Source organism: Triticum urartu, chromosome 7A (assembly GCF_056163025.1).
Source record: "Triticum urartu cultivar PI428250 chromosome 7A, HENAU_Tu73, whole genome shotgun sequence".
NCBI classification, from domain to species: Eukaryota; Viridiplantae; Streptophyta; class Magnoliopsida; order Poales; family Poaceae; genus Triticum; species Triticum urartu.
Genome location: NC_141879.1, coordinates 700,905,362 through 700,976,442, shown reverse-complemented (window position 1 = coordinate 700,976,442; position 71,081 = coordinate 700,905,362). Strand labels below are relative to the sequence as shown.

The 71,081-nt window shown below is 45.1% G+C and overlaps 4 protein-coding genes, 1 non-coding gene and 1 pseudogene across 8 annotated transcripts; 5 read left to right on the top strand and 1 right to left on the bottom strand.

The window, feature by feature from the left end:
• Positions 1–2,244: 2,244 nt before the first annotated feature.
• On the top strand, positions 2,245–2,547 carry LOC147961784 (signal recognition particle RNA). The gene has a single exon (XR_015612434.1).
• A 524-nt stretch (positions 2,548–3,071) lies between these two features.
• Positions 3,072–12,688, bottom strand: LOC125521288 (Transcription elongation factor (TFIIS) family protein). 4 transcript variants are annotated; one of them, XR_015612328.1, is made up of 6 exons: positions 12,346–12,688; positions 10,892–11,007; positions 7,443–10,490; positions 5,414–7,123; positions 5,114–5,236; positions 3,072–3,854 (listed from the first exon to the last, which is right to left on the bottom strand). XR_015612328.1 is itself a non-coding variant. In XM_048686349.2 (3 exons), exon 3 carries the CDS (start codon positions 10,403–10,405, stop codon positions 7,643–7,645), a length of 2,763 nt encoding a protein of 920 aa, XP_048542306.2. In that variant the 5' UTR covers positions 10,406–10,490; positions 10,892–11,007; positions 12,346–12,688; the 3' UTR covers positions 7,322–7,642. The 4 variants fall into 4 exon arrangements, 1 of the variants encoding a protein (XP_048542306.2); XR_015612329.1 differs by having other exon boundaries at positions 6,997–7,123; XR_015612330.1 differs by lacking the exon at positions 5,414–7,123.
• Positions 12,689–33,827: 21,139 nt separating this feature from the next.
• Positions 33,828–35,686, top strand: LOC125524122 (serine carboxypeptidase-like 34). Its single transcript, XM_048689194.2, has 4 exons — positions 33,828–34,164; positions 34,289–34,396; positions 34,501–34,596; positions 34,704–35,686. The coding sequence occupies exons 1-4, from the start codon at positions 33,828–33,830 to the stop codon at positions 35,684–35,686; spliced, it is 1,524 nt and encodes a 507-aa protein (XP_048545151.2).
• Positions 35,687–40,138: 4,452 nt separating this feature from the next.
• On the top strand, positions 40,139–41,810 carry LOC147961783 (uncharacterized). Its single transcript, XM_087533939.1, has 3 exons — positions 40,139–40,357; positions 40,449–40,811; positions 41,520–41,810. Exons 1-3 carry the CDS (start codon positions 40,226–40,228, stop codon positions 41,808–41,810), a joined length of 786 nt encoding a protein of 261 aa, XP_087390065.1. The 5' UTR covers positions 40,139–40,225.
• Positions 41,811–44,954: 3,144 nt separating this feature from the next.
• LOC147961782 (uncharacterized) lies at positions 44,955–47,743 on the top strand. The gene is made up of 3 exons (XM_087533938.1): positions 44,955–46,268; positions 46,360–47,284; positions 47,454–47,743. The coding sequence occupies exons 1-3, from the start codon at positions 44,955–44,957 to the stop codon at positions 47,741–47,743; spliced, it is 2,529 nt and encodes an 842-aa protein (XP_087390064.1).
• Positions 47,744–57,985: 10,242 nt separating this feature from the next.
• On the top strand, positions 57,986–58,986 carry LOC147961781 (uncharacterized; annotated as a pseudogene).
• The last annotated feature ends 12,095 nt before the right edge of the window (positions 58,987–71,081 follow it).

The window sequence follows — 71,081 nt, the reverse complement described above, 5'->3', positions numbered from 1 at the left end:
GCAATTCCGGTCCAAATCGAACCTTGACATCGTTTGAGGCTATACCTGCCCATCCCTCCGGCCGGGCCGGGCCGGGCCTAGCCAAGCCTGACGCAAAAACCCAGACCCAGGCCCGGCCCAGCCCAGGCATCGGACCTAGAAAATCAGGCCTCAGACCGGGCCCCTTCAATAAAGCACGAAAACGGCGGGCCCAGGCCTGGCCTGGGAACAGCGTCGGGCTGGGCCGGGTCGTTTGGTATTTCCTAGTAAGATGACCACGAATTTAAGAAAAAATTAAAAACGAAAAATAAAAAATGTAAAAAGAACAGAAAAAGAAAAGAAAAAAGAAACAGGGAGAAAGTGAACAATAATGTGCTGCCCTGGTGGTTACTTCCGTCGACCAACAGCAGCAGGTCTTGGGTTCAAGTCATCACCCAACGTGCTCTTTTTTGCAGTTTTAAAGAATAAAAAATATGCATGTTTTAAAAGAATGAAGAAAAACTAAAACGGGGCCATCCTATGACATGTCGACGATCCTGGTTTGCCAAACGACGCCAGGGTTCAGTTTAGACCGCGATTGCATAGTTCAGGATTAAATCGACCGGGATTTCCTGGTTTGCCAAACGACGTCAGGGTTCAGTTTAGACCGCGATTGCATAGTTCAGGATTAAATCGACCGGGATTTCGACTTGAGGGTTTGTTTCGCCAAACCTCTACGAGTTCAGGGTTTAAAATGAACGTTTTTCATTATAAATCGGTACTGCACCCCTAAAACGATTTTGCGGAAACTCGAAGGTCCGATAGAACAAATCCGCTATAGTTCGTACTGTAAATTTTAAAAACAAGTTCACGCTACACATTCATCAACCCAACTGGAGATCATACCCCCGTCACTGTGGGAGAGGCGGTCACGCTCACTGCTCATAGCCTGCTTCGACCTCCATGGCGCAATGGCAGGCCAGCTGGAGTTGTCGGCTTCTGCATCATGGTGGCGACTTGCCATGGCCACCACGCCTGCGAGCACCGCCGGCCATGGAACCGCGAGAAAGGAAAAGAAACACGCGCCTAATTGCTCGTCGGAGAAAGGAAAGGAGACGGCGGAGGGGGCGGATTGCGGCGGAACTTATCCAGTATGTGAACCCTGAAACGCCCCAACCTCGTACATATAGCGGCGGACGGGCAGATTTTGCATGTATAATTTAAATGGGCCGGCAGACTTGTTCAGGCCGCAAAATGTGGAAAACCTATAAAACTGCTGGAATTATACTGGCAGGGAAGGATATAGCACATTTGCTAGAGTTGCTCTTAGGGCATCTCCAACTCTCACCCCCAAACTATCTGCCCGCCGACCGATGGGGACCGGTCCACGGAGACTGTCGCGGCCTTGTGGGAGTCGGCCATTCAAAGCTACCCACAAATATCTGGTTACATTTTAAATGAAATTTAAATAAAGTAAACAAATTTGATTTAATTTTAAAAAATCCAACGGTTTTCATTGAAACTTGGATAATTTTCACATAAAACCAGACGTCCGGTGAACTAAAAACCCAAACCGAAGAAAAAAAACTAAGCTACCATATACTCTTGAAGGTGATCTTGTACGTCATGTCGGGCCGATCGGCGGCACCCCTGTCGTCTTCGTCGTTGTCGGAGTGGTCACCATGCGCAAGATGGGGTGAGGAGGACCCCGAAGAAGGGGCAGGACACCCACGAAGGGGCACCAGTCGCTCATTGGCTGTTTGGTGAAGCCTCGGGAAGAATCCTTGTCATTTTGAAGTTTTCGCAATTCACCCCTCAATTCTCTATCAGCGTCGGGGTTGAAATGTGCACTTCTTCTTTTTTAGAAATTCAAGTTTCTCAATATTTTAGGGATGCGCCATATGCCCATATGAACTCTGAAATAATTTTGTTTGTATGAACTCGTAGTTGATGGAGAGGTCAGGACTGAGGAGTATATAAAAATCTATTTGTTCGTATAGTTATTGGTCTTTGCAAGATGGTGAATGGTGCAGCTCCGAGGCTACAGTACACCTATTTGGTCAGGCACAGGGAATACGTTTTTTTTTTTTAGCGGTAGCACAGACATCTTATCTGGCACGACGTTGTTTGTAAAGCCCAAAGCGAGAGAAACAACGGCCCACGCAGGTCGCCACATATTTCATTCCACCGGCAGGGCGCAGCGCTCCCCCTCGTTTCGTTTAGTCCCACCTCGACTACCGAGAGAGCAAACGACCAGCTTAAATACCACGCTCCGCACGAAGCAACGCCGAGTTCAGTAGCGCGAGCTTGTAACCCGAGCGGGGGCTTTAAGGTGGTGTGGATGTTGCCGTAGCGCTGTGGGCCTGGTCCGGTCGTGCTACCGCTGGCCCGCCCGTTCCAAGTTGAGTAGTGGACCGCTGGGGCCTGTGCGAAAGCTGGGCCTCACGGGCCATAATGTGGCAGGCACAGCGTTAGGCTGGTTTCACAGAGCAGCGACAACTGCCCGCTTCCAACGGTGGAAGGATAACGGGCTGCTGCACAACTGGGCCGCTTGGGCCTCGCAGCCTACTCCAACAAACCACCACCTTTTTTTTCCTCACCTGTTTTGCTCTCACAAAATGTGGTCTTCTTTTTAGGATAAAACGAAATATTCTCACTTGGTCGGTCGAGAAGTGCTTACATTCTAGTTGAACTTTTTTCCCATAAATAGTAGAGGCCAAAAAATATAGAATGATTGGTGCAGGACCATATCAAGTTATTAACTCATCTATATGGATACAAAAGCAAAATAGTATGCAACCTAGTGCGTTAGTGAAAATGTGGTGATTTTTCATTTGCTAATTACACCAACTTTTTAAGATTTTTTTTTGTGCTTGTACATCTTGATCAGGATTAGTACTTCATTTGGATATCTCTTTGCTAATTGCTCAAAAGTGCTGCTGCTCACCCTGGAAGCTTTTGAATTTTTCTATTTTTGTTCACATGGAAGCTCTTAACAAGCAGCCGATCAGCGCCTGAGACATGTGCCGTCATCATCATTGTACATCAACTTATCATGGACTGCTGGTTGGCCCGCTTGACACAGACGCTGTCAGAGTTAGGGGTTCGTATGATTGTATGAACAACCCCAAGCTAGGCAGAATATATACCATCCTCTGTTTTGAGTTCCAACTTCCAAGTAGCGTTTCCAGTTATACATCTAATTTCGTCGAAACTTGGTACGTACCACAATGCTACTCTTTTTTGTGGAGCATGCCACGACATCCTATAGGCAAAACACATATGCTTTGCTCTGCGATCTCTACTACAACTAGTACCACTACCTGATGCTATGTATGCCTCTTCCTCTCTCAAAAAAAGAAGATATATACTTCAAAATGTTACGTTGATCGATGTTTCCTTCGGGGGCTACATACCTTGGGTGTACTACATCTCTATAATACTAATGCTACAATTGTTACCGATCTGAATGTCCAGACAATTTCTTGCCTCCGTGTGAAGCTGTCAACTCCTTTCAGGAGTGCATGCATCCTTCAAATTTCTTTCTTGCAGGTAAAGTTCCTGCAACAAGACTCTGCTCAGGACGGCTCCGCACCGGATTCTGCAACTAATCATCATGCTGCTGAATGCTGATCAAGTACAGTTCTCGTTAAGCTTCAGGTCGGTCTTCTACGTTCCAACTTCAAAGATGCTCTGGCGAGGCTGCATCCATCCAGTTCAGATGATGACACCTCAGCTCAGATTCAATCTTTACCAGACTTCTCTGTCTTTGATCTTTATTGCACGAAGTGTCACAGGACACCGGGGTTCAGATGACATATATAAACGGGTCCAGCATGTTCTCATTATCTGCAGTAACCTCGGATGTTTCTACTGCGCTGTCAAACTGACCATACCTGAAAGAAAGAACGTATGGAATGTTCATGCTCTTAATCGTGTACACATAAATGTCCTTTGACGAGAAAATAGAGCGGTAGAGAGATTTCCGCACCCAGCAAACCAGAAATAAGGAAAACAGAAAGAGGGATTCATAGAAAACAGTGGTTTGTCCAATATTATGTTAACTAGCAAAGGGCGTGCACATCATCTAATTGCTATGTAAAAAAAAAGCATCCCTACAGTATCAGTTTGCATTGACTACAGAAGTTATACAAGGCTGGCTTGTGTTGCACGGACCAGCATGCCCACCAGAGTCGAGCACAAAATTAACACGTATGGATTCTGTGTGGAATACCAATGTGGAATATGATAAAGCCGAGTCAGGGAACGCATTGAGGTTTCCAGTTTCAAGATAATCTCTAGAGTATCTATGTAGGTAAGCCCCACATATTAGAAGAAAAGAAAATGCTATTTCCTCCTAAGAACATATTCAAACACAAAACGAAAGAAGCCAAGTTGTTCGAAATCCTTTCATTTAATTAGCCAGCCCCGCCTTTTTCTATGCTCTGATTTCAGAGGCCTTATTTAGCTTGGGTACCCCTTTTAATTGAATTTCTATTTTAGAAAATGGGCTTTACCAAATTTTTAATGACTCTGAGGTTCAACCCAATCCATCTTTTCTTTCTTTTTCCTTCCGATACTAAAAAAAGATTGAAAAGGATCAAATTTTGTCATATCACAAAGAAATCTATCCCTCCCATAGCAATAACTAGAATTAAAAAAAAGGGAATGACAAAGCATCTGGGAATAAATGATTAATTTCTATCAATAAACCTGCTAAAGCACCAAACCATAGAGTACTTAGCACGGGTGCTACAGAGAGATATGTTCTTAAGTTGCCGTAAATTAGAAGTTGGTTAGGACACAGTATTTTGTTCCCTTGGATAATTACCCAAAAACATGGTCTACTTTTCTAAAGAGAAGGGAGATGATCTACAAAGAAGAATCAACTTAACACAAAAAATCAAACAAAGAGCAAACTTCCGAGTCCCATAGCCCTTGAAGGCAAATGATGAAGCTGGTTTACAAACATAAGGTTTTTCTGAAAGTGCCTGAATATATTCTTGCCATTTCCCATTTTCAAAATAGACAGAGCATCAGAGAATCAAAGAGCTTTTGATTACATAATTGCAGGAACTAACACAAATTATGAGGGGGTATTAGCTGAAGGAAAGACAACAGAATGACACCAAAAGAGGGCAGCGATTAAACTCACTTGTGTAAACTGAGGGCCTGCTTGAGATAGTGATACAAGATACAGCAAGCTTTCCACAAACAGGGAGTTCTTTAGATAATATGTCCAAGGACTTTGGAGTAACAGGCAAACTATCTACCAAACCTGCAGGGAATAAGATCATGAATGGTTAAGGCATGGACGTCCAGCCAATTGCTAACACTACGAGAAAATTACGGATCAAAAAAGCAACATGGCAGTGCATGAGTGCTAAGTGCTACAACAGAAGCCAGTCACTTGTATATTGAAACGCAACTACAGGAATCAAAGGAAAAAATATACCTCAATGCTATTTGGTATATTGCTTCAAGATCTTTTTTCTTTTGCGCAAAATAACGCTGCATAGTAGCAAACCCAAAAGAGGAGGTTCAAGAACTGACAGCTGCTAGAGAATAGTGTTATAGTGATCAAAGGTGCAAATGTGATACTCTTCTATAACAATTTCATCAGGTCAGAAAGTCGTTATGCATTTCATTCCATTATCCACTTTTGGTCAGCAGATCTTTAGATCCAATCTCAGTTTACCTCATGAAAGTCAAAGTTCCTACTACTATGTTTGATGAATAAGGATAGTTTTAAATAATCTATCTCGAAATGAAACATCATCCTCTGTTTGATGACATCTTCTGTGGCCCGTCCATGCAAGTTGCTTCCATTGTTATTTGTTAGTATCAGATATGTCCATACAAGTTGCTTCTATTGTTAGTATCACTGTATATAAGGCGTCCTGCCTTGGACGCTTAGGCGGCAAGGCGCCCTGGCAGCGCCTTGACATTATGCCCGCATTAAGCGCTTAGGAATCAAAGCGGTTGGTGCGGGCCTTAGGTCGCCTTACCGGCTTTATAAACAATGGTTAGTATAAAAAATTAACAATGACAGTATTATGATTTGCAAATGGCTCACAAGGGCCCTGTAGATTACCTTTAGACAGAAGGCAGCAGTATGAGAAAAAACAAACAAAGAAAAAAATATTTTAATGACATTTGGGAAGTGCAAAAGTGCAAGTATCAGAATCACTTGGTGAGCTGGTGGTGTAGATGGCCACTTGAAAATAAATTATTTTCACAGCCTTGATGAAATTTGGTAGCATTAGTGACATTTCAGTTATTTCCTATGAAGGAGTACTTAGTATTTTATATGTTCGTTGTGTGTATTTTTCAAGAGAGCCAACTTACTTAAGCAGTACACTCACTTTTTTCTTCTTAAGGATTTACATGAACAGAATTACCGAACTTTGTCAGTTTCTTGTAAAAATGGTCGGGAGTGCATGTCCTTTAAGTAGAATAGAATGGTAGAGATATTTTCACACAAAGGAATTAGAAATAAAGAAGACAAGAAGGGCAGTTCATACAGAACAATAGTCTTTCAATTAAATTTAAGGGCCAAGAAGGTAATCATCTAGTTATCATGCCCAACAAAGATTATGTTAATTAGCAGAGGGCAGATACAGTGTCCAATTGTTATGTAAAACATCCTCCATACACAGCGGATCACTTTGCTTTGACTAAAAAAGTTAATTAAACACAGTTGGCTGGTTGAACTACTGAACCAATTCAGAGGAGGTTTTCAGGGTAGTCGACAACTATTCTGAAAGGTTTAAAATCAGGTCCATCTTTCCAAAAATCAAGGATGTATAAATTTCATTATATGCATATTATTTGTGTTAAACTTATCTTCTCATTTGTTTAAGTGTGTGCATTTGATCAAAAATCTGGAATGCATAGGTGGATGCACCTAAGAGAAGGGGGCAATTTCGCTCATCATTTTGATATTTTGTACAGTACATATCAAACAGGGATTGTACATATGTGTAGTCTAGTTGATCAATACAGGAAAAATATTTTTTTAAGGTTATTATTGCTGACCTGATCTCAAGGGTTCAGTTGATTCTTTCCCTGATAAGTTGCAGCTGGCTCCTTCATAGGAAATTAGAAGTTTTGCCACCAGTTTGGTCTTTTCAAGTTAAATGCATGATCTATGCGCAATAGGCAGCTAAAATGTGGAGAGAGTAAACCATGTGAACAACTCATAAGAAAGATACTAAATTGTTCCATCATGCAAAGAAACAAATATATGAGTGAAGACAAGGGAGGAAAGTTATAGCAAAAAAAGAGCATATGCTATGCTACTAGCACGATAACACAAAAAATATGTCAAAAGAGAACCGCTATATACAACTGATGATAGAACTAAAGAAAGAACACAGCATAAAAGAGTTTATTTCATCCATTAATTATAACTTTCAAGATAACAATGATGTACACAATTCAGCTTTGGCTATATTAGGTTAACAAAAAGAAGTTGTGCTCACAGGAACTAAATCTACATGTTGTACCAAAGCAATGATATCCAGAAGCCTGCGTGTCTGAAAACCACTCATAGCTGAAACATAGTCAGTTTCACGCATCTTCCATTTTCCATGTGCGGAACTTCTTCCATATTGTGCAAGGCCCCAGGCAGATCGAAAATTGAATTAACCGAAGAAATACAACTGCAACTAACATTGGACGCTCAGTGCCGGGGGTAGATATCCCAACCTGAGTCAGGTTCTTTCCGCTTCGATACCAACCCAGTACCAGAGCTGCCACCTTGTGATGTACTTCTCATACGTTCATCAAGAAAGACGGTATGACCTTGGAATGGCACAGGCCAATAGCCGCCAGCTTCCCTTCGTGTGCCTTCAGATGAGAGAGCATAGTTGAAATCCATGCTTGCATTCATGTAGCCAAATTCACTAGGCACAGGTTGAATTGTTCTGCTGGTGAAAGATGGATGAGAAATGCCAACACCTAGGCCCGGCAATGGAGGCACCACTGCTGCACCCCTAGCATCAACCATGTAAGGAGCACCTCCAGGTGCATAGAGAGGAGGAGGCAAAGGCATGGCAGCAGGTTGAGAAGGATAGCCGAAAACACTGAAATCAGGAGGCGTGTGTGCATATGACTGCGTTGACCTCACAGGGAGACTAGATTCCATACTTGGCCCCAGAAAGTTATACTGGTTTGGGCTGCGGTGCTCCTTCTGTCCAAGTGCAACTCTCTTGCCCATAATCATGACTTCAGAATGGTCTGATGTATTGTTCGTGGAAGTCTTGACATAGGACTCCCCCTTGCCTCGGGAAGAGGCATCAAAGAAGGATACATTGTCATTCAAGTCAAAGTTCTTTGCAGTAGGTTGCCTTGAAGATGAAGAGGAAGAGGGCTGGCTCCATCTGCCATGACATTGTTCATGACTCCAGAATGATGGTACAGCAGGTGAGGTGGTAGCAGCTTCCTCCTCTTCACATGGGTTATTAAGGTCAAGTTCAAGCCCCGTACTAGCACCATCAGCTCCAGAGATATCCTTGGGAGCTATGTCGGAAGAACGAAGCCAGAAGGCTGTTGAAAGTGACTCACCAGCAATAGTATTTTCACTTTCATCTACATTCAAGTCAAACATCACATTTCTTGTTTTCTGTGAAGAGGCTGACATTGACTTCTCTCTGTCAGGAGTACGCGGAACAGAAGCTGGCCGAAAAGCACTGGTTGCAGCAGAGCCTTTCCACCCCAGTGCACCTTCGAATTGGAGGCGAGCTGGAAATACAAGTGAGCCTCTAGAAGCAGCCACAGCTATAGGAGTTGATAAATTTACAGAATTATTAGCACTGGACTTTGGATGATAATCGGTTTCCTCATGGTACTGATTTGCATTAAGATCAAAGTCTACCATATCCACACCCTGTGTGTTCTTTCTGCTATTAATAGGACCGCTGTCATCTGTGATGCCCACACCATCCTCCTTAAGAGACGAGGAATTTCCTGAATCCACCACCGTAGTGGAGGATTTATTCTCATTTGATTCATGAACAGGGGGTTCAGTGTGCTGCCTTGCTTCCACATGAGGACTATCTACATTTTCGGAACTAATGTCAGGAGAACTGCAATAGTCTCCCCTGTAGTCAATTACTTCCCGCTCCACCTCAATTGCAACGAGACGTGCTACTTCCAGTGCATCAGTATCATCATACTCTGTCGATGGTGGTGACTTCTCTCCCTCTACTGCATTCAACTTTGTCTCTGCTGCCTTTGAGGAATCCCCAAAGCTCTTCGCAGATCTCGTCAACCAAAATTCACTGCCAGTGTCTTTATCATCTGTACCTGATGATGATGTAGGCCCTTCTTCTTTGCCCATGCTGTCCTCCGACGAATATTGCAAACTACCGCTTGCATTTGCAAGATGGTTCAAAGCTTCAATTGCATTATTAGCAGAGCACGACTGACCTGCTGCAAAGGAATTGCCTTTTTTGATATCCAAGCTACTTGAAACATTTTGGTCCCCCAAATCAATTTTGATACTGTCAAATGAGTTCTCTGAGTTGACATTCTCAAGAGACTTGGCATCTATGGTCGAACCTATTACTTGAGTAACATGCCCAGTGTCACTCTTTAGGTTGAGAGTATCTGACAACTTGCAATTGGTGACTAAACCTACGTCATTGGAGGAAGAAGTCTCCTCGGTAACAGACGCATTCGGTAGGCCGCCCTGAGATGCAAGAGATGAAACTGAGGAGTTCACCTGCACTAAAACCTCATGTCCATCCGAGGAATTTGGGGATGCTGGCATTGGAGGCTGCTTTGTCATGTCTGTGTTATTATTGATAAGGGACAGATCCTGCAAAGGAACAACCGAGGAAGTTAATGTATCATGGTTTGATTTAGCTTCTGCAGTTGCAGCTTCATTTGCTCCGCCGTGTTTATTATTTTCCATTTCCTGGCTAGCTTCTGGGGGCTTAAGATCAGCAGCCTGGTACGCTTCTTTTGCATCTATTTGTCGGTCATTTTCCCCATAATTTGGTGCACTGCTCCATTTCTGGCAAAGTAATCTTGCCTTTTGACTGATCTCTGTATTTTCATGAGAAAGTAGCTGATGAACAGTGGGAATTAAACCACAAGGAGCTTTATGTATATCATCAACTGATAGCCGCTCCAATGCAGTTAATATTTCATTTATCAAACCTTCTGCTGAACTGCTGACTTCCTTGCTGCAGTTTTGAGCATCCTGAAGCCACTGATTGAGATAACCAATACCATTTAGCTGAACAAAATGCTGAAGACATTCTTCATTGTTGGTAGATCCAAGTGTTTTTGCAGCTGTTGAACACTGCCTTATGAAATCAGCTGTACTAAAATCAGCAGCATCTCTCAGCTTTTGGATCTCAGAAACCAGCTCTGCTATTCTTGCCGTAGTTGAAATGCCATCCTTCATCTCAGTCAGAGTAAAGAAATCCTCAAGCATTGTGTGTCCTGCTCTTATCTCCCTGCAGTAGTGTCAGACTAAATCCTATTTAGTCAGAGATTCACCTTCAGAGTTCCTAATTTCCCTGAAATATATAAAGCAGGGTGGTCAACAGAAGTAGCACAGGTATCAATCATAACATAGACAATACAAAGCATGCCATGACAATTAGCAACAGCCTTCATCAATCTCTACGAATATTTAAAAGCAGCCAAGACATCACTAGTATATTAGATAGTAACAAAATACTTAAATCGTCATGTGATCACCTAATCAATGGTTTACAACTATATTTAGTCTATTTTGAAAATAAACTAAACATAATCGATTCCATGCATGGTAAGAACTAAGAAGACACTACTATTGTTTCACTCCACGCTAACTAATCCTCCGTATTGATTTACAGATTATGCTGATGTTAATTCTGCTCGCCTGCCATGGATGTAATTAAAGAATTCACCAATATAACTTGTAAGAGCTATATACCTGCACCATTGGGGGAAGCATCAAGGCGCTTAAAATACTGCAAGCAAAAGGTTGATCCTGTCTCTCACAGACTTCCCGGCTATTTTCCAGCTCCAGAAGAGTGTGAGCTTATAGTTCTGTATGCACAATATCAGAGTGAGCAACGAGCTGTTCCTTGCGTGGTAATAATAATAAACAATTTAAGACGATAAAGCTCAATTCCCAAACAGCAGCAGTAGTATCTAATAATAATAATAATAATAATGACAGTTGAGAATCAGCTGCTGTTCAAAGGAACTTGGTTGATTTTTTGTATAGGTAAAGAACATATGCTTCTCTCAGGAAAGGAGAATGAGGAGGAAACCTTCCACACTTTGAAGCACCTACCTGCAATTTTTGGGGAAATTCAAACAGCACGCTGACTAGGAAGTAGGAACTACTCCCTCCGTTCACTATCAGAAGACGTTCTAACTTTTTTCTGAATAGACACATTTAAGTGTGTTTGTTTACTCATATCAGTCCATATGTACTACCTCCGTCTGGGTTTTTTGGTCCGGCTGACCGAAACACCAGTACCAAGGCAACTGCATGCACACGTTTAGGCAGTAATTAAGTGCACCGATTTATGTTGCTACATGCATGTGTTTAACCGTAATTGGCTGGATACCCTTTTGGCCATAACTGGCTGGCCTCCTGCGCGCATGCAGGCGTCCTTTCCCACGTGTGGATCACGGCAGCTTGGCTCGTACCCGGCCAATGGGATAGGTCAAGCCACCATTAATTGTGCATGGGAAATATCACACGAGCTACAATTAACGGACGTGCTTCCGTTGCTCAGCGGACCAAAAATCCCGGACGGAGGTAGTAATCCATATTGAAATATCCAAAACACCTTATATTTGTGAACGGAGGGAGTACTAAAGTTTTTTCATCCAATCCATCCATCCATGGAGTGCACTAACTAGTCTAGGCCACAGAAAATGACCACCTAGCACGTTACAACTAAACCATAGTGGCCAATCCCATTAAGTAGAAATTTAGCTACCGTTAGAAACCATAGAACAGAAGCACGATCCATAGCAAACTACAAAATACAGCAAAGAAAGCTCTACATGATCTATAGTTAACCACAGAACAGAAGTACACTCGGAAGCTCTAGGAACCTAGTAACAAATGGCATCAATAGCTAATAGAACCACGGCCAGCAGTAATACATGGAAGCTCATGGACACAACCATTACTTACAACCAGAAACTCTAGGAACACCTAGAAATGGAGGCCAGAGGACCATGTCGCTAATAGAAAACCACAGCCAGCGGTAATACAAACACGCTAGCCCAGGAACTGGCCAACCATTCGACGGCCATAGGAACTACTCGTAGTAACCAAGCAATGGCCCCATAATCAGCCACGGCTCACTGGCCGTGTCACCCATAGCACGAGAGCGAGAAGGGGAGGAAGAACCGAGGGATTACCGAGAGACTGAGACGAAGTGGGAACGACCACCGCCACCGCCGTGGGACCGGAAGGAGTCGTAGCCGAGGAAGCCCGCACCGAGTAGCCGAGGCGGGGGCGCCGGAGCTCGGGAGGAGGAGCGGAAGACAGCCACCGCACCACCGCGCCGGCGAGCTAGGGTTTGCCTCGGGGGCGCGCGCGGGGGTGGGAGGCCGGGGCGGAGGCGGCGAATCGGTGGAGGGGGCCGAGGGGGGGCCGGGCCGGTAAGCCGCAGCGCGGGGAGGCGCCGGAGCTGGCCGGAATCGGCCGGCGACGGCGGCGGCAGAGGGGGGATCGGGACGGGAGGAGCGTGCGCCGTGTGCGGGGGGGTGGGGGGGGGGGGGGGGGGGGGGAGAGCGAGCGGTGGGAAGGGGAGAGAAGAGGAGAGAGGCGTGGCCGTGTTGGGCTAAGCCAGCCCGATTAGTTGGTGTGCGCTGCCCAAAACCCACGCGTGTGTGTTTGTGTGACCAACTTGGCTCCTCCCACCACCTTGACGTGTGATCCTCCAAAAAGCCCGAATGGAAACCAAAAAAAAAAGCCCGAATGAGTGCCGTCTTGCATCATCAGATCCATATACACATTCATCTGCCGACCTGTGAGATCAACTCTGATATGTTTCACGAAACGGTCCAAATTTCATGATAACTGTCCACATATATAAATATGAATGAAAAAACATATTTTAGTAGATTCGGCAAATCTGCCTCAACCCTCAAGATCATGGAGTGTGCTTTAAAAATAGGGTTGTAGTCTAGCCTTCATATTTAGAGGTTGACGTGGTTGTTTTGGACGACAATCCAAAACCAACCGCGGTGGCGGGAGGGACACTTCAACCCCGTCTTCCTCCCTTAATTAATGTTGATGTCGCATGTACCACTCACTCAGGCGGTTTTCGTTGGTAAAGTTAGCTATCATTAATGGCAAAGCGACAGCGTAAACTATGGAGCGCACTCCAAAACTGGTTTGAAGGTTGTCGCTTTGCTGAATCTGCTAGATTTGCTCCCGTGTTGATATAAAGTTGTGTGTGGCCCCTCTAAGCCCTTAGCTGTAGTGCCATGTCCTGGCAGTTGTAGGTGGAGCGACTGATAGTCCCATCACCTGAAAAGTTGTCATGCATGCCCTTGATAAGCTAGTTGTGGGCCCTCGTGTCACCGATGGTGGTGGTGTGATCGTGCTTGCATGCGTTGGTAGTAGGCATGGCCAGTGTGTTGAAGGGTGGCTTCTGGGTGGTACTAGCACAAGCTCGAATTGTATCATCTGATGAGTCGCAGCATTTATTGTGGTATGTGATACATGGCAAAATGTGTTGGCACATGCACCAGCAACAGATGTTAAAAGCGAGTTAGTTTGCATGCATGCAAAGCTTGGTGACTGACATAGCAAACACAAAGTACTAGAAAAGCAAATAATGGACTGAGAAAAGCACATCGTGAACTTGACCAGGTGATGTCAGGCCCCATGATCGATTGCAACTGACCAAGTACACAGGAAGAGCTTTCCATATCTTGTCAAGTAACTTTGGGAGCAAGAGGAAGCACATTGGGTGCAGAGGGCTAGAGCCAAGTGGCTTCGCATGGAGACAGGCACATTGAATTTCTTTAGGCTTATAGTTTGTAATATAGGATTTTAGTGGACCCAAGATCCAAATTGAGTTTAAAGGCAACCTCCACTATCCAGAGGGGTGCATACAAATAGAGAGTGATGAATTATATCTCAAGATCCGCAATCAAATCCCCAGGTTTTCTTAGTTTTCCATCCTTTGATTCTTGTGAGAGGGAGATCCTACAGGTTCCTAGGAGAGTTGATCGAATATCTTTTGAGGTGTTCATCCAAGTGATTTTTGCTTTGCTTCTTACTATTGAAGGTTGTGCATCTCCTATGCGCTTAGGAGTCAATTGAGAGCCTTTAGAAAGGTAAACCTTGATTTCACCTTTGTGGTATGAAGGCATGGTGAGATAGGTGGCCAATAGGCTTAGTGGGCTACTTTTGGGTGACCTTGCCGAGACCTCTGTGACTTAGGACTTTATGCCTGAACCTTCACCATTGAGGAGTATCATTGCACCAATTATCTGAATACCGGAAAAACATCGTCACATTTGTCGTGTTTCGCTCCCACACTCTCTTTACCTTCTCTTTTACTTACTTGCAAGTTTCGCTTCTACACTCTATTTTTGTTGTTGATTTGCATGCGTAGGTTTCTTTTAGGGAACCATGGTAGAAGAGCTTAAAACTTTGTCACTAAAACTGGAGTAGACTTTAACTAAGTCTATCCACTCCCACTAGACCATAACATGGTCACATTCATCCTCACATTATCATTATCATTACAGTTACCGTTACTACGGTTTAAGTGTTACGACTTCATGTGCTCCGGTGGTGCCATCGCTCCTTGTTGATATCAACAAATGACACGTGGAGGTCGTGGACTTCTAAACAACATATGTTTATCCACGTAGGACTTAGATCATGTTGCCCAAGCCCTTTAGATAACACACATTGGATGCTCAACAGGTAACCAACCACGTGACTGATATTCAAACCAAACGAAATTGTCTTACTTAAAAACGTGAAAGGTACTATCGTCCACTCGTCCTTCATCCAACCTCTTGTACAAACGCCCCTCCTTTTCCAATTTTATTTTCCCCTACCATCTCTGTTGTTTCCATCGATTTTCGTAAAAGCACCCTCAACTACCCAACTCTCTGGCTCACCATAAAGTTATGTTTTCTTTGGTAATTCAATAAGTGTTTATAAAAAAATCCGTTTTTATGCAATCACATTAACAATATAAGGGCACGTTAATCATGGGCTAATCTACTAGAATCTTTATGTCACCACTGCAACACACATGCAAATATCTATTATATATCAAATATGCATTTATTAGTTATACACCATACCAATCCCCCACATCTCCCATGCTTGAGGCGGACTCCTTGCACATGGGACATGAAGGGAAAAATTAAGAGATGAAGTTAAATAAAGAGAAATCATTCTAATATATTATAAATCATCAAGACCAAGTGAATGATTAGCCAGTTTCGGACCTCTGAAATAGGGTTTGAAATGGAAACTACAAAAAAACCAACTCTAATGTAGGCGGCTCTCTCATGGTGTAGATATCCGGTGGTGTGGCAGATGTGCTTCTCATTCGTGTGGGTCTAGATGAAGCCTCCCCCTATGGATTTTCTTTCTTATTCTTCTCTGGTTCTAGGTTGCTATGTTCGTTTGTGTGTCACTACCTTCATGAATGTTGTTGGGTTTTAAGTGGTACTACTGAGACCTAATGGTACGACCATGGTGTGGTCTTCGTATTTGCCTTCAAAAGAAAGTTACCGACAATACTATTTCCTATACAATCCTAGTGGTAGAATCCTTCCAATAATAATAGTTAGTTAAGCCAAAAAAGGTAATCATTAGATAAAAAAATACCAAATATGAGCAATGTGAAAACTCCATATGAAAAAAGCGATGCACTCTAGAGACATCACTTCCACACGTAGCCTTAGTTGACCGGGTTTGACTCAGTGAGGTGACGTCACTAGACACGCAGCCGCCATCTATGATGCCATTTGCAAAAAATAACAACATAACTGAAAAAGTAACATGTTGAATGATGAACAAACATCATAGCATAAAAGGAATAAAGCAAATCAACAAAACACATGGGAACATAAACATAAAAGAGGAAAGAAAAATAGCGATATGCAACGAGGACGGCACACTGGCAACCACTCCATGCGACACGCATACAACACTGTCATTCTGCCGTTGTTTTTGACAATGGTTGTTTTGCACGCTCACGCCCATAAATAAAATGGCAAGACAAGGTCAACTGAGCACCGAGGGAAGAGAATGGGGGCCAAGTCGAATGATGAACGATTTAGGATGCACCCACCCTGTAAATAAGGCGCAAGGCAATGCCATCCCGTGAGCCGGCGCCCCTCGATGAAGCCTATAAGTTCACCTCAAACCATTTCATCAGTTGGGTGTTTTGATTAATCTGGCTAGCTTGATCGGTATTCAGCAACATTGGCTGATGATCCGAATGGCTATACGGGGAATTAGTGTGAACAGTATCAAGTCATCATGTGTCCACTGCGAATTAGCCACTGCTCTATCAAGTCACTCTTCCTTTTTCCCTCGTGGCCATGTAAACGCTTCTCCTTCATAACCGAGGTAATGTAAATCACAAAAACCCAAAAGTATCTCCAAAAGCATTCAAATATGATTGAGGTATAGGATTTCCTTCTTCTTCTCATGATTATACCAAATTTCATTAAAATCCCGAATCACCACCCAGGCAGATTGTGTTGAACATGGAGAGTTTGAAACTATTCCCGTGTTTTATAGTTCTTGTCACAATGAAACCCCCCATACATTTCAGTTAATAATATGTCTCAATTACACCACTGATGCTAAAACTTGGCACGAAAAATCACTTTAGTTTCAAAACTTACGGCATACACTGAACTGGTACTGCAACTTGGCTTTAACGTGCATATATGGTGCACAACACAATTGTGTGCAGACATGATGCTGACTAGGCGCGCCACGTAGTGCGAGACCCTGCTCTCAGCTACTGAATGAAAGAGATAGGACATTTGGTCTGTTATTTTGTGGAAAACCCCTTGAATTATTTTTTGTTTTGAAAAAGCACCTAATGTGAGGTGGTCCATCTGTCAATGACCCAAAATTTATGTATAAAAATGGAGCCCTGGGGGATTCGAGCATGCGACTGCTGCATGCAGGGTGATGTTGGCGAATCCTATTTGGCGCTGCAGGCGCCTGTTTGCGGGCGCCTGAAGCGCCCCAAGCTGGGCCGATCCATATTATTTTCGCAAACTCGCGCATAAGAGGTGTTGCAATCGGCTTTGAACCCGCGACCTCTGTGTTCGAAGGGAAGGGCACTAGCCATTCAGCCATCCCAGCCCGTTGTGAAAAACATTCATTTTGCTGTTTTTATTTCTTTCTTCAATCGTGGTTTTTCTTCTGGACGTTTCCATTCGGTTTTTCATTTTTTGCTTGCTTTTCCCTTTTTCTTCTTTAAATGCGTGGATTCTTAAACAAATCATGAACTCTTTCTTCAAAATTGATGAACCTTTTTTCCTAAATCCATGAACTTTCATTCAAATTCATGAACATTTTTTTTCAAAATCGATGAACTTTTTTCAAATTTGTGAACTTTAAAAGATTGAATGAACTATTTTGCAAATTTGATGAACTTTTTTTGCAAATTCAATGAACTTTTTTTTAAAAAATTATGAACCTTTTCAAATTCAATGAATTATTTTTCAAATTGATCAATTTTTTTCATTTTTTTCAAATTAGTTGAACTTTTTTAAAAAAATTGTGAACTTTTCTTAAAGTCGATGAACTTTTTTCAATTTTTGTGTGAACTTTTCTTAAAAATTGATGAACTTTTTTAGAAACTGATGAACTTTTCAAGTAATTTTTAAATTTAAGTTAACGTTTTATTAAAAGCAATAACTAGAACTATTTTCTGTTAATGGACACAAAGATGAGCTTGGTCCGGTGGTTTTTGCGTTAGTGTGTAGACGTGAGTGGTGAGTTTGAACCCCAGCTCTCTCACTGTTGTTTTTTCACATTTCCCTTTGTCACCAGGTAATGGGCTAGATTCAAAACCGGCCCAATCAAGAAACATGCAGACGCCAAGTTGTCTAACTGGCGCTTCAGCGCCGACTAGGGGCTCCCGGTGATGTGCCTCACCAACGCAATGAGAAACATTTTTAGTTCAAACTCGATAAGTACTTTATACTCCCTTCGTTTCAAAATAAGTGTCTCAAACTTACTAAAGTTAGTACAAAGTTGAGACACTTATTTTGAGACGGAGGGAGTATATCCTTTAAGCCTTAAACGGGCTGGAGACCCTACGGCCCCTTCTGCACCGTTATTTTTTAATTACATAAATTATATACAAATTAATTGTGTGTTATATATAATATAAGTTGAACATATTAACACTTTTATATACTACATAATTATTTTATTAAAAGCATGAACATGCTAAATACATATTAGTATTTACTTAAATATATAGAAAATTATATAATTACTTTGACATTTTTATTAAACTTGAAAATTATTACATGCACAATTTTGAAATTTATAATTTACGTATATGGATTAATTTTGAAATAATACGTGAATAATTGTACAATGTATTATTATTACATGTACATATATAACATTTGTAACATAAGATTATATTTTACCTGTATTTTATAAGTTTCTGAAAAGAAAATAATGTTGTTGGTTGGGGTGGTGGCCATGCGCTCATGATGATTACATGTCACTGGTTTAAATCCCATCCAACTATTTTTACAATACATGAATATATGTTTATTAAAGCATGACCACTTTTACAGAGTCCATGAGTATTTTTTTTTTAAACTGTGAACATCTTTAAACTTATATAAGCACTTATTAGAGTATATATAGAAAAAATCTTAAAGCATGGACACTTCTATATACTACACTAATATTTTTTTAAACTATGAACATTTTTAAACTTATATAAGCATTTATTAAAATATATAGAGACATAAAAAAAATTCTTAAAGCATGAGTACTTCTATATACTACACTATTATGCTTTATGAAAATAATTATATATTTTTTATCTATAACACAAGATTATAATCTATAAGTTTTTTTTAGAAAATAACAATGCAAAAGGGGCGTAGGTTCTCCAGCCCGCTTATAACTCCTAAATGATATATAACATACGTATCGACATGGATTATAAAATGCTTCAGCGGTGCTATACACACGGCGGTCTGGGGACGATTCATGAACGACAACCCAGATCAGCTCATCCATACAGAATACTAGAGTGAAGTAGACGGCTGGATTTGGTTGTCGTTCCCTTGTCGTGCATGGAGTTTCGTCTGCATAGTAGTTTAAAAAATGCTTCTTGGTGCGTTGGTTAGGCACACTCCCTGCCGCGCTCCAGGTCACGGGTTCGAATGCCCTCCCCACATTATTTGTGGGGTTGCTGACAGATGAAAAAAAATTCTGAGGTGTTTTCTATAAAATAACAGGCCACACGCCAAAGTCAAGTTGTGGCACCAGTTCAATGTATGCCACAAGTTTTGGCACGAAAGTAATTTTCTGTGCCAAGTTTTAGCACCAGTGATGTAATTGACTCTAATATCCATAGCTTATCTTCCCTTCTTCAACCCTCACATTAAAAATAAGTTGGACGAGTAAAATAATCGACATATCCTCATTTCCTTTCTTCGCATGGTTAATAACCCCCCCCCCCCCCCCAATTCATTCCGTCCCTAGGGTTCACAATTTTTTAAGTCCATCTCTAATCTCTTGCATAAACAAATAAGATATTTGCCAAGGTGTGTCTCCGGCAAAAATAGCACCTCGGGGCAATATCGCCGCGGAATATACATAAGTGCATGAACTGCCGGGTCATTTTCTAGGCCCGGGCAGTTCCAAGCCATGATCCTCATGAAGGAAATATGCCCTAGAGGCAATAATAAAGTTATTATTTATTTCCTTATATCATGATAAATGTTTATTATTAATGCTAGAATTGTATTAACCGGAAACATAATACTTGTGTGAATACATAGACAAATAGAGTGTCACTAGTATGCCTCTACTTGACTAGCTCGTTGATCAAAGATTGTTATGTTTCCTAGCCATAGACATGAGTTGTCATTTGATTAACGAGATCACATCATTAGGAGAATGATGTGATTGACTTGACCCATTCCGTTAGCTTAGCACTCGATCGTTTAGTATGTTGCTATTGCTTTCTTCATGACTTATACATGTTCCTATGACTATGAGATTATGCAACTTCCGTTTACCGGAGGAACACTTTGTGTGCTATCAAACGTCACAACGTAACTGGGTGATTATAAAGGTGCTCTACAGGTGTCTTCGAAGGTATTTGTTGGGTTGGCGTATTTCGAGATTAGGATTTGTCACTCCGATTGTCGGAGAGGTATCTCTGGGCCCACCCGGTAATGCACATCACTTAAGCCTTGCAAGCATTGCAACTAATGAGTTAGTTGTGGGATGATGTATTACGGAACAAGTAAAGAGACTTGCCGGTAACTAGATTGAACTAGGTATTGAGATACCGACGATCGAATCCCGAGCAAGTAACATACCGATGACAAAGGGAACAACGTATGTTGTTATGCGGTCTGACCGATAAAGATCTTCGTAGAATATGTGGGAGCCAATATGAGCATCCAGGTTCCACTATTGGTTATTGACCGGAGACATGTCCCGTTCATGTCTACATAGTTCTCGAACCCGTAGGGTCCGCACGCTTAAAGTTTCGATGACGGTTATATTATGAGTTTTGATGTATCGAAGGTTGTTCGGAGTCCCGGATGTGATCACGGACATGGCGAGGAGTCTCGAAATGATCGATACATGAAGATTGATATATTGGAAGCCTATATTTGAATATCGGAAATGTTCCAGGTGAAATCGGGATTTTACCGGAGTACCGAGGGGTTACCGGAACCCCGGGGGCTTAATGGGCCATAGTGGGCCTTAGTGGAGAAGAGGAGAGGCGGCTAGGGCAGGGCCGCACGCCCCTCCCCCTCTAGTCCGAATAGGACAAGGAGAAGGGGGCGGTGCCCCCCTTCCTTCCTCTCTCCCTCCTCTTTCCCCCCTTCTCCTAATCCAACAAGGAAGGGAGGGAGTCCTACTCCCGGTGGGAGTAGGACTCCTCCTGGCGCGCCTCCTCCTGGCCGGCCGCACCTCCCCCCTTGCTCCTTTATATATGGGCGCAGGGGGGCACCCCATAGACACAACAATTGATTTGATCTTTTAGCCGTGTGCGGTGCCCCCCCTCCACCATAGTCCACCTCGATAATACTGTAGCGGTGCTTAGGCGAAGCCCTGCGTCGGTAGAACATCATCATCGTCACCATGCCGTCGTGCTGAGGAAACTCTCCCTCAACACTCGGCTGGATCGGAATTCGAGGGACGTCATCGGGCTGAACGTGTGCTGAACTCGGAGGTGCCGTACATTCGGTACTTGATCGGTCGGATCGTGAAGACGTACGACTACATCAACCGCGTTGTGCTAACACTTCTGCTTTCGGTCTACGAGGCTACGTGGATAACACTCTCCCCTCTCGTTGCTATGCATCATCATGATCTTGCGTGTGCGTAGGATTTTTTTTTGAAATTACTACGTTCCCCAACAGTGGTATCAAAGCCTGGTTTTATGCGTAGATGTCATATGCACGAGTAGAACACAAGTGAGTTGTGGGCGATATAAGTCATATTGCTTACCAGCATGTCATACTTTGGTTCGGCGGTATTGTTGGATGAAGCGGCCCGGACCGACATTACGCGTACGCTTACATGAGACTGGTTCTACCGACGTGCTTTGCACACAGGTGGCTGGCGGGTGTCAGTTTCTCCAACTTTAGTTGAACCGAGTGTGGCTACGCCCGGTCCTTGTGAAGGTTAAAACAACACCAACTTGACAAACTATCGTTGTGGTTTTGATGCGTAGGTAAGAACGGTTCTTGCTCAGCCCGTAGCAGCCACGTAAAACATGCAACAACAAAGTAGAGGACGTCTAACTTGTTTTTGTAGGGCATGTTGTGATGTGATATGGTCAAAGCATGATGCTAAATTTTATTGTATGAGATGATCATGTTTTGTAACCGAGTTATCAGCAACTAGCAGGAGCCATATGATTGTCGCTTTATTGTATGCAATGCAATCGCCCTGTAATGCTTTACTTTTATCACTAAACGGTAGCGATAGTCGTAGAAGCATAAGATTGGCGAGACGACAACGATGCTACGATGGAGATCAAGGTGTCGCGCCGGTGACGATGGTGATCATGACGGTGCTTCGGAGATGGAGATCACAAGCACAAGATGATGATGGCCATATCATATCACTTATATTGATTGCATGTGATGTTTATCTTTTATGCATCTTATCTTGCTTTGATTGACGGTAGCATTATAAGATGATCTCTCACTAAATTTCAAGATAAAAGTGTTCTCCTGAGTATGCACCGTTGTCAAAGTTCGTCGTGCCTAGACACCACGTGATGATCGGGTGTGATAAGCTCTACGTCCATCTACAACGAGTGCAAGCCAGTTTTGCACACGCAGAATACTCAGGTTAAACTTGACGAGCCTAGCATATGCAGATATGGCCTCGGAACACTGAGACCGAAAGGTCGAGCGTGAATCATATAGTAGATATGATCAACATAAGTGATGTTCACCATTGAAAGCTACTCCATTTCACATGATGATCGGTTATGGTTTAGTTGATATGGATCACGTGATCACTTAGAGGATTAGAGAGATGTCTATCTAAGTGGGAGTTCTTAAGTAATATGATTAATTGAACTTAAATTTATCATGAACTTAGTACCTGATAGTATCTTGCTTGTGTATGTTATTTGTAGATAGATGGCCCGTGCTATTGTTCCATTAATTTTTAATGCGTTCCTTGAGAAAGCAAAGTTGAAAGATGATGGTAGCAATTACACGGACTGGGTCCGTAACTTGAGGATTATCCTCATTGCTGCACAGAAGAATTACGTCCTGGAAGCACCGCTAGGTGCCAAACCTGCTGCAGGAGCAACACCGGATGTTATGAATGTCTGGTAGAGCAAAGCTGATGACTACTCGATAGTTCAGTATGCCATGCTTTACGGCTTAGAACCGGGACTTCAATGACGTTTTGAACGTCAGGGAGCATATGAGATGTTCCAGGAGTTGAAGTTAATATTTCAAAAGAATGCTCAGATTGAGAGATATGAAGTCTCCTATAAGTTCTACAGCTGCAAGATGGAGGAGAATAGTTCTGCCAGTGAGCATATACTCAAGATGTCTGGGTACTGCAATCACTTGATTCAACTGGGAGTTAATCTTCCGGATGATAGCGTCATTGACAGAATTCTTCAATCACTGCCACCAAGCTACAAAAGCTTCGTGATGAACTATAACATGCAAGGGATGGATAAGACGATTCCCGAGCTCTTCGCAATGCTAAAGGCTGCGGAGGTAGAAATCAAGAAGGAGCATCAAGTGTTGATGGTCAATAAGACTACCAATTTTAAGAAAAAAGGCAAAGGGAAGAAGAAGGGGAACTTCAAGAAGAACAACAAACAAGTTGCTGCTCAATAGAAGAAACCCAAGTCTGGACCTAAGCCTGAGACCGAGTGCTTCTACTGCAAGCAGACTGGTCAGTGGAAGCGGAATTGCCCCAAGTATTTGGCGGATGAGAAGGATGGCAAGGTGAATAAAGGTATATATGATATACATGTTATTGATGTGTACCTTACTAGAGCTCGCAGTAGCACCTGAGTATTTGATACTGGTTCTGTTGCTAATATTCGCAACTCAAAATAGGGACTACGGATTAAGTGAACACTGGCCAAGGACGAGGTGACGATGCGCGTGGGAAACGGTTCTAAAGTCGATGTGATCGCTGTCGGCACGCTACCTCTACCTCTACCTTCGGGATTAGTATTAGACCTAAATAATTGTTATTTGGTGCCAGGTTGAGCATGAACATTATATCTGGATCTTGTTTGATGCGAGACAGTTATTCATTTAAATCAGAGAATAATGGTTGTTCTATTTATATGAGTAATATCTTTTATGGTCATGCACCCTTGAAGAGTGGTCTTTTTTTGATGAATCTCGATAGTAGTGACACACATATTCATAATGTTGAAGCCAAAAGATGCAGAGTTGATAATGATAGTGCAAATTATTTGTGGCACTGCCATTTAGGTCATATCGGTGTAAAGCGCATGAAGAAACTCCATACTGATGGACTTTTGGAACCACTTGATTATGAATCACTTGGTACTTGCGAACCGTGCCTCATGGGCAAGATGACTAAAATGCTATTCTCCGGAACTATGGAGCGAGCAACTGATTTATTGGAGATCATACATACTGATGTATGTGGACCAATGAATATTGAGGCCCGCGGCGGGTATCGTTATTTTCTCACCTTCACAGATGATTTAAGCAGATATGGGTATATCTACTTAATGAAACATAAGTCTGAAACATTTGAAAAGTTTAAAGAATTTCAGAGTGAAGTTGAAAATCATCGCAACAAGAAAATAAAATTTCTACGATCTGATCTAGAGGAGAATATTTGAGTTACGAGTTTGGTCTACATTTGAAACAATGCGGAATAGTTTCGCAACTCACGCCACCCGGAACACCACATCGTAATGGTGTGTTCGAACGTCGTAATCGTACTTTACCAGATATGGTGCGATCTATGATGTCTCTTACTGATTTACCGCTATCATTTTGGGGTTATGCTTTAGAGACGGCCGCATTCACGTTAAATAGGGCACCATCGAAATCCGTTGAGACGACGCCTTATGAACTGTGGTTTGGCAAGAAACCAAAGCTGTCATTTCTTAAAGTTTGGGGCTGCGATGCTTATGTGAAAAAGCTTCAACCTGATAAGCTCGAACCCAAATCGGAGAAATGTGTCTTCATAGGATACCAAAGGAGACTGTTGGGTACACCTTCTATCACAGATCCGAAGGCAAGACATTCGTTACTAAGAATGAATCCTTTCTAGAGAAGGAGTTTCTCTCGAAAGAAGTGAGTGGGAGGAAAGTAGAACTTGATGAGGTAACCATACCTGCTCCCTTATTGGAAAGTAGTTCATCACAGAAACCGGTTCCTGTGATGTCTATACCAATTAGTGAGGAAGTTAATGATGATGATCATGGAACTTCAGATCAAGTTGTTACTGAACCTCGTAGGTCAACCAGAGTAAGATCCGCACCAGAGTGGTACGGTAATCCTGTTCTGGAGGTTATGTTACTAGACCATGGCGAACCTACGAACTATGAAGAAGCGATGGTGAGCCCAGATTCTGCAAAATGGCTTGAGGCCATGAAATCTGAGATGGGATCCATGTATGAGCACAAAGTGTGGACTTTGGTTGACTTTCCCGTTGATCGGCAAGCCATTGAGAATAAATGGATCTTCAAGAAGAAGACTGACGCTGACGGTAATATTACTGTTTATAAAGCTCGACTTGTTGCGAAAGGTTTTCGACAAGTTCAAGGGATTGACTACGATGAGACCTTCTCACCCGTAGCGATTCTTAAGTCTGTCCGAATCATGTTAGCAATTGCCGCATTTTATGATTATGAAATTTGGCAAATGGATGTAAAAACTGCATTCCTGAATGGATTTCTGGAAGAAGAGTTGTATATGATGCAACCGGAAGGTTTTGTCGATCCAAAGGGAGCTAACAAAGTGTGCAAGCTCCAACGATCCATTTATGGACTGGTGCAAGCCTTTCGGAGTTGGAATAAATGCTTTGATAGTGTGATCAAAGCATTTGGTTTTGTATAGACTTTTGGAGAAGCATGTATTTACAAGAAAGTGAGTGGGAGCTCTGTAGCATTTCTGATATTATATGTGGATGACATATTGCTGATTGGAAATGATATAGAATTTCTGGATAGCATAAAGGGATACTTGAATAAGAGTTTTTCAATGAAAGACCTCGGTGAAGCTGCTTATATATTGGGCATCAAGATCTATAGAGATAGATCAAGACGCTTAATTGGACTTTCACAAAGTACATACCTTGACAAAGTTTTGAAGAAGTTCAAAATGGATCAAGCAAAGAAAGGGTTCTTGCCTGTGTTACAAGGTGTGAAGTTGAGTAAGACTCAATGCCCGACCACTGCAGAAGATAGAGAGAAGATGAAAGATGTTCCCTATGCTTCAGCCATAGGCTCTATCATATATGCAAAGCTGTGTACCAGACCTGATGTGTGCCTTGCTATAAGTCTAGCAGGGAGGTACCAAAGTAATCCAGGAGTGGATCACTGGACAGCGGTCAAGAACATCCTGAAATACCTGAAAAGGACTAAGGATATGTTTCTCGTTTATGGAGGTGAAAAAGAGCTCATTGTAAATGGTTACGTTGATGCAAGCTTTGACACTGATCCGGACGATTCTAAATCGCAAACCGGATACGTGTTTACATTGAACGGTGGAGCTGTCAGTTGATGCAGTTCTAAACAAAGTGTCGTGGCAGGATCTACGTGTGAAGCGGAGTACATAGCTGCTTCGGAAGCAGAAAATAAAGGAGTCTGGATGAAGGAGTTCATATCCGATCTAGGTGTCATACCTAGTGCATTGGGTCCAATGAAAATCTTTTGTGACAATACTGGAGCAATTGCCTTGGCGAAGGAATCCATATTTCACAAGATAACCAAGCACATCAAGAGACGCTTCAATTCCACCCGGGATCTAGTCCAGGTGGGAGACATAGAAATTTGCAAGATACATACGGATCTGAATGTTGTAGACCCGTTGACTAAGCCTCTTCCACGAGCAAAACATGATCAACAGCAAGACTCCATGTGTGTTAGAATCATTACTGTGTAATCTAGATTATTGACTCTAGTGCAAGTGGGAGACTGAAGAAAATATGCCCTAGAGGCAATAATAAAGCTATTATTTATTTCCTTATATCATGATAAATATTTATTATTCATGCTAGAATTGTATTATCCGGAAACATAATACTTGTGTGAATACATAGACAATCAGAGTGTCACTAGTATGCCTCTACTTGACTAGCTCGTTGATCAAAGATGGTTATGTTTCCTAGCCATAGACATGAGTTGTCATTTGATTAACGGGATCACATCATTAAGAGAATGATGTGATTGACTTGACCATTCCGTTAGCTTAGCACTCGATCGTTTAGTATGTTGCTATTGCTTTCTTCATGACTTATACATGTTCCTATGACTATGAGATTATGCAACTCCCGTTTACCGGAGGAACACTTTGTGTGCTACCAAACATCACAAACGTAACTGGGTGATTATAAAGGTGCTCTACAGGTGTCTCCGAAGATATTTGTTGGGTTGGCGCATTTCGAAATTAGGATTTGTCACTCCGATTGTCGGAGAGGTATCTCTGGGCCCACTCGGTAATGCACATCACTTAAGCCTTGCAAGCATTGCAACTAATGAGTTAGTTGCGGGATGATGTATTACGGAACGAGTAAAGAGACTTGTCGGTAATGAGATTTAACTAGGTATTGAGATACCGACGATCGAATCTCGGGCAAGTAATATACCGATGACAAAGGGAACAACGTATATTGTTATGCGGTCTGACCGATAAAGATCTTCGTAGAATATGTGGGAGCCAATATGAGCATCCAGGTTCCACTATTGGTTATTGACCGGAGACGTGTCTCGGTCATTTCTACATAGTTCTCGAACCCGTAGGGTCCGCACGCTTAAAGTTTCGATGACGGTTATATTATGAGTTTATGAGTTTTGATGTACCGAAGGTTGTTCGGAGTCCCGGATGTGATCACGGACATGACGAGGAGTCTCGAAATGATTGAGACATGAAGATTGATATATTGGAAGCCTATATTTGAATATCGAAAATGTTCCAGGTGAAATCGGGATTTTACCGGAGTACCGAGGGATTACCGGAACCCCCCGGAGGCTTAATGGGCCATAGTGGGCCTTAGTGGAGAAGAGGAGAGGCGGCTAGGGTAGGGCCGCGCGCCCCTCCCCCTCTAGTCTGAATAGGACAAGGAGAAGGGGGCGGCGCCCCCCTTCCTTCCTCTCTCCCTCCTCTTTCCCCCTTCTCCTAATCCATCAAGGAAGGGAGGGAGCCCTACTCCTCCTGGCCGGTGGGAGTAGGACTCCTCCTGGCCGGCCGCACCTCCCCCCTTGCTCCTTTATATACGGGGGTAGGGGGCACCCCATAGACACAACAATTGATTTGATCTTTTAGCCGTGTGCGGTGCCCCCCTCCACCATAGTCCACCTCGATAATACTGTAGCGGTGCTTAGGCGAAGCCCTGCGTTGGTATAGCATCATCATCGTCACCACGCCGTCGTGATGACGAAACTCTCCCTCAACACTCGGCTGGATCGGAGTTCGAGGGACGTCATCGGGCTGAACGTGTGCTGAACTCGGAGGTGCCGTACGTTCGGTACTTGATCGGTCGGATCGTGAAGACGTACGACTACATCAACCGCGTTGTGCTAACGCTTCCGCTTTCGGTCTACGAGGGTACGTGGACAACACTCTTTCCTCTCGTTGCTATGCATCAACATGATCTTGCGTGTGCGTAGGAATATTTTTTTGAAATTATTACATTTCCCAACACCTAATTACTCCTGGTGGTCACCTTTGAGAGGTACTACTGATCCATTAAATTGGTCATAAGTCTGTGTGTTGTCCATCGCTTCTCCATTTGCTCATTTGTGCTTCCCATCAAATAGGTCCACTATATTTGCCACCTTAGATGAACCATCAACCGGGACGATAGCCTCCTCCATATTCTTAATTCCTCCAGCTCCGGAATTTTAGCTCAATGCTAGTCGTTTCCTAGCAGATGGGTTGACGTCTGGCATATTAGTATCATCAAGTTTTTCTTCTTCTTCCCTCTTTGAAAAGGAGGTTAAACCCACCGATCTTTGCATTGTTGTGATTCACACATCCATTTCTTTTCAATCTGGTCATCCGACCATCTCTGATTTTAGTTCGGGGCATCCCTATAAGCATTCACAACATTCTATCTCCAACTTACCTGCCCATTCTATTCCAACCATTGTTGCCACCCCCTTCATCATCCCAACAGCCCCCCCTTCCTATCATATTGTTCGGACATTTTAAACCTTCACTACTAGAAAAGCTATTATTAACGACGATGAACAAGAACTCTTGGTCGTTAAAATGCAGTCCCATCCGAGTGAGCCCCGTGCGACGGAAATTAGCTACCCAAGCAGAATCATGGGTGCGCTCGTTATTTTTCTCATCTCCTATTTGTACGTAATAGCTTTATAATAGCTTTATAACAAACATAATCTCTCACCTTTATCTCACCCCGTAAGCAGCAAATTAAAAGAGTAAAAAAATGTTGGCGGTTCCCGAAAACATTGGCACTAAAGTCTCTTAAAGCAAACCAAGTCATTCAGATCCTCAATCCTCGTACAACTAGGCCACCTGCTCACGACATCGACCTCCAAGAATACATGGCCATTCTCCCTATCTCTGGTCGTTGCCGCTGACGAACCCATTAAAATCGTCCGGTTGCGCCTCCTTTTCGTCTCCTCGCCATCTCTATTAATCCTCGGCGATCCAGAAGATCTAGGAGGAGCAGAAAGAAAACGAATCTGGTAGGATCCATCTCCTTGCGCATCCTTTTCCTCTCCTCCCCTACTTTTTTTTAATCTGGGCGCCTCCATTGATCCCATCTCCCTGCTCTTCTCATACGACTAACGACCCTGCCGCTCCTGCGCTGCAGCCTGCACCTCGCCGCCTACCGACCCCGGCGCATACATGCCGCAGCCTACTCCTCGCAGCCATCCTCGAACCCAGCGTGCACACGCTGTGGCGTGCACATCGCCGGCCGGTCACCTCGTCCTCAGCGCGCTCGAGCTGCATCCTTCACACTACCAGTTTCCACCACTGACGCTATTCCACTACAGGTTCATTGTTAGTCCTCCTTCCTCTGTTTTTTGGTTGCTGGGCCTTTATCAACTATTGTTGATTCATACCCAGTTCATGATTATTAAAGATGTAGGTGCAATTTTATTTGCTTTATTTTGAAATACAAATTTACTATGCCATGTTGAATACCATCCATTCATGTGTAGCTCTTATATGATCTGGTTTGTTTATAATTTGCTATGCCTTACATTGAACAAAAATGCAGGGCCACGACCATGATATCTCAGTCTCACACGGCTCCAACGCCCGGTGTTTGTACATCACAGGAACCCTCCGATTCTATCTATCCTTTATTTGTTTGTTGATTCAAACAAATGCACATGCCCAGTAGATGTGTAGGTTCAGGTAGCTTGGGTTTTCTACATAGCTTGGGTTCAGGTTCAGGATGCGAACTTGTGATGTCGTGATCTACTTGCTAATTTGCTTGTGATGCCCTGATCTACTTGCTTAAATTTATTGATATTTATCCGCTGAACTGAAAATCCTCTGTTTTCTGTTGGAAATCCCCTATTTTTTGAGAAAAATATGCACATGTACTAGTTTTGATCTGGAATATACATGTACATGTACTATGGCAGCGAAATGGGTTAGCGGCGCAAAATGAGTTAGACCGCCATTTTAAACTTTGCACACACCTCATATGGGAGAACATGACTATGGGGAGGTTACGACTTAGCTAGAAAAGGTATTAGTCAAACTGAAAAAATTATTCAAGCTATCTCGTATTGAATGATATAAAGAGGTTGCTTGTTTTCATATCTGCAAATGATGTGCCAAGAAAGGTACAATGCTAATTTAGTGCAAATTGGGATGCAGATGATTCAAAAAGTGAGATTCTAACTAGCTTGTAGCACATCAAGAATTTGTTTCTACACTTCATTGTCTTGAAGTTACTCAAACATATTGCACACATGATGGGTTAAGTTGATGTCAGCAATGACGGTGACATAGAAAATGATAAGGATGAAAGTGATGGCATGAAAATAATGTCAATTTTTTATCTATTTTTCCATCATCCACCCTACTTACAATTGGTTGTATATTTTTCAGACACTGCCAATGGCGTAGATGAATTAGCAAGCAGGAGTGATGGTCCACTATAATATTATAGAAGCATCAGGAGGGATTGTAATCAACGATGAAGACTGATTCTCATTCAAAGAAAGATGGTGTCCAGATTAATAAATATTATCTTTTCTAGTTGTCTCGTTTTCCAGAAAGATATGAGCAAGTACAATGGTCATATAAGGAGTGCTTTTGACTCAATTTTCTAAATGATATTTTAATTCCAGAATTGTATGTCGAAATTTTTGTACTTTGATTAATAAAAGAGGCGATGTGCTTTCAATTCAGATTCTTTTGTTTCTATATTAATGTGGATGTTAATATTCAAATATTGGATGTTGAACTAACTGACTGTTGAATTGAAAGTCATACTAAATATAAGTGGTTCTGAAGGATATCAAAGTGGTGAGGCGTAATCATGTTTTTGTGACCATGAGAACATTATTAACGATGACAAAAGTGGTCGTTATTGCCTTGGGATTGACGACGACACACCATCTCGTCGTTACAAGAATAACGACCACATAATGTGGTCGTTAGGATTTTAACGACGGAGCCTACCACGACCAGCAGATTGTGGTCGTTAAAGACATTTAACGACCACAATCCGACTTTTAGCGACCACATATACCATCGTTAAAAACAATTTTCCTAGTAGTGCTTATTAGAATTGAGAAGAAGGCCTTGTTTGTTGTTTCAAAGAGGCGATGACTTATTTGTAAGGGTTTTTATCATTTATGCCACTAGTTGTGTCACACTACTTAGTTTGCCAGTAGAAGGCACAAGTGATAAAAATGCCTTCATTTCATAAAGATGTTTGCTCAAAAATGTCATTAGACACCGTTACTATCAGGTCAAACCCGCTGACCATGTTATATGACCAAAATACCTCTAGACCCACATGTCACTCTTTGTATCTCACAATGATAAAGTGTGGGCCCCACTTATCGGGAGTAAGCAAGCGAATAAATTTAGAGGAAAGTAAGAACGTTGTTGGGGATTGAATGGGACCCAATTACCCAAACTTTATCATAGTGAGATAGAGGGAGAGCTGACATGTTGATCCATGTGTACTTTAGTCATACTAGCAAAAGAGCCCGTGCGTTGCAACGGAAGAGAAAACATAACACACGCTTTTAACTCAACAACCATCACTCAAAATCACAATAGGTCCATCTCCTTTATTTTTGCGAGGCATCATATTTGTGTTGCCGCTTATCCTCCTTCTTACCCTCGCCGGCAATGGCCTCGATATTCACACAAAACAACAAATAATGTGTGTTGAATATGGTTAATCCTAATGCGTCTCTCGCTCCGTCTCTCCTCCCTCTCTCTCTTTCTTGCTCGCTTTCTCTCACTCTCACGATGAGAAATCTGTTGTTTTCCCCTGCAACATTTTTCAGAGGTATGCATGTGTAGTTATCGATGTTTTCTTTTCCGTATATGGTTATAGTGGGGTGTTTGTTTGCAATCCGGATCGCCGCGGGTATGAAAAAAAAACGAATCTTGTGCTATAATTTATAAGTTTGCTTCCATAACAATATTTTAGAAATATTTAACAGGTAAAATTAACATCATATTTAGATTCCACACATTTTTCTAATAAAATTTTATATATAATATGTTAAAATCGAAGTTACGGTTTAAAAGATACAGATAATTTAGAAAATCATTTGGTTTGACTCAAATATATTCCAAACCATATTTAAAAATACTTAATAGGTAAAAATAATCTCATATTCATATTCTACATATTTTTCTAATCAAATTTCATATATAACATGTTTGAATCGGAGTTACCGTTTAAAAGATATGGATGATTTTAAAAAGCATTTGTTTGACTTAAATATGATCCGTGGATGAATTACCTAAAACATTAGGGGGGTTTTGAAAAATGTAAAATAACGATTCGGGTGTGACTTAAATCCGGACGGCGGGTTGATTTCAAGAAAAGACAGAGACTTTTGTGTAAAATACAAAAATAATGATTCGTTTTAATTTAAAACAGGACCGCGGGTTGAATTCTCTGAAATAGAGGGACTTTCCTAAAAAATGCCATGACGGACGAAAGAAACCCAATTTGCTTTATTATTAGATAAAGATAACATGCTAAACAGGTTTTGAGGTTACAATATTGGTGTCTAGTGGTATTTTTTAGCATGTGCCTAACAGAGCGACGACATTTTTCAGCAGTGCAAACTCCTAGTGGCAAAATCGACTAGCGGGACACGACTAGTGGTATAAATGATAAAACTCTATTTGTAAAGTTATAAAGTTAGATAGATGCACCTGGACGTACCAAGCCTTTGACGCCATGTTGTTTTTGCCCAAAATGCAACACGACGATGGTAAGAGCGCATTCACTCGTACCTCACGGTCGTACCATGCTTTTTGAAAAACCCTAGAGCCGTTGCTGATGCTAGAGCGCGCCTGATGACCTTCGTGGGTTTAGGGTCGACATGGCAGGATGACTAAATCTATTCACCAGAAAGGAGTTCACAAGGAGTAAAAACAAACAGAGAGGAGTTCATATTTTCCTCACTCTCCCGCCCCCTCTCTCCCCTTCTCCAAAGTCCAAAACAAAACCCAAGGCGACATACCTGATGACCATGGAACACGATGATGTGGATTTCACGAAAATAAACAATTTTCTCCCCTTCTCCGTCTTTTGTAACAAACGCACGCAAATCTGTAGCACTCGTCTCCAACAAACAAGCCCTATCCGCGTCGGAAAACCAGAAACAAACCCTATCCCACCCACCCACCTCCAAGAAACCAGCAACAAATCTCCTCCACGATCGCCAGCAGCCAGCTGATCGATCTCGGCCGGGCGCATATATATAGGCGCCCATACACTGTGCATGGACACCAACCCAGTCGACACCAGTAACCCAAGCAGCCGCGCGCCTGCAGCCATGGCCACTTCGCCGTCGAGCAGCTTGCTGCGCGTGCTCCTCCTCGCCGCCGCCGTCGCGGTGGTGGCCGCGAGGCACCACCACCCCGGGTTCGAGAAGATCTTCGAGGTGCAGGAGGCGGACCGGGTGGAGATGCTGCCGGGGCAGACGGAGCAGGTGGGCTTCCGGCACTACTCCGGCTACGTCACGGTGAACGAGACCCACGGCCGCGCCCTCTTCTACTGGCTCTTCGAGGCCACCCACGACGTCGCCAAGAAGCCCCTCGTCCTCTGGCTCAACGGAGGTAGATTAAATATTACTTTGTTTAGTAGATGCGATCTAGCTAATCAGTGTACACTTAGTTACTCGATCCATTTCATTCCATTGAGTTCCATGCATGAGATGAAACTAATATTGGATAATCTCAGGGCCTGGATGCTCGTCCGTGGGGTATGGAGCGATGATGGAGCTTGGCCCCTTCTTGATCCAGAAGGGAAAGCCCGAGATTGCCTTGAATCCCCACTCATGGAACAAAGGTACGCACTAGTTACATCTATTACCAAGCAAATCATGTAGTAATAATTGTTCATTCCGATTGATTAATCGTGCACCATTGTTCTCTTTGATGACTGTTGAACAGAGGCAAACATGCTGTTCTTGGAGTCCCCTGCCGGCGTGGGCTTCTCCTACACCAACACCACCGCCGATCTCGGCCAGTTTGGCGACAACCTCACTGGTAGGCCAAGATAATTGCCAATTAGTTATAGATCTAATTAATCATCATTCCTTTCATGGCATTAAGAGGTATGACAATTAATCGGATCTCATCTTGCTTTGTGACAGCCCATGACGCATACTCTTTCCTCGTGAACTGGCTGGACAAGTTCCCTCAGTTCAAGGGCCACGACCTGTACATCGCCGGCGAGAGCTACGCCGGGCACTACGTCCCCCAGCTCGCCGAGAAGATCGTCCACATGAACAAGAAGGCGTCGCGGGCTCACAAGGTCAACCTCAAGGGGATCCTGATCGGCAACGCCGCCATCGACGCCAGCTCCGACGACCGCGGCCTGGTCGACTACGCCTGGGACCACGCGGTGGTCTCGGATGGGATCTACACCGCCGTCAAGAACAACTGCAAGTTCCCCGACGACGGCATGGAGAGCGACGCCTGCGACAACGCATGGAACGACTTCTTCAACGCCATGAACGACATCGACCTTTACAGCCTCTACACCCCCGCCTGCACCAAATCTATGGTCAACTCCACCAACTCCTCCCCCCGCCGCCGCTCCAAGCTCGCCGGCACCGGCACGCCGCTGGGGAAGCTGCACCGCGGCGGCAGGCCCTACTACAACGCCTACGACCCCTGCGGGGACTACCACATCCTCGACTACCTGAACCGCGCCGACGTGCAGAAGGCGCTGCACGCCAACGTCTCCGGCGCAATCCCGTACCGCTGGGAGCCGTGCAGCGACGCGCTGACCAACTGGACGGACGCGCCGGCGTCGACCCTGCCGGCCATCGGCAAGCTGGTGAAGGACGGGATCCGGGTGTGGGTCTTCAGCGGCGACACCGACGACCGCGTGCCGGTGACCTCGACGCGGCTCGCGCTGAAGAAGCTCGGGCTCGCGACGAAGAAGGGGTGGAGGGAGTGGTTCACCAGCGACCAGGTGGGCGGGTACACGGTGGTCTACGACGGGCTCACCTTCGTCACCGTGCGCGGCGCCGGACACATGGTGCCCATGATCACGCCGGTGCAGGCCAGGCAGGTCTTCGCGCACTTCCTCACCGGCGAGGAGCTCTCCGCCAAGGCCATCGTCGCTTAGTTAGTTCGTTCATTAGCACCCACTGCGTGCTTAGAGATCGTTTGATTTATCAGTTAGCTAGGTTCGATTCCTAGTTCAGATTAGAGCTCAAAACTTGTGAGCTGAAAATTAGTTCGAGTTTTTTTCTCTCTCCAAAAAGAGCTCATTACCTGTTGAGCTTTTCCCACTTAATTAATAGGACATGTGATCTCCTTGGTTAGTTCTTGCGTTTGATCTTGCGTTTCAATGTGCTTAACTAGCTGCGTGCAATTCGGCCAAAGCCTAAATTTTTTAAAAAAACTGTACAATTTCAGGTTTCGAAATGCCATAACTATCCAATCGCATACTTCAAACCTAGAGTTGCGCTAGAATTTTTTTTACGTGCAAATGTAGTTTCAAAAGGTGCAGCTGCAACAAAATTGCACATCTCTTAATCCTAAAGTTGTTTAAAATGAGTATATACGCAACTACAAAATGCTATAATGATAATAATAATTATTAAATCCTTGCAAATACTGATATAAATACTTCTTTTCGCTAGTCCATTAACACAGTGTAGGAAGGTGAGCGCAAAGTTTTCATCTTATTCCATAAGCATAGCTAGAACTTACTCTCATTCCACGCAAGAGTTGTCACTTAAAAAGTTGATTTAGTTCGCTACAAAAAAAAGTGTACATTTGTAACGCATTTCCAAGTACTCCCTCTGATCTATATCACTTGTTGCTCAAACGACAAGTAATATTGATTGGAGTGATTAATAATATTTTTTCAGTAAGAGTGTATTAATTATTTTGTTGATGACTTTTATATGGCTTAAGAATCTCCACTAGCAGAGAGAACTCCACACAGGAATATAAATTAGTTTAAGTATATTAATTATTTTATTGGTGACTTTTATATGGATTAACACGCTCCATTACCAAAGAGAAATCTGCATACAATGTATGGTGATATTCTGGTAAACGGTATATCGATGCGTATTGCACAGGGCGGGGTTTTTAACCCCGATTCTGAGAAAAAAAGTAATCGTATACCAAGAAATTTTGTTTATCACTCAATCTTAAAAATGGTTGTATATAAAGAAATTTGTTCATTACTCAAAAGAGAGTGGTTTTTAGCTCCGGGGTGCTTATGCACCCTCTATGAGCAGTAAAATCAAAAAAATCTAAAACTTTGCGACATCAAAGATGATCGAACTTTGTAGATGCTTGCAAGTTTTCATGCCAAAAAAACCATTCGAGGAGCTCTACACATGAAAAAGATTTCAGTGCTTGAAGTTTTGAGCACTTTTAGCATTGAAATCTGAAATTCGTTTGTACACCTTTCTCTACATGATATTTTGGCATGAAAACTTGCAAGAACCTATAAAGTTTGACCATCTTTGATGTTGCAAAGTTTCAGATTTTTTTGATTTTCTTTCTGTTCTTTTGAATTTACTGTTCATAGAGGGTGCCTAGGTACCCAGGAGCTATCACACCTTTCTGTTACCCAAAATCTTGGGTTCTAATCCAATCTGAATGTTTTTGGCGACGCACCTACATGTACAGTCTGACCCAGACCCGAATGGACACCCAACATTATAGTGTCAAAAATGATCTTATATTTTGTGACAGAGGAGTAGTTCCCTCCTTGAATCATGTGGTCATCGCAGTGATCTACCAACGATCTTGGTGGTGCTCCCGAGTGAATGTGGTGAGGAGTAGTTGGTCACCCAAGTCCATCACCTCTGAACATCGACACTTCTCGAAATCTGCCTTGAGCACCCATGCAAATTTATCATTACTTCTATTGGCCGGACGATGTGACCAGGTGGTGGTTCATGGTGTATTTGGATGAAAGGCAGCATTGTTGTTTTCATTTCATTAAGAGGAGTGAAGAATATAAGATCAAGGGATTACATCAGGCAATCACATACATCAGAGAAAAGCTACATCAAGACGACAATAGGGCAAGGACCAAAAATAAGCAGGAAACAGAGGGCCATCCTCTTAAGTCTCGTCACTGATAGGAGACTGAAAGGGAACACTACATACAGTGGCGGACCCACCATGGGGGCGAGCTGGGGCGGCCGCCCCGAGTCGCCGGCGGCGGAGAATCGCCCCCCACCTACACATTTGCCGATCTGCGGGCTGCGGCAGCGCTCTTCTCTGTTTCAGAATTCAGAAAGCAGTGGCGCTCTTCTCTGTTTCCTTTTTAGCGATCGAAGGGGTACGTGAGGGAGAAAGAGACTTGGGCTGGTTCGGTAGACTGGAGTGGGCTACTACCGCCTACAGGCCCAAACAGACGACATCTTAGCCCAATCGATCTCTCCTTTCCTTTCCTTGTCAAACAGAAAAAGGATCCCAAATCGATCCACAAACCGCATTGAGCGTCCCCCTCACGATCTATGACCATATATACAACTCCCATCATATTCATAATTTTGTAGGTCTCGTTCCAAAATTAGAATCATGGGATCATATTGTGGCGAGAAAAGTCCATTTTTCGTCCCTCAGTTCTTCAGTCCGATCACTTTTGGTCCCTCAACACTAAAACCGGACAGGTTGCACCATGAACTCTCCAAACCAGACAAAAATCGTCCCTCCGCAGACCCGACGCGGTTTCACTACTGACTCAGCCCGGGTTTGACTAGTCGTTGCCCACGTGGCCCATCTCTCTCTCCAGTCACCTAAAGACCCGACCCCAGCCCCTCGTTCCCTTTCGATCCCCTTTCTTCGACCCGTGCCTGAACCCTAGCTATCTTTGGCGGCGGCTGTGGCGACGCAGGCGGTCAGCGGGAGCGCAGCGCCGCGGCGGTCGGCGGCGCACGGCGGCACGGTCAGCGGGAGCGCAGCGCTGCGGCGGTCGGCGGCGCGGTCAGCGGGAGTGCAGCGTCACAGCGGGCGGTGGGTCACGGTGCCGGCGACGGCCAGCGGTAGCGCAGCGCCGCGGCGGTCGGTGGGTCACGGCGGCGGCGGTCAGCAGGACTGGCGGATGGAGACGAGAAGAAGCTCCAAATCAAGGTCAGTTGCTAAAATAGATCGATTTGTGGTCGGTTAGTTGTAGTACATGGCCAATTTGTGGATTAGTAGGTTAATTTTTTATCTGCTTAATGTAGGTCCGTGAGATGGATCCTCTGGAATTTCTGCCCATACGATTTCATTTCGGTGGTCACTTTGTGAACGATGGGCAGTATGTACACTATGCTGATGGCGTTGTCGGGATGTCGCATTTGGAGCGAGACAAAGTGTCACTGCCGGAGATTGTTGGTTTTTTTTTAAAAGGAAGATCATTGGAAGGATTTGAAGGATGATGAAGTGCAGATCCACTGGCTATATCCTGGGAGAGAAATGCATGATGGGCTTGGTTTGTTGCATGATGATGCGTCCTGTTTGAGCATGGTTTCTGCAATTGAAGAGAATGGAGTAGCTAAAGTATATGTAGAGAACATTGCTGAATATCATATATTGGCACGTGCTCTACCATCAGATGAAGAAGAGGGTAAAAATGAGCAGGGACAAATTGTCCCACTGGAGCAAGTAACAACAGAAGTGGTACAGGCATCCGCCCCGGCAGCCGAAGATGATACAGATGAAGAAGATAGTGACTATGTTCCTGGAGATGAGAGTCCTTCGGAAGAAGATGAAGAAGGAATTGAGATAAACAAGAAATATGTAGAGTACAAGAAGAAGATGAAGCAAGGACAGCTACAAGTACTGGATGATGTATATCTTGTGCAGCCTAGAGTTGGTTCGACAAAAGCTGTGGGAGAAGAGAATAGAGAAGAGAAAGATGGCAATGATACACCGTACGAGGATTCATCTGAGTTTGATGACTCTTTCAACGAAGATGGTGATACAAGAAAGAAATCAGATGATTTCCCAAGGTTCAAAGACAGCGAAGAGGTGCCCAAGTTTGTGTTAGGCATGAAATTTGGTTCAAAAGAAGAGTTCAGGCAGGCAGTCATTAAATATGGGCTTAAGCAAAAAAAAGTTCATAAAATTCAGAAAGAATGATTGTAATAGGTGTAGGGCAACTTGTGACTGGAAGACATGCAATTGGTATTGTTTGGCTAGTCTAACTAGTAAATCTACTAGTTGGCAGATTACTAGTATAAATGATGTTCATCAATGCCCGTCTAGGAAAGAAAACAAGCTTGTTACTGCTGTTAGGATTGCAGCTAAGTATGAAGGTATCATTAGTGCTAACCCAATGTGGAAAATTGCAAATCTGAAAGCACACATCAGGGAAGATATGTTTTCAGAAGTTAGTACTTCTAGAGTGAAGAGAGCTAAGGGAATGGTGATAAAGAAAATGTTTGATGCAACTAAGGAACAATACACTAGGATATTTGACTATCAGGAAGAGTTGCTTACGAGCAATCCTGGAAGCACTGTTGTGGTTAAGCTTGATCCAGCTTGTGCAATTCCAACATTTCAAAGAATTTATATTTGTTTGAATGCTTTCAAGCAAGGTTTCATGGCAGGCTGCAGAAAAGTCATTGGTTTGGATGGGTGCTTCTTCAAAGGAGCAACAAATGGAGAGTTGTTATGTGCTTTGGGAAGAGATGCGAATAGCCAAATGTATCCAATTGCTTGGGCTGTGGTTGAGAAAGAAAACAATGATTCTTGGGACTGGTTTTGCTCATTACTCTTCAAAGATGTCAATGTATATGATGGTGAAGGCTGGGTAATAATTTCAGACCAACAAAAAGTAAGTCATATGTTCTCTCTCATTTACATAGGAATATATGATGTATCTCTATGATGTATATGATGCAATGTCTAACACAATTTGTGTGCAGGGTATCATCACAGCTGTACAGAATTGGGCCCCTCATGCAGAACATGGAAATTGTGCCAGACATGTGTATGCCAATTGGAGAAAAGAATTCAGAGTGAAAGAGTGGCACAAACTTTTCTGGAATTGTGCAAAGGCTTCTTCTGTGAGCCTTTTCAACTTGGCAAGGGCAAAGTTAGCAAGAGAGACCGTCGAAGGTGCAAGGGCAGTAACCAGGTTCGATCCCAAGCACTGGTCAAGGGCATGGTTCAGGTTAGGATCTAATTGTGACTCTGTTGATAACAATATTTGTGAAAGTTTCAACAAATGGATCATAGATGCAAGATTTTTACCTATCATTTCAATGCTTGAGGCAATTAGACGAAAGGTAACGGCTAGGATTCAAGAAATGATTGAAAAATGTGAGAAATGAACATTAAAAATTGTATGACCAACTATAAATAAGAAGATGAACAAGTACATAGATTGGTCTGGGAGTTGTCATCCTATCAGCAATGGAAATAATGTGTTTGAGGTCACCCAAAGGAAACATTATAGATTTGGTGTTGATCTAAACAGAAATAACTACACTTGTGGTTATTGGCAAGTATCCGGTATGCCTTGTGCACATGCAATTGCAGCAACACACACCATCACAAGTGACTTGACAAGTTTCATTGCTAGCTGTTTTTATGTTGAGGCATTCAAGAGAACATATGCACATTGTCTGCAACCTGTTAATGGCATGGATTGCTGGCCAATATCACCAAGGCCTAGACCTGTAGCTCCTGGTTATGTCAAGATGCCTGGTAGGCCAAGGACTGATAAAAAGAAGGAGGAAACTGAGAAAAAAGTGTCGAAGACCAGATTGCCAAAGACTAGGACACTCATCAGGTGTGGTAAATGCAAAGGAGTTGGTCACAACAGAACAACATGCCATAGACAGCCAGGTGGGCAACAGAGTGGACACCAAAGTGGACAACAAAGTGAACAACAGAGTGCACAACAAAGTAGACAACACAGTGCTACTGCACACAGGGTGAGTAACAAGTTTTGGTTGCATGTGCTTATTCTCTAATATGTATTACATTTGCAGGAAAATGTTGTGCCTTATCAACAGAGTACCAGTGCTGCAGGAATATCCAGAGGGACAAAGGGACCAGTACCCATGTCCAAACCTCCTAAGCCTGCTGTCCAAGGGAAAGGGAACAATATTCAGAAGAATAAGTCCTCCTCAAAGGCTGCAATGAAAGGTGTCACTGTCAATGTGAGTTCTAGCTCAGGTGTCACTGTCAATGTGAAATCAGGAAGTGCTAATTCACAGTTCAAAGCACCTGGAAGGGAGGCAAAAAGGACAAGGAAATTACCCACAAGGCTGTTGGACTGAGTGTGCTACTATGTGTGTCGTTATGCCTTTGCTTAGACCTATCTAATCTGTTTGTGGAAAACTATGTGTGCTCTTCTTTTTGTGTTATGAACCTATCAGAATTTGTGTGGAACTATGTGATGTCAGACATTGTGTGAACTATCAATTTGTATGAGAACCTGTGATGTTTGATTAAATCTTTGAACTATGTGTGTTGTTACTCTCAGATTTGTCCAAAAACAAACAAAACTATGGCAAAATTTGTAGCATATACTGAAATTCAGACAAAATGTTGCTGAAATTCATAGCCTTGGGAGAGGGAGAGTGGGGAGAACGCGAGAGAGACAGAGTGAGGGAGAGGGCCGGCTGTTTTGTGGGATCACATTGCCACGTTGGCGTGGACTAGTCAAAACCATGCCTAGTCAACACCAATACTGGGTCAGCCGCGAGAAGGGACAATTTTTGTCTGGTTTGGAGAGTTCGCGGTGCAACCTGTTCGGTTTTAGAGTTGAGGGATCAAAAGTGATCGGACCGAAGAATTGAGGGACGAAAAATGGACTTTTCTCTATTGTGGCTTAAGGGCATCTCCAAGGGAGACCTGCAAAACTAAGGTATATGTCTAATCAAACACTTTTGTTTGTTAAACGTAGCATTGTAGAGATAGACTAGGGATAGATGTTTAAGTGTTTTCGGTGGATATAACCAAACTCTCCTTCTCTCTTATCCCTTCTTCACCAAGGCTTTGCCTACACGGAGTTTTGAAGATTTCAAGCATAATCTCAACTTGATGAAGTTGTGATTACGGGAGGGTGTTAAACGCAACATTGTAGAGATAGACTAGGGATAGATGTTTGAGTGTTTTCGGTGGATATAACCGACTCTCCTTCTCTCTTATCCCTTCTTCTCCAAGCATGTAATCTTAACAACTTCTTGTATGCGTTGTTATCCAGGGAGGTGCGACCCTGCCATATAAACATGCAACGCGTCCCACCAACGAGGCAAGACGCTTTCCTCCTATCGCACATTGTTCACTTTTACAATCCAACGCAGTCTTGCATCGGTCCGTAAAGTGATTCAGACGTTCATTTTCCGGCAAAGTGGAGACAAACATGAGGAGCTATACCTCCGAACATCTTTTGATCAACCAAAAGCCTTCGCGTGGTCCTAGTCTCTTCTCTCTCTCTCTGCACATGCATGGTCACCTCTTCTCTCTCTCCTCTCAACTGGACACACCACAATATCCCACCCGGAATAGCTTCACACACGGTGTTTTATGGAAGTCACGTGGACGATGCTAGGATCTCACGTTCCTTATTTATGGATGGATTTCATCTAACGGTGATTAGTTACTGTCGTGCACGAATCGGGCGGAAACACGTCGGCTGCGTAGCACTGCTCTATCTCACCACATGTATGGTCCCCATCTACTTTTTCTCCTCCTAGCCGGATACTTTGTAATTAGTGTTGGATGGCTCCCTTCCATATTATATCGGCGGACCACGTCCGAACACAAAAACGGACATACCCGAGGAATTTGCGGGTCAGTGTTGGAGATGCCCTAAGTGAACATTTCAAGCGATAGTAGTCCACATTAGCAGTTTACTAGTTTTTAAGAGCTTTTTTATTCTTTTGTTGTTGAATGCTATGAGTTTTGGTTGAATAGAGTGGCATTTGTACCAAAAAAATTAGACATTAAATGTTCTCCCAACTAACTTTAAGTCCTGGGTCTGCCACTGACTACATACATGCTCCACCGTCACCAACGAAGATGGACACTTGGGCTAGATTAGCCATGCGCCGAGCCACACTGTAGCACAATCAGTGGCGGACCCACCATTGGGGTGAGCTGGGGCGGCCGCCCTGGGTCGCCGGCGGCGGAGAATCGCCCCCACCTACGCATCTGCCGATCTGCGGGCTGCGGCAGTGCTCTTCTCTGTTTCAGAATTCAGAAAGCAGTGGCGCTCTTCTCTGTTTCCTTTTTAGCGATCGAAGGGGTACATGAGGGAGAAAGAGACTTGGGCTGGTTCGGTAGACTGGAGTGGGCTACTACCGCCTACAGGCCCAAACAGACGACATCTTAGCCCAATCGATCTCTCCTTTCCTTTCCTTGTCAAACAGAAAAAGGAACCCCAATCGATCCACAAACCGCATTGAGCGCCCCCCTCACGATCTATGACCATATATACAACTCTCATCATATTCATAATTTTGTAGGTCTCGTTCCAAAATTAGAATTATGGGATCATATTGTGGCGAGAAAAGTCCATTTTTCGTCCCTCAATTCTTCAGTCCGATCACTTTTGGTCCCTCAACTCTAAAACCGGACAGGTTGCACCGTGAACTCTCCAAACCAGACAAAAATCGTCCCTCCGTAGACCCGACGCGGTTTCACTGCTGACTCAGCCCGGGTTTGACTAGTCGTTGCCCACGTGGCCCATCTCTCTCTCCAGTCACCTAAAGACCCGACCCCAGCCCCTCGAGCCCTTTCGATCCTCTTTCTTCGACCCGTGCCCGAACCCTAGCTATCTTTTGGCGGCGGCTGTGGCGACGCAGGTGGCGGCGGCGGTCAGCGGGAGCGCAGCGCGGCGGCGGTCAGCGGCGGTGGTCAATGGGAGCGCCGCGGCGGTCGGCGACGCACGGCGGCGCGGTCAGCGGGAGCGCAGCGCCGCAGCGGGCGGTGGGTCACGGCAGCAGCGGCGGCCAGCGGTAGCGCAGCACCGTGGGGGTCGGTGGGTCACGGCGGCGGCGGTTAGCAGGAGTGGCGGCTGGAGACAAGAAGAAGCTCCAAATCAAGGCCAGTTGCTAAAATAGATCGATTTATGGTCAGTTAGTTGTAGTACATGGCCAGTTTGTGGATTAGTAGGTTAATTTTTATCTGCTTAATGTAGGTCCGTGAGATGGATCCTCTAGAATTTCTGCCCATATGATTTCATTTCGGTGGTCACTTTGTGAACGATGGGCAGTATGTACACTACGCTGATGGCATTGTCGGGATGTCGCATTTGGAGCGAGACAAAGTGTCACTGCCGGAGATTTTTGGTTTTTTAAAAGGAAGATCATTGGAAGAATTTGAAGGATGATGAAGTGCAGTTCCACTGGCTATATCCTGGGAGAGAAATGCATGATGGGCTTGGTTTGTTGCATGATGATGCGTCCTGTTTGAGCATGGTTTCTGCAATTGAAGAGAATGGAGTAGCTGAAGTATATGTAGAGAACATTGCTGAATATCATATATTGGCACGTGCTCTACCATCAGATGAAGAAGAGGGTAAAAATGAGCAGGGAGAAATTGTCCCACTGGAGCAAGTAACAATAGAAGTGGTACAGGCATCCGCGCCGGCAGTCGAAGATGATACAAATGAAGAAGATAGTGACTATGTTCCTGGAGATGAGAGTCCTTCGGAAGAAGATGAAGAAGGAATTGAGATAAACAAGAAATATGTAGAGTACAAGAAGAAGATGAAGCAAGGACAGTTACAAGTACTGGATGATGTATATCTTGTGCAGCATAGAGTTGGTTCAACAAAAGCCGTGGGAGAAGAGAATAGAGAAGAGAAAGATGGCAATGATACACCGTACGAGGATTCATCTGAGTTTGATGACTGTTTCGACGAAGATGGTGATACAAGAAAGAAATCAGATAATTTCCCAAGGTTCAAAGACAGCGAAGAGGTGCCCAAGTTTGTGTTAGGCATGAAATTTGGTTCAAAAGAAGAGTTCAGGCAGGCAGTCATTAAATATGGGCTTAAGCAAAAAAAGTTCATAAAATTCAGAAAGAATGATTGTAATAGGTGTAGGGCAACTTGTGACTGGAAGACATGCAATTGGTATTGTTTGGCTAGTCTAACTAGTAAATCTACTAGTTGGCAGATTACTAGTATAAATGATGTTCATCAATGCCCGTCTAGGAAAGACAACAAGCTTGTTATTGCTGCTAGGATTGCAGCTAAGTATGAAGGTATCATTAGTGCTAACCCAATGTGGAAAATTGCAAATCTAAAAGCACACATCAGGGAAGATATGTTTGCAGAAGTTAGTACTTCTCAAGTGAAGAGAGATAAGAGAATGGTGATAAAGAAAATGTTTGATGCAACTAAGGAACAATACACTAGGATATTTGACTATCAGGAAGAGTTGCTTAGGAGCAATCCTAGAAGCACTGTTGTGGTTAAGCTTGATCCAGCTTGTGCAATTCCAACATTTCGAAGAATTTATGTCTGTATGAATGCTTTAAAGCAAGGTTTCATGGCAGGCTGCAGAAAAGTCATTGGTTTGGATGGGTGCTTCTTCAAAGGAGCAACAAATGGAGAGTTGTTATGTGCTTTGGGAAGAGATGCGAATAGCCAAATGTATCCAATTGCTTGGGCTGTGGTTGAGAAAGAAAACAACGATTCTTGGGACTGGTTTTGCTCATTACTCTTCAAAGATGTCAATGTATATGATGGTGAAGGCTGGGTAATAATTTCAGACCAACAAAAAGTAAGTTATATGGTGTCTCTCATTTACATAGGAATATATGATGTATCTCTATGATGTATATGATGCAATGTCTAACACAATTTGTGTGCAGGGTATCATCACAGCTGTACAGAATTGGGCCCCTCATGCAGAACATAGAAATTGTGCCAGACATGTGTATGCCAATTGGAGAAAAGAATTCAGAGTGAAAGAGTGGCAGAAACTTTTCTGGAATTGTGCAAAGGCTTCTTCTGTGAGCCTTTTCAACTTGGCAATGGCAAAGTTAGCAAGAGAGACTGTCGAAGGTGCAAGGGCAGTAACCAGGTTAGATCCCAAGCACTGGTCAAGGGCATGGTTCAGGTTAGGATCTAATTGTGACTCTGTTGATAACAATATTTGTGAAAGTTTCAACAAATGGATCATAGATGCAAGATTTTTACCTATCATTTCAATGCTTGAGGCAAGTAGACGAAATGTAATGGTTAGGATTCAAGAAATGATTGAAAAATGTGAGAAATGGACATTAGAAATTATATGCCCAACTATAAATAAGAAGATGAACAAGTACATAGATTGGTCTGGGAGTTGTCATCCTATCAACAATGGAAATAATGTGTTTGAGGTCACCCAAAGGAAACATTACAGATTTGGTGTTGATCTAAACAGAAATAACTGCACTTGTGGTTATTGGCAAGTATCTGGTATGCCTTGTGCACATGCAGTTGCAGCAATACACACCATCACAAGTGACTTGACAAGTTTCATTGCTAGCTGTTTTTATGTTGAGGCATTCAAGAGAACATATGCACATTGTCTGCAACCTATTAATGGCATGGATTGCTGGCCAATATCACCAAGGCCTAGACCTGTAGCTCCTGGTTATGTCAAGATGCCTGGTAGGCCAAGGACTAAGAGAAAGAAGGAGGAAACTGAGAAAAAAGTGTCAAAGACCATATTGCCAAAGACTGGGACACTCATCAGGTGTGGTAAATGCAAAGGAGTTGGTCACAACAGAACAACATACCATAGACAGCCAGGTGGGCAACAGAGTGGACACCAAAGTGGACAACAAAGTGAACAATAGAGTGCACAACAAAGTAGACAACACAGTGCTACTGCACACATGGTGAGTAACAAGTTTTGGTTGCATGTGCTTCTTACTGTGTATTGCATGTGCTTATTCTCTAATATGTATTACATTTGCAGGAAAATTTTGTGCCTTTCAACAGAGTACCAGTGCTGCAGGAACATCCAGAGGGACAAAGAGACCAGTACCCATGTCCAAACCTCCTAAGCCTGTTGTCCAAGGGAAATGGAACAATATTCAGAAGAACAAGTCCTCCTCAAAGGCTGCAATGAAAGATGTCACTGTCAATGTGAGTTCTAGCTCAGCTGTCACTGTCAATGTGAAATCAGGAAGTGCTAATTCACAGTTCAAGGCACCTGGAAGGGAGGCAAAAAGGACAAGGAAATTACCCACAAGGCTGTTGGACTGAGTGTGCTACTATGTGTGCTGTGATGCCTTTGCTTAGACCTATCTAATTTGTTTGTGGAAAACTATGTGTGCTCTTCTTTCTGTGTTATGAACCTATCAGAATTTGTGTGGAACTATGTGATGTCAGACATTGTGTGAACTATCAATTTGTATGAGAACCTGTGATGTTTGATTAAATCTTTGAACTATGTGTGTTGTTACTCTCAGATTTGTCCAAAAACAAACAAAACTATGGCAAAAATTTTAGCATATACTGAAATTCAGACAAAATGTTGCTGAAATTCATAGCCTTGGGAGAGGGAGAGTGGGGAGAACGCGAGAGAGACAGAGTGAGGGAGAGGGCCAGCTGTTTTGTGGGATCACATTGCCACGTTGGCGTGGACTAATCAAAACCACGCCTAGTCAGCACCAATACTGGGTTAGCCGAGAGAAGGGACGATTTTTGTCTGGTTTGGAGAGTTCGCTGTGCAACCTGTCCGGTTTTAGAGTTGAGGGACCAAAAGTGATCGGACCGAAGAATTGAGGAACGAAAAATGGACTTTTCTCTATTGTGGCTTAAGGGCATCTCCAAGGGAGACCTGCAAAACTCCGGTATATGTCTAATCAGACACTTCTGTTTGTTAAACGCAGCATTGTAGAGATAGACTAGGGATAGATGTTTAAGTGTTTTCGGTGGATATAACCGAACTCTCCTTCTCTCTTATCCCTTCTTCACCAAGGCTTTGCCTACACGGAGTTTTGAATATTTCAAGCATAATCTCAACTTGATGAAGTTGTGATTATGGGAGGGTGTTAAACGCAGCATTGTAGAGATAGACTAGGGATAGATGTTTAAGTGTTTTCGGTGGATATAACCGAACTCTCCTTCTCTCTTATCCCTTCTTCTCCAAGCATGTAATCTTAACAACTTCTTGTATGTGTTGTTATCCAGGGAGGTGCACCCCTACCATATAAACATGCAACGCGTCCCACCAACGAGGCAAGACGCTTTCCTCCTATCGCACATTGTTCACTTTTACAATCCAATGCAGTCTTGCATCGGTCCGTAAAGTGATTCGGACGTTCATTTTTCGGCAAAGTGGAGACAAACATGAGGAGCTATACCTCCGGACATCTTTTGATCAACCAAAAGCCTTCGCGTGGTCCTAGTCTCTTCTCTCTCTCTCTGCACATGCATGGTCACCTCTTCTCTGTCTCCTCTCAACTGGACACACCACAGTATCCCACCCGGAATAGCTTCACACACGATGTTTTATGGACGTCACGTAGACGATGCTAGGATCTCACGTTCCTTATTTATGGATGTATTTCATGTAACGGTGATTAGTTACTGTCGTGCACGAATCGGGCGGAAACACGTCGGTTGCGTAGCACCGCTCTATCTCACCACATGTATGGTCCCCATCTACTTTTTCTCCTCCTAGCCGGATACTTTGTAATTAGTGTTGGATGGCTCCCTTCCATATTATATCGGCGGACCACGTCCGAACACAAAAACGGACATACCCGAGGAATTTGCGGGTCAGTGTTGGAGATGCCCTAAGTGAACATTTCAAGCGATAGTAGTCCACGTTAGCAGTTTACTAGTTTTTAAGAGTTTTTTATTCTTTTGTTGTTGAATGCTATGAGTTTTGGTTGACTAGAGTGGCATTTGTACCAAAAAAATTAGACATTAAATGTTCGTCCCAGCTAGCTTTAATTCCTGGGTCCGCCACTGAGCACAATGCACCACCAGATAGGGGCGCTGCCCCGGTTTTGGGCACTACAGGCGAGCACCCATATCCATGTTAGTCGTTGCCATCCCCACGAGCATGACAACCACCACGTAAGATCCGGGCATTAGGGCCCAAATCGATCGCGCGATGGATCGTCCTTGGTCAACCACACTTGAGCTCCAAATCGTTCTAAAGAGCAGGCTGTCACCCTAACCATTACCCCGGGGCGACCTCCCATCTTCTGCTATCGTGCCGCGAAGAGAATCCACCCTACCGTTGCCGTTCGCCAAGGCGGCTTCGCCCGTCGGCCTCATCCGACAACAGCCAGGGCCAAAATCTGAGGAGGAGAGGGATGAGGAGGTCTCATCCATCCTCAGTGGTGTATGCACAATTTTGCATGGGTTGTTTGGGAGTGCAACCTCGATCAGTGAGGCCAAAAAAATTGGTGTTGGCTAGAATGACGATGTGTTTTTGGATGGGGTCCGATTAATCGATTCTGCGCAGGCCCATCAGCCCTCCCTCCTGGTTCAATATGTAGCCAATTTATAGGTGATCCGCTGGCGGCTGAATCCTACAACAAATGATGGTCCTTATTTGACACACTTTGCGCAAAAATGTCGATGAATCACACAGAATGATTGCTCCTGGGCCAGGCTATCTTTGTTTGGGTTGGTTTTCTCTACGAAACGACTTTTTGTGTGTTCATTTTTTCAAGGTTTTTCTTCGGGCGCTCTCTTCTGTGTTCTTTTTTTAATATTTTGACACTAGTTTTGCATTTTCTTTTATAAATTTTCCTTTTTAATTCAAGAACATTTTCATAATTATACTAACATTTTTTAAAGTTTCAAGAACATTTCTTAATTTCAAGAACATTTTGAAATTTTAGAATATTTTTATAAAAAATTAGAATATTTTGAAAGTACACTAATTTTTAAAACATCATGAAAAATTTGAATTATAAACATTTTTCCAAAAAAACCTGTTTTAGAATTCAGGTAGAAATTTAAAATTATGTTTCTGAAAAATAATAATTTAGTTTAAATATGTTACAAATTGAGCAGCCTGTATTTTGGAGGAAGACAGGCTGAAAAGATTAGTCGAAAAAGTCACTGAAGGAGCGTGCTGAATCCTACTATGGGATCCGTAGTAGGCCTTCCCACCGAGTGCTCCGGTGCGTCAACCGGCCATTTTGACGCGGAGCGCGCCTGGCAACACCGTAATGGGCTGGACGACCCGAGCGCTCATATGCGTGCATGTCGACGCCATGTGTGCCCTGCGATTTGCGAAATCACCGATCAAGGAGCGCTTCTTTTACACATGTCGCTCCCACCTTCTCATGTTGCAAGAAGTGGCGCATTACATGTGCGCCACTTGTTGCAACCTGCGAGTTTTTCTATTTTTCCACTTGTTGCACCCAAATCTTGAACCGTTTTTACCGTTGGATTTCTCGTGTAGAGATCTTTAAAACTAGATCCCATGATGATATATTTTGAAGAATTTTTCACGAAAAAACCAAACCGGGTGCATGTTTTTCCCCTTTCTGAAAGAGACACGATTGTGCCTCTCGCGTGCCTCCACGAGAAGTAAACCCGTGCCTCTCGCGAAAGGAAAAAGAGAGAACGTGTTTTCTTTCCGTTTCCGAGAGGCATGGCCGGGACTCTCGGGGAAGCAAAACTGCCTCTCGCGGGAGGATAAAAAGGAAAACATGTTTTTTCGGCATGCCTCTCGTGGAAAAAACATGTTTTTTGTAATTTTTCGAGAGGCATGGCCGTGCTTCTCATGGAAGAAAAACCGTGCCTATCGTGAAAGAAAAGAAAAAGAAAACACGGGTTTTTTCAATCATGCCTCTTGCGGAAGGAAAAAAATATATGTTTTTTTGTTTTCGAGAGGCAAGGCCGTGCCTCTCGCGTAAGCAAAGCCACGCCTCTCACGGAAGGAAGAAAAATGTGTTTTTTTTGCACACGAAAAGTTCAAATTCTTTTGTCCAAAACCTAAGAACGACAGATGGAAAACCAGAAAGCCAAAAAGATATAAACCATCTAAAAAGCCAAAAACGTGTAAAAAAAGAAACAAAATACGAACAGAGCACCCAGAGCGTGACACGTGGCGGCAGCTGAGAGCGTGCCAAGTGGCACGCTCTCAGCCCACCCCAACTGACCCTTGGATAGGATCCCGAAAGAGCGTTCCACAATTAGTTGCTCTCTGTGATTTGCTCAAAAAAATGTGTGCCCTGCGATGATTGGTTTGGAGCAAATAAACTTGAGGTTACCTTTACGGACCTCCAGGGTCATTTTTGGTGATCTTTTTTTCGGTAGACACCTTTGATGATCGAAGAGTATGTCAAGTAGTGCGTTCAGCGGCAGTAGGAGGGCGCCTTCTCCGCTGGCTGGCACTGGAGGAGCATGGACGGTGGAGATGACTGTGGTGGCGGCGCCGTGACGGCAACCCTAGCGGCCTAGCCTCCAGCCATAGGTGGAAAGGAGAGGGGGTGGGAGAAGAAAACAGTGAGGCGCTCATCTCTCTCTTCAACGTGTTTTCTCTACGAGAAGGCTGGCCCACGCAACTGGTATTACTGGCCCACGCGAGCGCCTGCCCAGTTAAATCTCTCGATGCCTGTTCGAGCGACGTGGCACGCACGAGCGAGAGCCCATGCCGCGTACGTTAATGTGTTTGATATTGTTACGGCTAAAACTAAACAAAAACAAGCAACATATAGATTGTTGTATGTGTTGCCTATAATTTTGTCTATACATATGACATGTAGTATTGCAGACACTGAATCTCAAAAAAAAAAAATGCAGGCACTGTTGTGTACATGAAATACATGGCATAGACTTTGGCTGCTGATTCCCACTCCTTTGCTGGCGCGGATCCATGGACGTCCATCTTGGATCGAGCAGTTTTCACTTTTCACGCCTCTTGAGAATCCGCTGTGCGGTAGGTACTCAAGGACAAATGCCCGTGAGGACCAGCCAGGCATGACCCCATGAGCGATGCATTATTTACAAAGTTGCAGCCTCGATCCAGAATCCTGATGCGACGACGTACGCAACAGCCAGATCTTGGTAGCATTGTTCTATCGACGTGTGTCTCCTCGGCATTATAAGCCAGCAGACCGCAGACCTCAACGCACGAGACATGTGTCCAGCATCCAAGATTCTAGACAGGCGCATAGGAGAGCTAATGGCGAAGAGCAAGCTAGTCCCGGCGGCGTTCCTGGCCCGCATCTTCCTCCTGCTCATCTTCGCCGTGCAGCTCGCCGGCGCCGAGAACATCGCCTACTTACCGGGACGCCCGGCGTGCCTGCGCGGACTGCGGGGGGAAGGGAAGGGGCTACACCGGGGGCCATTGCACGTACCGGAGCCTGTGCCGGCAGGGAGGGAGCTAATGGCGGCACTTGAGCTTTATGTACACAACAAAGGTGCTTCTTTTCTTTCTCAACAATCTACATATGCAATTGATTGATTTCTACCTGTAATGTAATAGTACGGCATATGTGCACGTATTTTCCGGTATATGTATCTGTGTTTGGTTTTGGTAGCGGCCATCATCTTCTACTAGATGCGCTTTGCCGCGCCGTTGTTTTGTTTCAGCACATCTAGCTTTTGTTAAGACAATGTCATTGCATTTTGGCAAGAATCCAAGGGCAAGCCCTCCGTCGTCCTTCACTCCATTATGTACTCCATAACAAGATGCCTCATGAACGACATGTGCCATTATATAACGACGCTTCATTCCCTTTAGAGGGACTGTCTATTTCACAGCCGGATGAAAACCAATTGGGCTTCATTCATTTTTTCAACCAATTACAATTCGACAAATGTCCCTGCCTACTATATATGTATGTCTTGAATGTTTGCTTGCCCGAACGTATGTCCGTTGCTTGAATGTAAATGTATGTATGTTGTTCGCATCTCTGCATCAGCTTAACGGCCCGGCAAAAAGACATGTGTTTTACATTAACAACATCATGAGGCCCAAATACAGAAACGAAACAAAGACTGCAGTAAAAGCAAACACCTGAACCGAACTAGGAAGTGTACCCACCGGCTCTATTCTGAATTGTAGAATATACAGTTAATGAAACGACCACAATCTAATTAGTTTACCACTTCTGCTTAGTTTACACTATGGAAGAATCACATGTCAGGTCCCCTCCCCAAATCACCTCTCTCCCTGATGTTTCTGACAAGTACGTACATCAGTAGTCTAACTGCAGCATCCCCTCATGATGTTTATGAATCCTTTAATTTCTGTTACGATTTACAAAAACAAGAACATAAATAGTTAGAGGCTGCTGCTGATAGATATTAGAAGCACTTCTAACAGCTAGCAGATACTCCCTCTGGTCCTTTTTACTCTGCGTATTAGATTTGTGTCAAGTCAAACATTGCAAACTTTGACCAAATTTATATTAAAAAATATCAACATCTACAATATCAAATATATATACCATGAAACTACACTTCATAACAAATCTAACAATATTGATTTGGCATTATGAATGTTGATATTTTTATCTATAAGTTTAGTCAAAGTAAAGATACTTTAACTTAGGACAAAATTTATATGCAAACTAAAAAGGAACGGAGGGAGTACTAGAAGCACTATATACATATTGTAACCATATCTAGATCATAATTGCACTGAACTTTACATAAAAAACTAGTACTGTATACCATATGTGGACATGTACATGTGCCTACCAGATCTTGTAACTGATGTAAAAGCATATAGTAACTCATGTAAAAACTAGATTCTCAAAAAAAAACTCATGTAAAAAACTAGTGCTGTATACCTAGCATGGCCATATACATGAAGCTAGAAAGGGAAAGAGAAGACATGAAATCAGGGGCGAAGCCAAGGGGGGATGAGCGGGGACCAGCCCCCCCCCCCCCCCCCCCCCAAACGGCCGTGTCTATGCTATTCTACGGTAGACTACGCTACGTGAAACAGACTTAGGACTAATTGCCCCCCCCCCCCCTTGCCCCCCAAACGGCCGTGTCTATGCTATTCTACGCCAGGTAGATTACGCTACGTGAAACAGACTTAGGACTAATTGTCCCCCCCCCCCCCCCCCAACAGCCGTGTCTATGCTATTCTACGCCATGTAGATTACGCTACGTGAAACAGACTTAGGACTAATTGCCCCTGCCCCCCCCCCCCCCCCTAACAATGCGCTCAAGGCTTGAAGCCCATGAGCTTCCCTAGTTAACAAAAATATATATTAAAGCATATGCACCCAGGCCCTCTCTATCTAGCCATCAATTTCCTGCTTTAAGATTCATGCACATACATTTCTCTTTTTTGTTTCTCCCACATAGAACATATCTTGAAGTTCAAACTTATGCAGTGTGGCAAAGCTTTCTAAGTAGAATCTAGGATAAATCTTTCAATTTTTTTGTCAAATATAAATATACAAAATACGTATTGTTTGATCAAAAAAAAATCATATTTTTAGTATTTATGTCGAACAAAAAATCCTGAAAGATTTATCCTATATTCTAGTTAGAAAGCTTTGGCACGCTGCATAGGTTTGAACTTCAAGATATGTTCTATATGGGAGAAACAAAAAAGAGAAATTTTTATATAAAAAGTTAGTTGTGTCGCACGGATCTTAAAGTGATATTGGAGAGTTAGGATAGCAGGGCGTGGGTGCAAGTGCTTTAAAAATCTACGTCCCCCTAGTTAAAGCCCATATGTATTTCTTGGTCAGCCCACGCTAGAGAAAATAAACAGGCAGGTAATTCTGGAATCTGACGAGGCCACGAACCCACGATCGAGGGCATCTATCGTTCGTTTCGGCTCCGAGCCGCCGACTCACTGGGCACACGCCCTCGCTTCGCCTAGACGCCTAGGAAGTTCGACGATGGCCTCTGTAAAACGGATCAACACCAGCGCTGATGGCAGAATAATCCTGCGGTGAGTCTCCTTAATTCCTTTGTTGATTTATACTGTGAAATATTGATGATGAACTGATCCACATCTGGCTCCAGAAGACTAGAAACTTTTTGCTTTAGATGGAATTAATTAGGTGTAGCAATTTCTTGTTTTATTCTCAAAAATAGGTCCTGTATGCACTGATTTCATCATCCGAGTTCAAAATTTTGCCCTTAGTTTAAAATTTCACCCTTAGGACAACATAGCATGACTCACGTCAGATCTAAGGTATATCACCGGCTCATGTCTAGGCTATCACAGGTTACTATTATTATTAGATATGCACAAACTGTTACGTAGATGCTTGTTTGTATTTTTGGGACGATTATAAATCTATCAGTTTGTATGTATGATGGCTCAATGTCAAATTAGTTGATACACAAACTACCGATCAAATATTGTAGCACCAGTAAATTTAGGTAACAAGCTAGAATCGCCATATAGAATTATGGACTTTATTCTATGTGTTTTAGGTGTAAGAGCCACATTCAAACTAATGAACAAAAATACAATTTTCTAACTGTAAAATACATATTATTTTGTGTTCCTTTTGCATTCATTGTCTTCTTCCCCCCCCCCCCCCCCCCTATGGTCAAATTCTGGCTCCACCCCTGCATGAAATGCTTCTCCAAATTGAAAGAAAGGAACAGAGACAAATCTACATCAAGAAAACAAATTACACTAAGATTACAGGGAAAATAGAGCAACTAAAAAAATTACAAATCATATACAAACTAGAACTTTCAAAAAGGAATGGCGTAGACAAAGCAGAGAGTATACTGATAAATGCAGCAGAAAAAGGGAAAAGACAAGTAAGCAAAGTAGAACTAAACAGTCAATCATGTGATTCGAGTAACAATTACAGAAAAGAGGACTATGCTTCCGGAGGCCCGCTGCCTTGGCCAACCCTAGAGAGGCGACTCTGCCTCGCTCACCCCGCCGGCCACTCCAGCCATAGCGGCCACCACCTCCATTGCTTCCCGAGGCCGCTGCCACCATGGGTGACGGCCTGCGGGCTGCTCTCGCCTGTCCGCCGGGGGGTTTCGCTGCTGCTTCCCTCCTCGGGCCGCATGCGCCTCCGATGGGCGGGGCAGTCTCTGCCGGGATTCCTTGTCGCCTCCACGCCGACCATGCTGCGTCGTCGTCTTGTTGGGGTCTCGCCCACGCTGCTTCGGACGCCGGGTGATGCCCTTCTCCATTACTCGCTATCTCAGTTCTCCTCGCCGGTATGTTTCCCTCTCACCCCGGCGACGGCTTCGGCGTCTCCGGATTAGGTTTGGGTTCAAGTGATGCTGCCGTCGCCTCCGCCCGCCGCCTCTGCCATTGCCGCCTTGCTTAAGTCCTAGTTGGGCTCTGCTTTCGAAACCCCTGTTTATCGCCAGTTTAGTGCTTGCTTATTCTCGGTTTCGGTTGCCAGTAAGCTTATTTTCCAGTTCATTGTCTCTTTAGAGGGTATCAATTACCGGGGTACTATTGTCACCTTCCACGTCGCGCCCCCAGCACGTGCCTACGCCACTCCCAAGCTTTTCGTGGCTCCGTTTGAATTTCTTGCTGCGTCCCCTCTGCCGCCTAGCTCTTCTATCCCCTCGCTCCCTTTGACTCTTGCTGATGCCGTGCGCTCTGACCGCGGCTCCACGCGCACTGCCACGACTGACCCTCCTGTCAGTCGGCCAGGCTCGCCCTGCGACTCGCTCCCCTCAGCCACCGATCGGCTGGAGCTAGTTGACACCATAGCTGCTACTTCACATGCTCGTACTAGTCCCCCCCCCCGTGATGGTCACCTCGTCCATAGTCAATTAACTACTATGTTGTTCTGTACCATGTGCGCGACCCGCCCAGTAAAGTCTGTCATGCGTGTTGTCGTTCTGGACATGCTTGCAAGTGGCATCTTGCCCACCCCTCCGGGCCTGCTGCCTTGGCCGACCCACAATCGTATCTCCCGAGACGTAGGTCGCTGCATGGAGATCGGCATGCAGCCAATCAGATCTCACCCCTCCCCCAAGCCCATTCGCCAACGCAGGTCGATCCCTATTGACCTGCTTGCCCCTGGAATACTGCCAAGGCCTGAAGGCCCGCTGCCCTGGCTGTCCCATCCGGCATGCATGCCACCCTGCCAGCCCAGCCCGCCAATGGCAACAACTAGGGCCCTGTTCACGGGAGGTGACTACGTGCCGCCCGAAATCTTTTCCTCGCCCCTGACGGCTGCCCCAACCTCGAACCCCATGCTCTCTACCCCCATTGGCCGCGACAAGGACTCCTACGCCCGTGTCCTCTCCTCCTCCTCTTATAGCATGCATACACCCCCTCGGCCGAAAGCGTTTCATCTATCCATTCCAAGAAACCCTAACTTCAGCATGCGCTGCCATCGTTGCCTTGCTCGTGATCACTGGGTTAGAGAGTGCAGAGACCCGTTTCGCTGCCGTAGATGCTGGCAGGTGGGGCACTCCCAGCACCATTGCACGGCTATTTTACCACCCCCAAGCCCCGGCTCCTCATCCAATCCTTCCCACATCTCTCAAACTCCACCCGAGCCTAGCTCTCCTCTAGGTTCGCCAACCCGTATCCCTTCTCCACCCTTTTCGGCCGCTATGGCTGATTTCATTCCGGTGCCCTTCGAGCTTTCCTCCTCTGAGGACGATGACCTCGCTTCCCCTCCTCGCATGGTCTCCCCCCACCCCATGTTTTCGCCTTCCCCGAGCAAGTTGATGCCGCCGAAGTTGATGCGGAGGAGGAAGAGGACCCGGAGGAGATTGAATTCGAATCAGGGGAGGAATCCACTAAATCGGATGCAATCCTGCCCCTCTTTCATCCTTCCCCACCGCGGCACTGCAGAGACTACTCCAACGTCTTCATGCCTCATGTTCCATTAGAGCACTTCCAGAACCTTGCCTTTGCCTTTGTCAACCCACCATGCCCCTCTCCCAATGCTGCCATCCGTAGAGCTCTTCAGACCGGGGCGGGAGACCCCCAGGTGGCTATTAGGGCTTCTACTCACGGTGCGGGCCTTGTCATTTTCGGCTCGGCCTATGAAAGAGAAATCTCCTGCCTCTCTAGCCCTTTCAAATGCTCAGTTAACTCTGTCCGGCTTGTCCGCCACGAGGACACCGACAACAGGTTCCTTTTTCGCCTCGGCATTGTTTCCGCCTTAAACATAGAAGACTTTCCCATCGGATACTAGTTCGCCAACACCATCACCAATTCCGTGGTCCCCTTCGCTTGCCCCATCCAGATAGATCCTATCTGCCTCACCGGCGTTGACTACTCGGTTGTCCTCGTCTCTGTCAAGAGCAGGACCCTCTCCGATGTCCCCCACTCCATCCCTGTCCATGGCTTCTCTGGTCTTGGTGCTATCGCTACGGTTCTGGTGGTTCGCTCCGAGGAGCTGCCGCCGGACCCCGCCTTCCCTGTCGACTCCGACACCGACGACGACCACAGCTATGGGGAAGCGACGGGGGCGATGACGGGGGTGACGGTGGGGATGGCGACTTCCCTGCTAGCATGGATGAGGCCCTGGCTCCACCCCCTCCTCTGCCCTCGGACGTGCTCCACTGCGACCGCGTGGTGGTTCTCACCGGGGGCCAAACCATGATGGCCAACCACAAGCCTTTGGTGGTGGCGGTCCCCCTTGACGCTCGGCCGGCCTCCGTCGATGTCAAACTTTTCACAGGCTTCTATGATGTCCGCATCACCGGCCGGAACGGCGAGAAGTGCTTCTACCGCATCCCCATGCGCCCGGAGGGCTCCCCGCGCCTCGTCGTCGCCAACCTTGCCTTGTGCTCCATTGGGTACCTGAACAGGGTTGGCACTATGGGGGAGAAGCGCAAACCCATCACCGACGCTGATATCTTCTGCATGGACTGGCGCGGGCGCTGCTTCGGCAACATCGTCCCCGGGGAGGCCAAGGTCATGGAAGCCATCGCACACTTCGACTCGGGCGGCCTGATTGCCCCCTCTTCCCCGCCTCTGCTGCTCGAGGCCCCACCGGCCTCGGCCACTCCTCTGCCGCCTTCGCCCTCCATCATCACCCCGGTGCTGCCTCCCAAGGGAAAGACCACTCTCGTCTACTCGCGTCATAGCGCTCGTCTCAAGGAGAAGGAAGCTCCTATGCGCATGACCATGCTGGAGAAGGCCACGCTGCGCAAGAATTCCAAGCTTGAGGGGCTCAAGCAGAAAGCTTCATCCTCGGGGCTCCTGCCGGCGGTCGAGCTCATGGAGCCGGCTGCGGAGGAATCGTCCCCTCTGCCTTGCAAGGACGTCTTGCAGCTAGCGGACGCTTGCGGTGTCTCTGAGTTTGATCTGAACAAGGTGGGCCCCGAGTTCTCCGATGTGTGACACCCTAGCCTTCATCGTTCGGCCTCGGCGGTGCTTCGGTCTCCCATTCCCTGCAGCTGCAACTCTCCCACCAATTTTAGTTGTAGTGTCTCTGTCTTGTACCGTAGTCGCGCGCCGCCTTGCCCTATCCCCCCCTATGTATTGGCTTCTCGCAGCCTTGCTATTGCTGCTTTCAAGGTTTCTCCTTTTGTAGCTCTAGGGTGTGACCTAGATGGAATCCGACCCCGCTCGCACTTGTTATCCGATGTAACCAACCCGTTCACGGGCTTGGTGTGCTATCTCTATTTTTATTATATATGTCCGTCGTCGCCTAATCTGTTCCCCAATGTATAAACGCTTTAGCGTGGCGTCTTGGAACGTTCGGGGTCTTGGGTGGCCAAACAAATGCATAGATGTTAAGAAAGCTTTACAGTCTGCCCAATGCTCGGTCCTTTGTCTTCATGAAGCTAAACTGCCGGATATTCCTCTCTTCAAGGCTATCTCTTTTCTGCCGGCTAGCCTGCGAAACTTCCAATTTCTCCCTTCGGTGGGGGCCTCAGGGGGGCTTCTAACCGCTTGGGACGAATCTAATCTCGAATGCACTAACGTTCATTTGCATCGCTTCTTCATTACTTGTTGGTTCACCTTCCGGGCATCCGACGTCTACTTCGCTGTTACCAATGTTTATGGCCCTTGTGATCACTCCCTTAAACTTGAGTTCTTAGATTCTCTAACCCTTACTTCTTTGTCGATCACTTGCCCCTGGTTGGTCTTCGGGGATTTCAACCTTATTCTACGGCCAAGGGACAAGTCTTCCGACCACTTTAACACCAACGAAGCTAGGTTATTCGCTTCTGCCATTAACTCATTGCAGCTCCAAGAAATTCCACTGCTGGACCGTCTTTACACGTGGTCAAATCAACAAGATAATCCCACTCTTGTCAGGCTGGACAGGGCCTTCGTTAGTATGGTCTGGTCAACTATGTTCCCAGACTCCACACTTTCCTCTATGACTAGGACTACCTCAGATCATGTTCCGATTCTGTTACAGGCCTCCTCGGATATCCCAAAAACCAACAATCTTCAGGCTTAATAACTGCCTTCTTTCCAACCAATCATTTTTGCAGCAGATTGCTTCCACCTGGGCTAGTGTGGGGCCTCGCCACTCCCATCTGGGCAGCGCGGGCAAGCTATGCCTGAAATTAAAACGTTCTAGGAATCTTGCCAAAAAATGGGCGGTTAACGCTAAAACTCCTAAACGTCTGGCTACCAATTGCACTACTACAATCGATCTCCTCGACAAGCTGGAGGAGTTTAGGCCCCTCTCCGCTCTTGTGCTTAGACTCCGAATGGCAGTTAAGGTTGCGCTTCATCGGTACAACAAGAGCCTGGCAGACTACTGGCGGCAATGTGCCAAATTGCGAGACTGCACGGTAGGGGATGAGAACTCTGCCTACGTGCACGCTTGTGCTTCCATGCGTTTTCAGAAAAATCAAATCAAGACTCTTCACGTAGATGGCCAAGACATCTCCTCCCACCAAGGCAAAGAACGCGTTTTACTCCACTATTTCTCTGACTTACTCGGTACTTCCTCCCCCTCGCACTTCGCCTTCGATCTCCAAAACCTATTCCGCGACTCCCAACTAACTCACTCCCAAGCTCTCTCCATGTCTCGATGTAACGCCCACAATGCGGCTATATCTCCCACGTGTCGGGGCACGACTTAGAGGCATAGGCGCATGGTAGGCTCGTCGCAAAAGGGGTAATCTTCACACATCCCATGTACTGAATAAGACAGGGATAAAGAGTTGGCTTACAATCGCCACTTCACACAATACATAAATAATTCATACATCATCCAAAATACAATCAAAGGTCCGACTACGGAACCAAAATAAAAGAAGACAACACCAAATGCTAGATCCCCGATCGTCCCAACTGGGCTCCACTATTGATCAACCAGAAAAGACACAACACAACGATCAAGATCTTCATCGAGCTCCCACTTGAGCTCGGTTGCGTCACCTGCACTGGTATCATCGGCACCTGCAACTGTTTGGAAGTATCTGTGAGTCACGAGGACTCCGCAATCTCACACCCGCGAGATCAAGACTATTTAAGCTTATGGGTAGGATAGGGTAATGAGGTGGAGCTGCAGCAAGCACTAAGCATATTTGGTGGCTAACATACGCAAATAAGAGCGAGAAGAGAAGCAACACACGGTCGAGAAGCTATAAGTGATCAAGAAGTGATCCTGAAGCTACTTACGTTCAAGCAGAACACGAGGCCGTGTTCTCTTCCCGGACTCCTCCGAAAAGAGACCATCACGGCTACACACGCGGTTGATTAATTTTAATTAAGTTAAGTGTCAAGTTCTCTACAACCGGATATTAACAAATTCCCATCTGCCACATAACCGCGGGCACAGCTCTCGAAATTTTATACCCTGCAGGGGTGTCCCAACTTAGCCCATCACAAGCTCTCACGGTCAATGAAGGATATTCCTTTTCCCGGGAAGACCCGATCAGTCTCGGAATCCCGGTTACAATACATTTCGATAATGGTAAAACAAGACCAGCAAAGCCGCCCGGATGTGCTGACAAATCCCGATAGGAGCTGCACATATCTCATTCTCAGGGCACACCAGATGAACACTACGTACAACTAAAACCAACCCTCAAGTTTCCCCGAGGTGGCGCTACAAGTGGCTCTGTTTTGGACCAACACTCAGAGAAGCACTGGCTCGGGGGGTTAAAATAAAGATGACCCTCGGGCTCCGGAAACCCAAGGGAAAAAGGCTTAGGTTGTTAGGCAAATGTAAAACCAAGGCTGGGCCTTGCTAGAGAAGTTTTATTCAAAGCGAATTGTCAAGGGGTTCCCATAACACCCAACCGCGTAAGGAACGCAAAATCAAGGAACATAACACCAGTATGACGGAAACTAGGGCGACAAGAGTGGAACAAAACACCAGGCATAAGGCCGAGCCTTCCACCCTTTACCAAGTATATAGATGCATTAATTAAATAAGAGATATTGTGATATCCCAACATATCCATGTTCCAACATGGAACAAACTTCAGCTTCACCTGCAACTAACAACGCTATAAGAGGGGCTGAGCAAATCGGTAACTTAGCCAAACAACAGTTTGCTAGGAAGGTGGGTTAGAGGATTGACATGGCAATATGGGAGGCATGATATAGCAAGTGGTAGGTAGCGCGACATAGCGGTAGAACGAACAACTAGCAAGCAAAGATAGAAGTGATTTCGAGGGTATGGTCATCTTGCCCGAGATCCCGCAAGGAAGAAGAACGAGTCCATGAAGAAGACAAACGGACGTAGTCGAACGGATCCTCACAAATGCGACGTTACCGGAACTAACAAGAAGAGGCAACACCGGAAAGAAAGCAAACAACATAGTAAACAACCATCACATAAACATGGCATGATACACAATCAATCATGATGCATGTCCAGTTTAAAGAGGCATGGCATGGCAAAGTGCAACAAACAACACTACAAGTTAAGCGGTGCTCAATATGCAATGGGTTGCATATTGACGAAACACCACATTCAATTATTTAGTTCACTCCCGGTTAGGTACCCAACAAAATTAAATGTTATTAAACATGGCAAGAGGTGAGGCATATGAAAACTACCTATCTAGGCGAGTTTAAATGAGGCCGGAACAACAAACAACAATTCCGGAAAATCCTCATGAGCATATATTAGATTTGGTACTGTTCTGCCCTAAAACATATTTTAAAGTTGTTAAACAGTAAAACAAAGTTGACCATGTTAATCTAGGCATTTTCCACCCTATTTACATATAAAGTTTGTTAAGTTTGGAGCTACGGTTATTTAGTTATGAAATAAAGCATTTTAGCAAATTAATGCAAGCAGCCATTTAAACATTTCAAACATGCATAAAAGTTGAATATTATTAATCTACACAAAATTCTAAGCATTTTACATATATAAATTATTTTAATCCGATGCACCATTTGCGAGTTATTAAATGCATGAACTAGAAGGGTTTTTCTGTAAAACTATAAACTCTGAAAAAATACAGAAATTCGCAGAGCCTAAAAAAACCTATACGGGCCGAATCTGGCATGCCCAGCTGCACAGGGGGAGGTGGGCGGCTGCTCACCACTAGGCCAAGTCCAAGTCGGTGGAGAGGAAGAGGCGGGCAGGGGCGCACTGGGCCGGCCTTGCTTGGCTCGATCGGAAGGGTCAACGCGGCCTGGTGTCGCTCGTGTTCTGACGAAGCAGTGGGACGTAGTGGTTCGGCGCGGCGGGACTTGCAGCGGCAGTGGCGGGACATGGCAGCAGGGCGGCGGCGGGTCTTGGGAGCGACGCGGGGCGAAGCGAGCAAGGAGGCAGGGGCTTGCCGGCGGCGTGAATCTGGGCGGTGGAGGCGTAGGCAAGGTGAGGTCGAGCTGATCCGGCGCTGCGATGGCCATGGGGCTCGGGCATCAGGCGCCGGGTTCCTGTCCCTGACGAAGACACAGAGGGATGAGACGGAGAAGAAAGAAGGATAGGGATGCAGCGGCAGGGCTCACCGGAGCACGTGCGGGCGGCGAGGAAGAGCTAGGCGTCGGGTGGCTCGGGAGGAGGCGCACGGAGAGCTCCTGGCGTCCTTGGAGCGGTTGATGCAGAAGGTCCACGCGGCTCTGACACGAGGTCGTCCCGCACGAGGTGGCGCAGACGCGGCGGAGCCGCTGGAAGAGATGCAGGCGACGGGGAGGGCTCAGGTGCTGCATGATGTTTGTCGGCAACGGCTGGATCAGGATGGGGCTTGCTCCGGCGAGATGCGTGCAGAGGAGGCGGGGGTCGAGAGGCGCGGGAGGTGACAAGGCGGCGGCAGCTCTCCCGATCCCTTCGGGGATCAAAGCAGGAGGAGGGGCTCGCTGGTTGGTCCGAGATGGATCCCGAGGAACCAGGTGGAGTGGCGGCGGAGTGGGAAGGATGGGACAAGCCGCCTACATCCTAGGGTTGGACCTGTATATATATTAAGTGGGTTTCGGATAGGGGTATTCAGTCCGTCCGATCGTAATCGGTCGGTCGAGTAAAATAGGCTAGGGAGTCCAATAAATAAAACGAAGATGTTTTATAGATGTTAGGGGGTGATCTAAATCCAACAGTGACGACTGCCTGGGTCGGGTCCAGGATAACTTTCGGACGCGCGCGCGAGGAGGGCCGCGGACTGACGAGAGAGGTTAGGTTGGGCCTGGCGGTAGGTAGTGGACTGTGTAGACGGTCTAGGGAGGAAAGAGAGGGAAAGTCCGGCAACAGTTTTCGGAGACCGAAAACGTCCGACGATTTGACCGACTATATTGTCGCTATAGTTATCTGTTGGGGCGTCAAACAGACTCCGAATGCGATGAAACTTGGCAGGCGGCCTATCTACACTGTAACAACACCGCACGCCAACTTTCAACCCATTCCGAGAACATTCTCCGGCCACTTATAAAATACTATTTCAGACGTGCCGTGGGCGCGTGCAAGTGTGTCTGGGCTCAGAACGGACAAAGGAAAGAACTGGGAGACCCGGACGGATGCAAGTTTTGAAAACATGATGATGCAATGCACATGATGACATGGCAAAATGCAACACGCAAGCAAATGACAAGGCAACAACAACGAATAACTGGAAGACACCTGGACAACGGTCTCGGGGCGTTACAACACTCCACCACTACAAGAGGATCCCGTCTCAAGATCTAGGATGGCACCAGAGGGAAACGAAAGAGGAAGAGAAGAGGTAAAGCTAAGTTGCTTCTTTGACAAGCGAGTGAAACCAACGAACCTTGCGAGGTTGAACAGATTGAAAGAAAGAATACAACGAAGACGAACAAAATTGAAAACACTCCGTTAGAAAGAGGAACAAGGAACCTTACTAGAGCCTTGTAGGTTGAAAGACATAAGAAAAGGGTTGCAATTGACAAGAAATACATGTAAGCACTCCGGTAGAAACAAGATGTACAAGGAAAGTAAGGATCAATTACGACAACACTCCTATTGGAAATGGAAGGCAATAATATGAACTTGGCAAAATGAAAGCACTTGGATGAGACTCTGGCTAGAAGAGGAATAAGAATGATATAATTTGGACAACACTCCGACTGTAAATGGAAGGAATTGAACATCATCTTGACAAGATGAGAGGATACTTGAAAAGAGGATACGACACTCCGGTTAAAAGGATAAGCACGAAAAGAACACGATCTTCACCATTCGAGATGATGAGAGAAAAGAGCAACATCGCTATGCCTCCGGAATGAAAAAATAGAAGTTGAATCGTGTCACATCCCTAGTTCTGGTATGACCTAGACCAGCTAGTCTTTGTGCATCATGTTTAAATTCCATTTAAAATTGAAATGGGGATTTGTGAAACCCTCAGAATCATTCTGGAAATGACCAAAATAAAAAATGCTCTAAAAGGGTCCAAGAAAATGCTCATGTTGCTCTCTGAAAATCTTGGACAGAGATAAAATTCAAACCAACATTTTCAGGAGCTCATAAGTATTTATTTTGGACTTTTGGAATTAATTCAATAATTATTTGCATTTGATTTATATTTGATATTTTTCAAATATGATCCAATAATTCTGAAAGTTTGCAAGTGGCCTTGAATACTTTTAAACAGGCCACATAGTAATTTCAGAAGTTTATGAAATGATTTGGTATAAAAATCAAATCAAAACAAATTAAACAAATAGAAAAGAGAAATAAGAGAGAAGGAGAGAAGTACCTGGGCCTTACCTGGCAGCCCATCTGGCCGGCCCAGCCCACCAGGGGCAGGGAGGTCTTCTTCCTCCCGCCAGTCGGATGCATAGCGCGTGCCCGACGCGTGCACGGCCACCGCACGCCACCTCCTGCTTCCCTGCTTGCTCTCGCGACCCCTGGAGACGCCACACAGACCCCCTCGACTCTCTCTCACTCTCCCTCGCTCTCACCCCCTTTCCTGGATCCCTCTCCCTCACATCCGACCGAGCTCGTCGCCGCCGATCGCTGCTGCCGCGGCCACCGTCTCTGCCTCGCCCCTCTCACGTGTCTACGAGCTCTGCGACGTCGTCCTCGTCTTCTCCACCGAGCCAGGCAAGCCGGGACGCACCATAGCGTCCTCATCGCGCTCGCCTTCGACCTCGGGCGCCGCTGATCGCCATCGCGGATTCGTCATCCTCAGTCGTCCCCGAGCTCGCCAGCTGCACCAACAGAACCGCTGTGAGCTACTGGTCGTTTCCCCCATCCTTCCCTGCTCGATTTCTTCCTCTAGCCTCATCGCCCGTGAAACCGAGGCCGCCGTCCGCCACGGCCGGCGAGCCCGCGCTCCAGATCCTCTCCTGCTCGCTCCAGGGGCACTGACACGCTCCTGGCACCTCCAGGAGGCCGCCTAGCCACTCCGTTTGCTCGCTCAAGCGCTGCAGCCGCAATCCCGCACTCACCCGAACTCCGGCGCCGCCACGAGCTCACTTCCGGCGAGCTCCGTCCACCCCACGGCCTCCCACCTGCTCCGTTAGATGCGCGCGAGCGCCAGCCACCCTCAGCACCCATCCGCGCGTCAAATGGACGCCGGAGCAGCGTTTCCGGCGAGCGTCCGCCGCGGTTTTGGTCGCCGCCGGCCAAACTCCGGCGGGCTGACATGGCACTTGCTTAATTAGCACTAATCACATATTAGTTTAACCCCAAGGGTCAATGGCAGACGGGCCCCACCGGTTTAGTTAACCAGCTAACGTAATTAGTTAGAATTAATCTAATTCGACTGGACCCACACGTCAGCCTCTGTAGTTGACACCGTGTCACTGACCAGTGGGTCCCACTGGTCAAGTTTGACCTGGACCGTGCCCGTTGACCTGCTGACGTCATGCTGCTGTCATGCTGACGCAATATATCATTTTCTGGTTTAAAAATAAATCAGGAAATTCCAGAAAATGCTATAAACTTCAAAAATTCATAGAAATTCAACCGTAGCTCGGATTGAAATAATTTATATATGAAAAATTATCAGAAAAATTCAATCTATCCATATGTACCATTTTCATGCATGACAAACCAACTTATACATGCTATATATGAGGAAACACACGAATGGCATTTATAAAGGCATATTTTGGAGTTGCATTTGGAACTTTGGTTCCAATGGACTTCTTGCAAATGAATGTTGGATGCATTAACTCAAACAAACATCACATACTCATGCCATGATCATGCATCATATTGTTGCATATGCTTGTGTTTGATTGCCGACACCGTTCCTTCTCGATAGGTCCTGCTCCGGAGACCGATCCAGAGTACCTGTCAGAGGAGCAGTGCCCCCTGTTGATCTACCAGGCAAGCAAACCCCCTTGTTCATTTCGATACAATCCTACCCTCTCGCTCCTGCTATCATTTATTGCATTAGGACAACAATGATTCAACTGCTACTTTGTGCTGCGGTAGTTGAACCCATTCCTCTGCATGACCTGTCATTGCCACAGTAAATAGTTTAAACCCACTAGCATGTGTAGGAGTTGATTGAGCCATGTTGTGTTCCTACCATGCCATGCCTGCTATTTCTTAGAGTTGTGTTAGGTCTGATTCATCGGGAATGAATTGGAGTGGTACGACATGTTCTGGTGCTGAGAGTTAAGCGTGTGAACATGATTTGGTAAAGGTAGCGGTGAGAGGCCATGTAGGAGTACATGGTGGGTTGTCTCATTGGGACCGTCCGTAAGAACTGAGTTTGGTGTAAGTTGTCCAATGACTAGCTACTACCACACATTGGGCTCCGGGCGCTCCAAGCTCTATCGACTTATTAGCCAACTTGATCTCTGTCCAGGAGTTGCAAATAGTTTCTGGTGTTTGTAGGTAGTGTTAGTAGTCTACCAAGTGGCACCCAGCCAGGTGGGCTTGGGATAGACTAGGCACAATGGCACGGTGTACCAAGTGGCACCCGGATGGTGGGCTTGGGAACCCTGCTCACATCGTTTGGGGCCGTGAGCGACACCCCAGCCGGATCTCCTTGCGGATGGAACCCGAATAGGCGATAAACCTAGATGAGAGACTTGCGTGGTTAGTCAGGTCGTGGCCGACACCCTCGCTGGGCTTCCGCTTGAAGGTTGCCGAGTACACGTCTTGTAAACGACGATAAGTGGTGAGAGCATGTGTGAAGAAGTACACCCCTGCAGGGTTATCATGATCTATTCGAATAGCCGTGTCCTCGGTTATGGACTTCTTGGATGCTTACGTGGTACATAGACAACTTAAAGTGGATACTCTAAAATGCTCAAGACAAGTGTGAGTGCTATGGATGGCCTCCCGTAGGGAGACGGGGATGAATCCATAGTAGTGTATTGATGTGGTGATTAGTGCACTCGTGTGCGCTGTCTCACCTCAAAGAAGTTTCTCGTTGTCGTAGAACAGGATAGCCACTGAGTCAAAGCTGGCTTGCTGCAACTAAACCCCACATTACCTTCTTGATACAAATGCATGTATGATAGGATCTGATGTAAGTCTTGCTGAGTACCTTTGTACTCACGTTTGCTTTATCTATGTTTTGCAGGTGAGACATCTGTCTCACTAGTAGTACCGCTTGGACTTCGACGAGTAGCTTGTTACCTCAGCTACGATCTTGTACCCTTGGGAGGGACTTGTAGATAGTCAGGCTTCTTAGCCTTTTTCCTTTTGTAGTTGTCTGTACTCAGACATGTAATGCTTCCGTTGCCTGTATGCTCTGAATGATGGGTCATGTGACCCCTGTTTGTGTTTAATGCTATATGGCTCTTCTGGGCCTTTATCTATATGAGTTGCGTTATGTTGTGATGCCATGTTGTACATCACATACTTGCATGTTATGCGTATGTGTGACGTGTATTGCTATGTGTGGGATCCGACAATCTAGTTGTTTATCCTTGGCAGCCTCTCTTATGGGGAAATGTAGTCTAGTGCTTCCTTGAGCCATAGTAGTCCGCTACAGCCCGGTTCACCGGAGTCCTGCTAGCCCAGCACTACTGCTCAGGACACTTGACTGGCCGACATGTGTTTCACTTCGTTCCTGTGTCTGTCCCTTCGGGGAAATGTCACGCGGTGACATCTGGAGTCCTGCCTAGCCTGCTACAGCCCGGGTTCCCCGGAGTCCTGTTAGCCCAGTGCTACAGCCCGGATTCACACGCTGCTGACCGACATGCTCGATGTGAAACATGTATGCCTGTCCCCATAGGTTAGTGCCGCTTTGGGTTCACGACTAGCCATGTCGGCACGGGTTCTCTGTCATATGGATGCTAGCGACACAATCATATACGTGAGCCAAAAGGCACAAACGGTCCCGGGCCAGGGTAAGGCGACACCCGTGGGAATACCGTGCGTGAGGCCGCAAAGTGATATGAGGTGTTACCGGCTAGATCGATGTGATTTGGAATCGGGGTCCCGACAGCTTTGGTATCAGAGCCTGACTTCCTGTAGGATTTCCAAGCCAACCTGGTCGAAGTTGAGTCTAGAATTTTTTTAGTTATATAGGGGAATTGATTGTGGAAGGGAATGTAAGGCTCTTTTTACCCCTTATACCTCATGCCTTCTGATTTGAGTTATCCTATCTTTCCTACGGGGTTAAGGAACTAGGCTTCCTCTTCCGTCTATCAGGATCACGTGTTACTACTCCGTAGTCTCTTAGGATTGGTTGATCTGAGTCATATTCCAGTTCGGGTACCTCCGGTGTAGTCTGTTTAGTAATATCTCAGAACCTTGAGTGATGGTGTTGAGTTTGGTACTACCCCACCATTTGCAGGATGTCTCATTTTGAGCATTTTACTGCCGTTATGCTGCCGGAATTGTCCTGGGAGTTGGAGAGATACTAATTTCTTGTGCTATTCTACATCCTTATGATGATGCTGAATCCATCCTTTGTTTCCTTGGTTGGTTTTTCAGGATGTTGTCAGCTAACCGAAGTTCTATTGCTCGTAGCCGGAACCACGGAGATGGTAGGGATGAGGATCCTCCCGACCAGTCTTCGTTGGCAAAGTTCATGTTAGAGATGGAGAGGAACAAGCGTGAGTCTAACCGCTTGTTAGCACGTATCGAGGAGAACACCGCACCCCAGTGCAAAGAGTCAGCGACCATCTATGATTTCATTGGTCTGAAACCACCTACCTTCCATCATTCCATTGAACCACTCGATGCAGATGACTGGCTCCGTAGTATCACTATCAAGCTGCGTTCTGCGAACGTAGCTGAAGGTGACAAGGTCACCTGTGCTGCATATCACCTGGAAGGTCCTGCTAGTCTTTGGTGGCAGAACTATGAGGCTATGCTTCCAGCTGGCCAGATAACCACCTGGAGAGATTTCACTGAGGCTTTTCGCGAGCATCACATTCCTCAGGCTCTCATTGACCTCA

Excerpts from the sequence above, each read along its gene's own strand:
- LOC125521288 (XM_048686349.2), bottom strand. The coding sequence starts at position 10,405 with ATGCTTGAGGATTTCTTTACTCTGACTGAGATGAAGGATGGCATTTCA.
- LOC125524122 (XM_048689194.2), top strand. The coding sequence starts at position 33,828 with ATGGACACCAACCCAGTCGACACCAGTAACCCAAGCAGCCGCGCGCCT. Across the intron at positions 34,397-34,500 it reads TCCCCACTCATGGAACAAAG|AGGCAAACATGCTGTTCTTG; the intron begins GTACGCACTAGT and ends ACTGTTGAACAG. Across the intron at positions 34,597-34,703 it reads GTTTGGCGACAACCTCACTG|CCCATGACGCATACTCTTTC; the intron begins GTAGGCCAAGAT and ends GCTTTGTGACAG.
- LOC147961783 (XM_087533939.1), top strand. The coding sequence starts at position 40,226 with ATGTATCCAATTGCTTGGGCTGTGGTTGAGAAAGAAAACAATGATTCT. Across the intron at positions 40,358-40,448 it reads TAATTTCAGACCAACAAAAA|GGTATCATCACAGCTGTACA; the intron begins GTAAGTCATATG and ends ATTTGTGTGCAG. Across the intron at positions 40,812-41,519 it reads TTGAGGCAATTAGACGAAAG|GAAAATGTTGTGCCTTATCA; the intron begins GTAACGGCTAGG and ends TTACATTTGCAG.
- LOC147961782 (XM_087533938.1), top strand. The coding sequence starts at position 44,955 with ATGGTTTCTGCAATTGAAGAGAATGGAGTAGCTGAAGTATATGTAGAG. Across the intron at positions 46,269-46,359 it reads TAATTTCAGACCAACAAAAA|GGTATCATCACAGCTGTACA; the intron begins GTAAGTTATATG and ends ATTTGTGTGCAG. Across the intron at positions 47,285-47,453 it reads AACATACCATAGACAGCCAG|GAAAATTTTGTGCCTTTCAA; the intron begins GTGGGCAACAGA and ends TTACATTTGCAG.